The sequence below is a fragment of the Periplaneta americana genome, chromosome 10 (assembly GCF_040183065.1).
Source record: "Periplaneta americana isolate PAMFEO1 chromosome 10, P.americana_PAMFEO1_priV1, whole genome shotgun sequence".
Classification (NCBI taxonomy): Eukaryota; Metazoa; Arthropoda; class Insecta; order Blattodea; family Blattidae; genus Periplaneta; species Periplaneta americana.
The window spans coordinates 182,465,925-182,538,013 of NC_091126.1; the positions used below are offsets into that span (position 1 = coordinate 182,465,925).

The window sequence follows — 72,089 nt, forward strand, 5'->3', positions numbered from 1 at the left end:
TCAGTACTGCTTACTATCTGCGGTCTTGGTTCTGTGTGAAGTTGGAACTTCCTTAGTAGAAGGGGTGGGAGTGGAGTACATTCAAAAACTCAGGTACAATAAAAATTGAAGTAAAAATAAAATGATGTCCCTGTATAAACATCGCTTTACACATGCATAGAAAAGGCCACACGGCATACCACGCACCATGTTCTTTAAGCCAGCGTTTCTCAAACGTTTTTGAAGTGGGGACCATTTTTTTAAGTAGAACAGTTCCGCGGACCATTTTACTCTTGTTCCCTTTGAAAGCAAATTTATCATTTTTGTAGCATATTTTAATACCAGTATATATTTATATTTTAAAATAGAATTAATTAATTAAAAGTAATTTATAATTCAATTAATTTTATATTAGTATTAACAAATTAAGTTAATGTTAATAGAAGAAAATTCATTTCGTTTTTTTAATAATTCAAGGCTATTAGAGTTTGGATAGTCTTAAAATTATTAACAAAAAAAAAAAGTTAATAAATGTTGGATGAGCTTGCCGATTCTTGCACAGTTCTATATTTGGACGTCTAGATATTTCATTAATGGCACTAGAATCACTGATATTAATATCTTCACACACAGCTTCTGAAGTATTAGCACTGCCTAAATGAAGCGCATCATCACGCTCCTTTCTTTTCAAAGATCGGATCGAAGCCAGTTTTTCATTATGTATAATGGGCACTATTTAAGAGAGACATGGACAACTACAAGCGTGTACCACATAAGAAGGATTTCAAACAACTAACTGGTAACGAAGAAAAGAATCGACAGTGCACAGAATCTGTTATTATATAAGTTACTTTTGACTGGCCACAAAAAAAAGAAGAAAATTAGAAAAGTATTGTAATTTGAATTTCTGGATCTGATTCGCCCGGATTTTAAAATAGGTGGAGTGTAAAATTTCTTATATCGTTATCTGAAAAAAAAAAAAAACAGAAATAAAAATAAATAACGCAGAAACAAGTAAAGATGCAATTTGGCACGTTCTATTTTGGTGTACGACGTATAGAATGTGACCATTTGCCATTTCAATGTGCAGACTGGGTGTCGGCAAAACTATCAAGAAAGTCATAAATACATGAAAATATTCAGTACTTTGGTCCTCTGTTATGAATTCGGGTGGTCCCTGGCTAGGTTACAGGTGCGGCGCCAAATGTGCAGGAAAAGATGGCGAGAAATCCCACGTTCATAGTGCTTTAAATCCCTCTTTTGTTACTGAGAGTAGAGTGGGAAGTCGGTAGACGGGTAGGGTAATACATTTCATAAAATGTCAGTACTGGGAGAAAAAGTGAAAGGCGATTGCCATGTGTCATTTCCAAACTCTGAGATTTTCAGCTATAGTGTGAAATGCAATTCGTTTGAATTTTATTTTTTCTTCTGTATTTTTCGGAGGACCACAATGGCAGACCTCGAGGACCACAGGTGGTCCGCGGACCATAGTTTGAGAAACGCTGCTTTAAGCAATTTATTGTTGAATATAAAAAGTAATGCCTCGAAAACTCTGTAATTTCTATGAAGAACACCCACACCTCAAGCGTGGTAACCAGTCATGTGGCGTCTTCTGTGCTAGTCGAATCTATTAAATAAGTATATAATAAATTTTCAATCTTAAGACATATCAACTTGCAAATGTTTATTTGCTATTTAATAAGATATATGAACGTTTTCGCCGTTTGGGGCATCTTCAGATATAACAAAAAACATATAATCTGGACCTATAATAGTAAATCATGCAAATAACAAAGAATAAAGAACAATGTATGTATGCAATGCATGAGATTCATGAGCTTTATGTAAAATGTGCAATAATACAGGATAATTGTTGATATAATCTTTAGATTTGAAATTGAATTGGACGGATATTTTATACATATAGCTCATGTTACAAATAAAATATACAATTATGATTAAATTTGTCAATAATGTTAAAATTTATAATGATGATTGATAGAATAGATTTTAAGAACAGTCATTAGTTGAGGATTGTCGTAGGGTATACGATAATTTGCGTAGATGATGTTCGTGTGTTATGTTTTTCATTGAAAAACTTTCGCTAATGAACTCATGAATCTCATGCATTGCATACATACATTGTTCTTTATTCTTGTTATTTGCATAATTTATTATTATAGGTTCAGATTATATGTTTTTGTTATATCTGAAGATGCCCTAAACGGCGAAAACGTTCATATATCTTATTAAATAGCAAATAAACATTTGCAAGTTGATATGTCTTAAGATTGAAAATTTATTATATACTTATTTAATAATTCACTAGGCATATTGAAATATAAAAATGAATTGTAAATTAGTCGAATCTAGACTGACTGCTATGGCCGTGTGCACCATTCTCGATCATCTACCCCGTTTATCAGCAATCAAGGAAACATGGTTAATGCGGTGCACCGACGTTTTCCCTCGATCAACTCAGTACCGTCAGCTGACGGTACGCTCGCTTGAGAAGAATCATCTGAGCGCTAGGTTACCGCGTATAAAACAGCGAAAGAAACGCACTCTGTCAATTATCGCTTCGTTTTTGTTTGTCGGACTGTTTCAAACATCCTCGCAGTTTTCAAATAACAAGTTTCAATAATCATGGAAGAAAAAAAGAAAAGAGCACAGAACTTCTCACAGTTCGAAGTGGGAATTCCTTTAGAACTCGTCAGCAATTATGCATTCATATTACAGAATAAAAGTACTGACGGAAGTTCTCTGAGAAAAGCAGACTACCTGGTTGGATTTAACCTCACAATTCACATGAGTTATACGTGTTTACATAATTCCACATAATTTGTAACGTAATTTATACAGTGGTTATTTCATATTATTGATAATAATTGGGAAAATTTCAGTATACGGATACCGCACTGACAATTATCTTGAAATAGGCTACTAAAAAGAGCAGATTTGTATGTGTTTGTCGAATGCTCATCATCTTGCTTACGAAAAGAGACAGTGTCGATAATTTATTTGGAAAAATTTCAGTATACGGATACCTCGCTAACAATTATTTTAAAATTACAAAAAAAAAAAAAAAAAAAAAAAAAAAAAGAAAGAAATTCGTCTGTGTATGTCGAATACGCATCATCATGCATACGAAAAGGAAGTTTTTAGTGCCAATTTATTTTGTGTGCACAAGGTTGGAATTTTGGAGTAAAAGAGAAAGGAAAGTATTCTTGTTCTGAAATTTATCCTTTTATTTTGTGTTCACAAGGTTGGAATTGTGGAGTAAGAGGGAAAGGAAGGTATCCGTGTAACTTAATTTCTCTTAATTCAAGCGTAAATAGCCTAATTGTCCAAAACGTCATGTAGGTCTTAATAGTTTCAAACGGCAAATCTAAAGCTAATAAGTGATAATCTCGCATTCTACAAAATGGTCATTTAGTTTTGCTATAATGTTACCGGCATAGAATAACTACTTTATTATTGTGTTAACAAAATTGGACAGTTAGGCCTAAATAATATTTTGTCCTCAAGTAAAGTCCCGATCTTCCAAAGCAGAAAGATATATAAAATATTAGTCTAGTTTGAGAAAAAAGAACATTTTTATTATTCATATACAAACTTACTCTTCCTACAACAACACCAATTCTGTTATTTCCGCAATGATTTGCATGTTCAAGATACATCATTTCATCTTCAATTCCATCAAGTACGTCAAATCGTGCCGCCATTTTGGTTTTCTCGACTTGACCATGTCCAATTCAAGATAAAAGGTCCCACACCCGTGATCAAATTTGATCATCATCAACTCGCTTGTTTAACTTTGATCGAGATTGATACTCCGCAAATTGGCGTTGAAGGTGGTCAAGTGCCGACTTAACCATGGTCAAATTTTAATCGAGAATGGTGCACGCGGGCACTAGTCTTAATGCAGACCTGGCGAATGTAGCAAACTGGCTCCAAAGCCCGACCTCCACAGCTGCCTGCTCAGTGTTCAGCAAGTAGCCTATGTGGCCGGGGATTCCCACCAAGTGAGAAATATATTCATGACGTGTTGTTCCGTGAAATAGTGTCCGGAATTAGACAGGGACAGATTCGGTGCGCTGATTTGGAGAGAGGATTATCTCTACTGTCCTGCTCCAAGACAATTTTGCTGACGTTACCTCGTTGTCAGGTAGCTACTATGCAAGAATAGTAGAAGTAGTGAAAGCAAGTGATAAATGTCTGAAAAGATATAAGCCTTTGTCACAAATGGTGGTAAAGAAAAATTGACTTATTGTCAAAAACATTTTCATTTATTAATGAATTTATTATGCATCGAATCCTCTCCTGAGCACGAGAACGCTCTCTTTCAGGGGCGTGCTAGAATTTTGTTAATTTACAGTTTCTTTGTGTTGTATTTTTCTGCCAATAAACATTATTATTATTATTATTATTATTATTATTATTATTATATTCACATCTCTGATCTCTGATATTCTTCAAATTGAGAGCAAATTTGAAAAAGAATTTGAGTCCCCCAACTATTTGAAAGGCATGTTGGTCCGACAAGTTAACAAATTTAAAGAAACAAATAGACAGTTATTGAAGGACTTTTGATATTTGTTTCTTTAAATTTTCCCCCAACTATGTTGACTATATTCAAATTGTTGAGTTTTCCATCTTAAATATACTACGTGGAACTTAAGTCTGCAGTTGGCCATGTTGAACGTATAAAACGAAACTGAGTAATAGCCTGCTACTGTGTAGTCATGACAACCACTTTCACATGTTGAAATAAACTATAATAATCTCTGCATTTCGAACTGCCGGATCAGAGTCGCGTACAAACCACGCACGAGTCACTGAACTGAAGCACTGGTAATTCCGGCTTTCCCAGCTGAAATTTAGTTGAGGGAAATGGTCCAGAGTTGAGGTAAGCACACGTGACAGATGCAGGCCATTGCTTGGCCATGAGCCGCCAGTCCACACCTGTGGAGTAACGGTCAGCGCGTCTGGCTGTGAAACCAGGTGGCCCGGGTTCGAATCCCGGTCGGGGCAAGTTACCTGGTTGAGGTTTTTTCCGGGGTTTTCCCTCAACCCAATACGAGCAAATGCTGGGTAACTTTCGGTGCTGGACCCCGGACTCATTTCACCGACATTATCACCTTCATATCATTCAGACGCTAAATGACCTAGATGTTGATACAGCGTCGTAAAATAACCCAATAATAGTAATATACGTTACAAGAGCGGTATGTTGACGTTTTCATGTTCGAGGAAAAGATTGAAAAAGCGAAACGTAGTTGAGCTTTTTTAATTTCCGAGAACATGAAAACAAATATACCGCTCGTGTATCGTACATTATTTTGTGCGAAGATCGTTTATTACATACCTGAAAGACGAATTTCTAATTATTTGCAATGAAATCTCCATGTTGGTTTCTGTTTAATGACGGCAACTTCGGAAAACCAAAATATCTTTCTTCAACATTGTTGCTATAAAATGTTTTCTGTGTTTACTATACTCCAGCAGGCCGTGATATACGTCTGTCTTTTTTTTCCCCAGTCTATAAATGCGAACTTAAAACAAACGGTAAGGTTATGTAATGATTTTTTCATTTTAATATTTTAACAATATTATTTATATAACATATTGCAGTAATAACATCGGCATCTGGAATCTTGTTGATTTTTTCACGGCTTCCTTAATGTTACTTGTATCAGGAATGCAATAAGTTTCGTGGAGTAGTAGACTTTACTTAATTTTTGCAAATATTTAAAAACAATAATTAACATTGCAATTTAGGTGAAATTGCGATGGTAAGTTTCCAATTTATAATTATTACTATATTGAACGCCTCTAAAAATAATATGTTAAAAGCCTAAAGCAGTAAAACGAATGTCGCGCTTGAGCGGTAAGAAGAGGGAAATTGTTATGTGTGTTACGTTGGGAATACTGAATGTGGTATTTCACACTTACCGCGTATTGGTTCTGTGCGGAAAACAAGCAAATACGCACGATCTCGCACAAAATAAAAATGAGCCGCCAGTTCGAAATGCACAGATTTTAGTTCTGATGATGGCTGACTTAAGCTGAAACCAGTTAACTACTTAATTTACAACTTAGTTTATTTTAACACATGAAAGTGGTTGTTAAATATTAATAGTAAATCGCATTTGGCCATTTTGAATATAGCGGGTGAAATAAATAATACTACGTAGTTTGCACCTTGAATACACTGGATAAAAAGGAATAGTGTACTTCTAATCTCTTACACATTTTAATGCTGGCTGAGGGAGATGAGAGACTTTCGCAGTAGATTGTATTCACTGAAATAAACAAAATCTTCAAATAAACACATGTCCAAGAAGTTAGAGTTACAAGTGATTTTCCTTGAAAGCGAGGAACTTAACATTACAGCTGTAATACACCAAATGTGGAAGAGAACTAATCTGTCCTAATATGTTTACTTGCTACTCTGAGGTCAGAGGGCACCGCTTGATGTTCTAACAGTCAAGGCTAACCAACTGCTTGCAGATATTGCAACAGCGGGAGATGAGCCAGGAATTCTTGAGTGAGTTGGTAGGAAAACACATGAACAAACCTGTTTTAGCAGTAATAATAATAATAATAATAATAATAATAATAATAATAATAATAGTAATAATAATCCTTGTTATCCAATTATTAAGAAAAGAATTGTAATATAATTATATGCATATAACGTGAATTCTATTTAAATTAATTTACATAAAATTTCGGAAAATAAATTTCGATAGTATAGTTAGAAGGTGAACTTGCGAATTCTAAATGAGGCAATAGAGCAAATAGACAGCTTCAGCTGCAGCTAGGAAGTCAAAAGGAGGTAGCTTTTAATACAAGAAGGAGCATCTTCTGCGGACCTCTGAAAAAAAAAAACTAATGAAGTGCTTTGTGTGTAGTGTTGCATTGTATGGGGCAAAACATGGACATTACGACGAAATAAAGAGAAGCGACTAGAAGCATTTGCAATGTGGATATGAAGGTGTGAAATGGACAGACAAAATAAGAAAAGCTGTATTGGAAAGAATGGGTGAAGCAAGAAGCAAGAATGAGGTTGAAGCTAATCAGGAAGAGAAAAAAGGAATTGATTGGGTCACTAGTTGAGAAGAAAGTGCCTACTGAAGGATGCACTGGAAGGAATGGTGAACGGGAGAAGAGTTCGGGCAGAAGAAGATATCAGATGATAGACGACATTAAGATATATGAATCATATGCGGAGACAAAGAGGAAGGCAGAAAATAGGAAAGATTGGAGACTGCTGGGTTTGCAGTGAAAGGCCTGCCCTAGGACAGAAAACTTTGAATGAATGAACACTTTAGTTCTCCATTTGTGAAGTAAAAAGTGGCTTTAATCTACGAGTACCTACCTCAGGTCGTCTTCAGAACAGTGCTTAAATGCGACAGGTTCATGTCAGTAGATTTACTGGCATGTAAAAGAACTCCTGCGGGACACAATTCCGGCACATTCGGCGACGCTGATATAACCTCTGCAGTTGCGAGCGTCGTTAAATAAAACATAACATTTCTCTGCCGGACCGTATTTAAAAGAAAGGAGATCATGAATTAGAAAAAGAAATAAATTATGGTCTATTCAACGACGCTCGTAACTGCCAAGATTACTACATCAGTGTCGCCGGATGTGCCAGAATTTTGTCCCGCAGGACAGGACAGAAGGCCAGCGCTATACCGACTGCGCTATCCAGGCCGAAATGACGAATTAGAATGTTCTAGATTGATTTAGAAGAATGTTTAATATCTTGCGTTAAACGGCATATTCAATACGATAGGAACAGGGACTTATATTCAGTTACGAGTAAAAATAAATATAACGTAATTTGTTATAATAGCAAATTAAGGAATATTTTGTTTAATAGCGAAGAATTGAATTCCTATCCATACTAACGAAGTACATTTTACCACATTGCTTTACACACGTGCAAAAATGTTTCATTACCCTCTGTGAAACATATTTATGTGTTATGAATTTTATAATACAAATAATTGCATTAAAATTATAAAGTTTAATTTGTAGAAATACACTGATGAGAAACATTGGAATAATGAGTTACATTTCATTTTAATTACTAATATCTTCATATTATATTTACACACTTCTAAAATATATACAAATCCCCTTTAACTGTTAGTCTAGTTCAGGCAGCCAGTCTGATTTGATCATAGCGGCTGCTTTCTCGCCTATCATTATCGTGGTTCCATATGGCGGTGGACCAACAATGCGGGGCATGACTGACGCATCTGCTACTCTGATCCCACTCACGCCATGCACTTTCAGTTCGGAATCAACCACAGCATCTGGGTCTGAACTGGGTCCCATTTTGCATGATGATGTCGAATGAAAGCAAGACGTAGCTACGTTCTTCATCATGCACTCCCAGTACTCGCGGCTGAGGAAGTCAAGACCCTCACACGCGCTCACGAACAATTTTCTCCTCTTAGCGTCCCTTTTCTTCATTACGTCTGTTTCCATTACTTTTGAAATAATTCTGATAGCATCTATTACGGAATCGAAGTCCTCTTGTCTACTCAAGAATCCAGAATGCACCTTTGGAAGATCTGAAGGACTCTTTGAACCCAGTAAGATATTTCCCCTGCTTTTAGGTCGGCAGAGCAGTGGCACCAACATGATAACATTTCCTTCCTTGGATAATTCGTTAAGCGAATGAATTGTTTCCTCCTTTAAGTCGAATTTTTTACCAAACGTAGCTATGCCTTCAGTGTCATTTGCAAAGAAATTGAAAGGGAATATCAAGACATCCGGCCTGTCATCCGGGGCTACCCTCGTCCTGATGAAACCTAGGACGGTTGACCCATAATTCGTAGAATAGAACCCGGTTCTTCTAGTTAAATATTCATATGCAGCATCAAGGAGAGTGGAAGAATTTGGTTGAAATTTATCGGATTTCGAAATGGTGAAGACGTTGCCCAGAAATAACAGATGGTCCTGAAAATTTTCACCAACTTTCAAGTCTTTAATAGTTTCTATGCCAAGTTCATTCAAATGATCTTCAGGCCCAATTCCAGATAACATGAGAACTTGTGGCGAATGTATCGTGCCAGACGAGACGATTACTTCCTTCTTAACTTTAACTTCATGGACTTTGCCATCATTTGTTTGGAATTTGACGGCCTTGGCGGTTTTAGTGATGGGATCAATTACAATCTTTTCCACTTGCGAATTCTTGAGAACATGAAGATTTTTTCTGTTTCTAGCAGGATTAAGGAACGCCTTTAACGTGCTCCATCTGGTGCCATTTTCAATTGTTGCGTGCAAGCCTGCAAACCCTAGTTGACTGGCCCCGTTGATGTCTTCTAGTATTGGGTGTCCTGCTTCTTTGTATGCGTCTAAAAGTGTCATTGCAAAGTCTAGCTTCTGAAGGCGTTGCACAGTTAGTGGGCCACCTTTACCGTGATAAGGTGAATCAGGATCCTCATCTTCCGTGGGTTTGAAATTCTCAGACTTCTCGTAGTATTTGGAAAGTTCGTCATAACTCCATCCCTTGTTCCCATCTTCAACCCACTCATCGAAATCTCCTCTCATACCTCTGAAGTACAACATTGCATTTATAGTGGCAGTTCCGCCCAACACTTTCCCTCTCGGTATATTGCATCGATGATCGTTAAACCCTAAGCAGTTACCTTCCCCTGGTTCTGTTCTGACCTTCCAATCTATTTCCGACTTGAGATAAGAGCTGAATATCGCAGGGATATTGGTGCCTAATGGTGGATCTCCACCTGCTTCGATGACGAGGACGTTCCAGTCTTCGACCTCGCTGAGGCGAGCAGCCACCACTGACCCTGCTGTTCCTGCTCCCACGACGATGAAGTCGTACTCGTCACGAAGATAGTCTCTCGCGTCTTCTGGGTACGGGTGCGGTCCCACTAGCTGTCGCTCCGACTGCAGAAGCGTGGAGATGAGGCTGGTGAAGAACAAGGCCCCGCCCGGACAGGACGAGCCTGCAGTCCAGTGGGCCCCGGTTGAGCAGGAGAGGTCCATTCTGTTTTACAAATAACACATTTGAGAAACAAAATGTACTCGTAATGAGTTACATTGAAAATCATCCGTAATAAAGGTCAACATTAAAGTTGGTACAATTTTTCGTTTGTCGACTCTGAGTTCTGGAAATTTTATTTAAAATATTTTACAATGACTTTAATTTACTTAATTTCTGAAGACAAAAATATCCCTATGATGCTATGTATACTTGTATGTGTATACCCCTGTGTATTACATACAGTATTTATATACAACCCGCGCAGTGGCGTCGCGGTCTAAGGCATCCTGGCTAGGACTTGCGTTACAGAATGCGCGCTGGTTCGAGTCCTCATGGGAGAAGAAATTTTCTCATGAAATTTCGGCCAGTGTATGGGACCGGTGCCCATACAGCATCGTGATGTACTTGGGGAGCTACGATAGGTAGTGAAATCCGGTTGCGAATGCCAGTTATAACGGCTGCGGGGATCATCGTGCTAACCACACGATACCTCCATTCTGGTTGGATGATCGTCCACCTCTGCTTCCACATGTCGGCGTGATGCCAGCAGCCGGATGGTCGGACTAGGCCCTTCCCGGGCTGTAGCGCCACAGATTATTATTTATATACAAGGTGTATCAAATTGAATACATTACATATTATGGGAGTGTCTCATCGACCATTCGGAATCGGTTTCATTCAACGTACGTATATGAAAATTGTTGTGAATGATTTGTATTTGCGTAACAAGGGTAAGATATCACCTGTATTCCTATTTATTGACATGCATGTGTTCCTGTCGAAATTCGTACAATCAAAGAAATATTTGCATATAATTTGCTTTCCGAGCTTAAGTAGTGGCTAAAGAAATTAAGATATTATACGGGCATACTGTACATCTTACTTCCATAGGATTGCGGTGTGAACAAAGATATGGCTATTAAAACGTACGACACAACTATTTTTTTATCCGATGGAATAAACAGTCGGTGGAACGGTGTGAGATATGTATTGAAAGGAGGGGAGATTATGTCGAAAATTATATAATATATTATTTGTATCTGTATTTGATGGTTTATATTCCAAAAATTGAATTTACTGTTACTTTCTGAAACACACTCGTATGTGGAGATTTATTATCTCCGTCGCTCCCTCTGCCAAACGTAACTAAAATATTTTTCCAGGCATGATCTACATTCTTTCTTGTAGCCAAGAATTACTCCAATAGTTCATAGTCAAGCACAAAGTTATTGTTTTGTAGTAACCAAGCATAAACCCCAATTATTTGCTGTAGCCAAGCATAAAACCAGTCGTGTGTTGTAGTCAGGCATTAACCCAGTTCTTGTTGCAGCCAAGCACAAACCCAGTTGCTTGTTGTAGCTAAGCATGAACGTATTTGTTGTAACCAAGCATGGGCTCAGTTGTTTGTTGTAGCCAAGCATAAAGCCTGTTGTTTGTTGTAGCCAAGCATAAAACCAGTCGTGTGTTGTAGTCTGGCATTAACCCAGTTCTTGTTGCAGCCAAGCACAAACTCAGTTGCTTATTGTAGCTAAGCATGAACGTATTTGTTGTAACCAAGCATGGGCTCAGTTGTTTCTTGTAGCCAAGCATAAACCCCAATTATTTGCTGTAGCCAAGCATAAAACCAGTCGTGTGTTGTAGTCAGGCATTAACCCAGTTCTTGTTGCAGCCAAGCACAAACTCAGTTGCTTGTTGTAGCTAAGCATGAACGTATTTGTTGTAACCAAGCATGGGCTCAGTTGTTTGTTGTAGCCAAGCATAAAGCCTGTTGTTTGTTGTAGCCAAGCATAAAACCAGTCGTGTGTTGTAGTCTGGCATTAACCCAGTTCTTGTTGCAGCCAAGCACAAACTCAGTTGCTTATTGTAGCTAAGCATGAACGTATTTGTTGTAACCAAGCATGGGCTCAGTTGTTTCTTGTAGCCAAGTATAAACCCCAATTATTTGCTGTAGCCAAGCATAAAACCAGTCGTGTGTTGTAGTCAGGCATTAACCCAATTCTTGTTGCAGCCAAGCACAAACTCAGTTGCTTGTTGTAGCTAAGCATGAACGTATTTGTTGTAACCAAGCATGGGCTGAGTTGTTTGTTGTAGCCAAGCATAAAGCCTGTTGTTTGTTGTAGCCAAGCATAAATCCAGTTGTTTGTTGTAGTGAAAAATGATACCATTTATTGTTGCCAAGCATGAACTCAGTTGTTGTAAGCGTGCATAAACTGAGCGTAACTTCAGTTCCTAGTTGTAGTCGAGCATAGCCGAGATTATCTGTGTAGTCAAGTGTAACCATAATTATTTTTTGTAGCTAAACATAATCCAAAAGTGTATAGCAGCCAAGCATTACCCGGTTATTCCGTGAAGCAACTGTAACCCAACTATGTGTTGTAGGCAAGCATGTCTCCAATAATCGTTCTAGTCTCTGCTTATTGTGCTTGTCGTTGGAATTCGTTTTTGACGAAATTACCACGAGGATGCGATATAAGATTACCTGCCATTTGCCTCACAGTTGAGGGAAAAACCGAACAAGATAATCAATTTTGAAATTCTTAAGTTAGTTGAACCTAAATGTTTCACATCTGCTGCTTTACTACACAGTACAAATTATGGTCCACGTCTATATAATTCGATAATAAAATTTCATCCAGAATTGACTACTTTAAGCAATGAAATTTTCAAATCCAAAATTAAAAAAATTATATGACAGACTTCCCTGTATATATATTATGTACCATGTATTGTAAAACAAGTTTATTTCTATCCTAAGTATATTTTTTCTATCTTATCTTGATTGCTATATCAACATGACCTGTACTAATTATACTACTTATAATAATTTTATACTAATTCAGAAATCTCAACGTCGTCTCTTTTTTCACACTGTTATTACTAGTATTATAACTTACTAAATTTATTATCATCTTTATGTGACCATTTTCTGAAGTATTTTGTCTTCAAAGTATGTATATCTATGTAACGGAACTGTCCCCGAACACGAGCTTTGGTCTTTCGGGGTATTTTAATGTAACGCTTTTATGTATATGTTATTGTTAAATAAATAAATAAAATGAAACAAAATAAAAAAATTCAATCAGGACTCGAGCCAGCGCTCTAGCACAGTCTCACGTCTCGATTCTAACTAGCTGTCGTCTGAACTAAACTGGTAGCACTTTGTGTGTTGTAGGAAATCCAAAGACTCAGTACTTCAGAGCAGTGGTTTGCAAACTGGGGGTCGTGTAAAGAGCTGAGAGGGGTCGGGAGATGATTTACAAAATGAAACAAAAAACGCCTTATTAACATACACTTACTGTATGTTCAGGAACATATGCAATATTCAACATAAGAAAAAAGTTTCAGCAGTTATACACTGAAGTAAAAAATTATTTTATCAATGCGATAAATGTGTCTGTTTTTCAGGAAGTATCTCTCAAATCTGGACTCTGTGTTCGACAGAGACGCAGTGATATCACTTTTAAGTTCAACCAGTTTCTCGTCTTTGTTTTGATGGCAATCATAAAGGATAGGCTGATTTACATAAATATGAGGTTGCAAATGTTATACAAGATTTAAGAGTTTCTTTTGCAAACTCGAGGTATTCATGCTTTCTTTTGATCCACAGCTGGTCTACACTCTACGAAAAATATTATTTTCAAAGTTTCAACATTTCATCAGTAGTACATACATATTTAAATGAATTATTTTATTTTTATTTTTAATTTCAGCTAGTTGAATGCAACTGTCTAAAAATGTTTTTAGTGTCCATCTGCAACTGTCGTATGCTCGAGTGTCTTCTGAAAAGTATTAAAAAGCTGTTGTTGAGAATTGTGCTAATTTAATTTAACAAACTCAGTATTTGTCTTATCACCCTTAAAAATTTAAAAGCCATGATGGGGCTTACTCATTGGTAATTAATGTTTTATCATATACCGTCAATGCTTATCTATTTAAGCATTGACGGTATATGATAAAACATTAATTACTAATTATCACCCCTAGCTAAATTTTCCACGAATTCTTTAATTCACTGGAATGATCACATTCCTTCTTGTCAAGTGACGTAGACCAGAAATCAAGTTTCTTTATGAATACTTTGATTTTATCCCTGGCTGTTATTATGTTAACATCTTGGCCTTGTATACTCGTGCTATTCAAACTGTTTAAGCGTTGGAAAATATCAGAAAGTAGGCTGCTATAAATGATCTTCATATAATATTTCATGTCGTTATTGCACTATATTTTTCTGTTGTGGTCGTTCTGTGGGTGGTTTAAACTAATTTTGAGTAAAACTATCGTCGTTTTCGATCGTACAGGGTTTTGTACTTTTCGAATAGGATTGAGTTCGCTACCAGTTCGTTAGTGGGGGGGGGGTTGAGCCTTCAAAAAGTTTGGGAATCGCTGCTTTGGACAATGTTAAGCTGTAGATTGTGCTGAAGGTCGATATCACATTACATTGAAAGAATATGATAACACTAACATGGTCCATATTACAGTGATTTCTGATGTTGTTCGTTGGAATTAAATAGTTCTCTCTGACATGATAAAACTAAATTTTAATTAACTTACCTGTTTAGACGTAGGTCAGGAGAAAGGCTTCCAGTTACCAGCCTGAACTGAGCTGCAAAGATACCCGAGCGCCAAGAACATATGGTAGACAATTTGTTTACGAGAAAGCATCTTATTCGCAGTGGTTATCACTCGACTAGGCACTGATAATGATAACAAGTCTCGATGAGTATTAAAATTATCTCTAGTGTGTACACGTACATGGTATTTATATTTTTATCGACGCGGTCTGTGGGTATAAACCTGTCTAATGAAGTATAATGCACGCTGCATACAAGATGCTGTGATGCACTTACTACGTGAAAATGTAATTTTAACAATTGCACCGCGGTCGATGGTTTTACGTTGATTTGGTAATTAGCTGTACATATACGAGTATAAAATAAGGTAAGTCTGCCTAAGTTCGCCACCTTAACAAAATGTATTTTAAACTAGCCGTACCCGTGCGCTCCGCTGCACTTGTTAGAAATAAATATAAAGCAATTACATAATTAAAATATGATGTTTGATCCAGGGAACATTCGTGTTTGATAGAAGGATAAATCGTTTAATATGTTACTTAATTTAAATTGTATTTAAAATATTAAAATGCTATCATTTTGATCCAGAGACCACTCATTTGGTGCAATGACAATTCCTTTAACATACTTCTTAATTGTTATTACCAATTATTTTTGGAAAAGCGAAAATTAACAGAAAAAATTTGGCTACAGATTTATTATTATGTTTATATTATATTATATTATATTATATTATGTAAAAAGTATGTTGATAACGGATGTACTCGAATTAGAAAGTTTTTAATTTGTTGTGGGAGCTCTTGAATCTCAGGAGGAACAGCTTTTACAACAGCGCAACATAATCTGCTTGGCTCATTACCAAATTTTTTTGCATTGCATTTATTGCATATATATTTTATGTATTTTAACACGATTCAATTGAGCATAGTTAAAATTTGAATTATAAAATAATGGATTGCTAAGCTAACGTACTATTACTGCATACTAAATCAATACACTCTCGTTGTTCGTTAATTCTCTGAGATAAACATTATTTTAAGAAATACAGGAAATGAATACACAGAATAGCCTATCACGTTTTCTGTGCATAAGAAGCTATTTTAATCTTACCTGTCCTCAATTCACTCAGAAGTTACTGTAATAACATTATAGCATTATGTCCATATAGAGAAACTACACTTTCCAATGGTGAAATAATAATTAATTACACAAATCGGTTCATTTAGCTTCCGATATTACTTCATACAAACACAGAAACATTGTCTGTAGGCTATGTTTCATAGCTTTCGATTGTTGTGGCCAAGGCCCCTTATAGACGAAGTCATTTGTTTTTTATTTCAATACACCGCCTTAGATGGCAGTTATACAATAATGGATTGCTAAGCTAACGTACTATTACTGCATACTAAATCAATACACTCTCGTTGTTAAAACTCATTTATCTCATTAAATATCAGTCCTATCAAAATTTTTCAAAGAATAAAACATATCAGAAATAAGGTTTAAAGAAACTTCTGTTATGTAACATTTTTCACAAAAATCAATAATAAGCGAGATATTTCGATTTATTTAATTCAGACCCCCTTATAACCCCCCTTTTAAATAAAGTATTTTCAATGCCATATAGCCTAAAATCTAAGTTACAACGAACTTAATTTATATTCCAATTTTCATCGAAATCCGTTCAGCCATTATCACGTGAAAAGGTAACAAACATCCAGACAGACAGACAGACATACAAACAAAATTTTCAAAAAAGCGACTTTCGTTTTCAGGATGGTTAATTATACATGTTAACATCAATTATTTTTGGAAAATTACCAGAAAAAGTTTGGCTACAGATTTATTATTAGTATAGATTGTAGATGAAGTCATATTTCTAAAGTATAAAAAATTGCGTTGGAATATTTATAGTAAAGAGCATCTTAAATAACAATTTCATGAAGAATAAGATACTGTTTCTCGTACAAAAGCAAAAGAGACAGGAGATGCAACTGGCGACGTTAGGACGCATGCGTTCCCCAAGTTCGCCACTTGTGTGCCTGTTGTAAATTCAAATAATGCTTTAATATCAAGTGAGTGCAGATGTAATATATTTTGATAAAGAAAAATGGTCATAGTAGGAATTAGACAAAGTTTTATCACTAATAAATTATCACAGGATGAATAATTTAGTATTCCTTACTTACTCACTGGCTTTTAAGGAACCCAGACGTTCATTGCCACCCTCACATAAGCCCGCCATTGGTCCCTATCCTGAGCAAGTGTATCAATCCATTCTCTATCATCATATCCCACCTCCCTCAATCCATTTTAATATTATCTTCCCATCTACTTCTCGGCCTTCCTAAAGGTCTTTCTTCCTCAGGCCTCCCAACCAACACTCTATATGCATTTCTGGATTCGCCCATACGTGCTACATGCCCTAGCAATCTCAAACGTCTGGATTTAATGTTCCTAATTATGTCAGGTGAAGAATACAATACGTGCAGTTCTGTGTTGTGTAACTTTCTCCATTCTCCTGTAACTTCATCCCTCTTAGCCCTTAGCCTCCCTTTACCTATAAAATACCTGAAATATGACTGATTTAAATACTAAAGCTAAAATGTAATCAGTTATTATAAACTGCCAACTGTTTAAAAAGGTAGAAGCAGTAACGAATGATCTTAAGTTGGCCATGATAGAAGCTGCAGTAACGAACTTAAGAACAGTTCCAACATTTAATAATAATGTCATCAGCATTATAGAAATGAACATAAACAATTATTATACGACTGTCCTGAAATTGACAAGCAAGTTACAAAATCATCGAATATAAATTTTTTTAAATTGGAATGAAAAGTTAGAATAAGTAGGACTTAGTATTTGACAATAATTTAGATAATTAAAATTATGAATAAATTTCAATTAACTTATTTAAATGACATTTATGCCTACATCTTAAAATTCCATTCTATAGAAAGATATGAATGAATAATTTTAAAAATACTATTTAATGCTTGTGCTCATAATACCCTGTCCATATTTGCCTCAGTGAATTATTTCAACAAATGACCTCTGTGTGCAGCGAGTACATACTTCAGAACCCCCACCATGTGGATTATTGTTCTGTTTAAATCTAGCATTCCCGCCTTTAAAGTTTATCTGTACTACACACATTTGTGGCAGTCATTCCTTAAGTAAATAATGTAAAAATCAACAACAGCACTGTTTTTGCTATGCTCCAAAGTGGACTCACGTACATAAATTGTATTTGTAGCGTCAACACCATTCACACTACGGTTCGCCACCTTAGTTCAGATTTACCAATGTACTATCTGATGTTTCGAAGCTCATGAAGAATTATGGTAACTTGGACATTACCTTAAAAGTGCCCATATTATCTGGGTGCCCATATTTGCCTGACTTCCCCTATTCTACTGAATGACACAGTAATTATGTTTTTAATCATGCCAGTGCTTCACAATAACCAAATCATCTCAGAACTTTTAACAAATATTCATAAAATGAATAGTTATGTGAAGAACTGCACTACTATTAACAGGAAGTGATTTGTGCTTTTCCTTATTTTTCTTGAGAAGGTCGTTTTCTTTCACCCATTTTTATAATCAGTTGTATTCACTACCATTAGTACATATCATGCCTTAAATCAGAGTCCAGCAAACATATTTGCTTAAACTGTGTTCGAGGGCACTCGGGTATCTTAGGGAATGAAAGGACAGACCAACTAGCCAAGTTTGCTTGTTCCATGAATGTCGTAGACAATTACCATAAAATTCCTGTCAGTTTCATAAAACATAAATTAAGGGAACACATGTTAGCAGGCTGGGATGTACAATGGCAAGGAAGTAATAACGGCTCTCTAACTAGGGACTTATTCTTTCCTACAATAATCTCTAGGTTGAACTGTAAACACATGATACCCAATTTCGTGCTTACGCAATTCATTTCAGGCCATGGAAAATTTAAAACATATTTTAAACGGTTAAAAATCAATAATGTAAATGCGAGGAAAGCGACCAGACTGTTCATCACCTCCTATTTGATTGCCCAATTTTCGAAAGAACTCGCCTCTTATTACTGTCACATGTCATCTCGTGTTCTGGGCAATTTGAAAGACCCCTGTGCTTTATGTTTAAAAAAATGCTGTTCAAGATAATTTCAGAAATTCGTATCACATATTCACAATTCACTGTAAATAGCTACTTAATGTATTTCTGCCACAGTAAGAGAATTTGAAGTTAATGCAATTAGAAAGGATATATGAATGTGTTAATTTTGTTTGTATATATTCAGGGTCTATTTTTTTTATCATTTATCTAACATGCAGGTAAAGGTATCCCCGTAACATGCCATGAAGGCACTTGGAGGGCATGGAGGTAGAGCCCCATGCTTTCCATGACCTCGGCACTAGAATGAGGTGGTGTGGTCGGCACCACGCTCTGACCGCCTTTTACCCCCGGGAAAGATCCGGTACTCAATTTTATAGGAGGCTGAGCGAACCTCGGGGCCGTTCTGAAAGTTTGGCAACGAGAAAAAATCCTGTCACCACCTGGGATCGAACCCCGGACCTTTCAGTCCGTAGCCAGCTGCTCTACCAACTGAGCTACCCGGCCGCATTAAGAATAATAGTAATAATAATAACAATAATAATAATAATAATAGTAATAATAATAATAATAATAATAATAATAATAATAATAATGATAGCTGTAATATCACTGTTTCATATCATATATGTTTTTATGTAATTTTCCTTTTATTTGTCTTTTCTGTGTATTCTATATAATATGTCTATGTCTTATGTTTTGAACATGCACTAGTATGTCATGTCTATTTCATGTCATTTTTATGGCATATACGTCCTTAAAAGTAATATGTACATTTCTACGAAATGCTCACTTTTTTTTTTAAGTAGCAAATCTGTGTGTGGTATGTCCTGGGAAAGTACTGTATGTAATATGTCTGCATTTCATATATTGTGTATCTATTTCTATATATTATATCTATTTTGTCTTATATCTTTGTCCTTGTATAATATAAATATGATTTTTATTGTCTTACACATTTAATGTAATATGTGTATTTTATGTCATAATTATGTATACATTTTATGTAACTATTTGTATAGGGCTACAATATGTATGATTTAATTACAGCCCTAATATACCTTCGGGTAAAATAGGGTTCTATAAACTTGGAAATTCAATAATAAATGAGAGTCGTTCTCTAAAATTTACACATAATAGCATAAGATAGTACGTCAACCATGAAATGATTTAAAGAAAAGGAATTTCAAATTAAAATATTCTAGATGCATTTAAAACATTGAGCAATTTCTTGCGCTGACCAAAATATTCAATACCACAGGAACAGGAACTTAGAAGGGACAATAAGTACAATAAAGCATTACATAATCTGTTATACTAAAAATGTAGTAATATTTTATTAAATAGCGAAGAATTTCAATTCTGTGCATTATAATGAAGTACAGTACATCTTACCACACTAATTTGCAGGAGCACAAGAAATCGTTACACCTTGTAAATCATACCGATATGTTGTTATGAGTTGACATAAAATTCATAACAAACAAATGTAGTACACTTTGTAGAGGTACACTGATGAGAAACATTGACATAATGACTTACAGTTCATTTTAATTACTAATATCTTCATATTATATTTACACACTTCTAAAATATATACAACTCCCCTCGAACTGTTAGTCTAGTTCAGGCAGCCAGTCTGATTTGATCATACAGGCTGCTTTCTCGCCTATCATTATCGTGGTTGCATATGGCGGTGGACCAACAATGCGGGGCATAATTGACGCATCTGCTACTCTGATCCCACTCACGCCGTGCACTTTAAGTTCGGAATCAACCACAGCATCTGGGTCTGAACTGGGTCCCATTTTGCATGAGGATGTCGAATGAAAGCAAGACGTAGCTACGTTCTTCATCATGCACTCCCAGTACTCGCGGCTGAGGAAGTCAAGACCCTCACACGCGCTCACGAACAATTTTCTCCTCTTAGCGTCCCTTTTCTTCAATACGTCTGTCTCCATTACTTTTGAAATGATTCTGATAGCATCTATTACGGTATCGAAGTCCTCTTGTCTGCTCAAGAATCCAGAATGCACTTTTGGAAGATCTGAAGGACTCTTTGAACCCAGTAAGATCTTTCCCCTGCTTTTAGGTCGGCAGAGAAATGGTACCAACATTATAACATTTCCTTCCTTAGATATCTCGCTAAGAGAATTAACTATTTCCTCGCTTACATCGAACTGGCGACCAAACGCAGCTATGCTTTCAGTGTCATTTGCGAAGAAATTAAAGGGGAATATCATGATATCGGGTCTGTCATCCGGGGCTACCCTCGTCCTGATAAAACCTAAGACAGTTGACCCATAATGGGTAGAATAGAACCCAGTTCTTTTAGTCAAGTATTCATATGCAGCATCAAGAAGTGTCGAAGAATTTGGTTGAAATTTATCTGATTTCGAAATGGTGAACACGTTGCCTAGAAATATCAGATGGTCCTGAAAGTTTTCTCCAACTTTCAAGTCTTTAATAGTTTCTATGCCAAGTTCATTCAAATGACTTTCAGGACCAATTCCAGATAGCATGAGAACTTGTGGCGAATGTATCGTGCCAGACGAGACGATTACTTCCTTCTTAACTTTAACTTCATGGACTTTGCCATCATTTGTTTGGAATTTGACGGCCTTGGCTGTTTTAGTGATCGGATCAATTACAATCTTTTCCACTTGTGAATTCTTGAGAACATGAAGATTTTTTCTGTTTCTAGCAGGATTAAGGAACGCCTTCAACGTGCTCCATCTGGTGCCATTTTCAATTGTTGCATGCAAGCCTGCAAACCCTAGTTGACTGGGCCCGTTAATGTCTTCTAGTATTGGATGCCCTGCTTCTTTGTATGCGTCTAAAAGTGTCATTGCAAAGTCTAGCTTCTGAAGGCGTTGCACAGTTAGTGGGCCACCTTTACCGTGATGAGGTGAATCAGGATCCTCATCTTCCGTGGGTTTGAAATTCTCAGATTTCTCGTAGTATTTGGAAAGTTCGTCATAACTCCATCCCTTGTTCCCATCTTCAACCCACTCATCGAAATCTCCCCTCATGCCTCTAAAGTACAACATTGCATTTATAGTGGCAGTCCCCCCCAACACTTTCCCTCTTGGTATATTGCATCGATGATCGTTAAACCCTAAGCAGTTACCTTCCCCTGGTTCTGTTCTGACTTTCCAATCTATTTCCGATTTGACATGAGAGAAAAATACTGCAGGGATGTTGGTGTCTAATGGTGGATCTCCACCTGCTTCCACGACGAGGACGTTCCAGTCTTCGACCTCGCTGAGGCGAGCAGCCACCACTGACCCTGCTGTTCCTGCTCCCACGACGATGAAGTCGTACTCGTCACGAAGATAGTCTCTCGCGTCTTCTGGGTACGGGTGCGGGCCCACTAGCTCTCGCTCCGACTGCAGAAGCGTGGAGATGAGGCTGGTGAAGAACAAGGCCCCGGCCGCTGGACCTGGACAGGAGGTCCCAGCAGTCCAGTGGGCTCCAGTTGAGCAGGAGAGGTCCATTCTGTTTGAAAAATAATCAAGAATTACTAAATAGGCAGTAACACACATTTGAGATAGAGAAACAAAATGTATTGAATCACATTGCACATCATCCATATTACAGGTCAGCATTAACGTTGGCTATGACTTTTAGTTTTCTCACCAGTGAGTTCTGCAGGTTTAATTTCAAATATTTCACAACTACTTCAAGTCTGATATATGTTTTACTGATTCTCCGAAAAAAATCAATATTGTCGTGTATATAGCCCTATGTGTATAAATAAATATATAATTTTAAAAATAAATACGATAATAATTAGGCCTATATAGGCTATACACAGTCAACCGTAAATAATTTCATTAATTTTCAAAGGTTTACTCTTTGAGATATTTTCAAACAAAGAAGTGTAATACAAGTTTCCTTGCTTTTTTATCCTTTTCGAAGAATTTTTTATGTGAAACATATCATAGTATGTTTTGGGAAAGCCATTGATTTAATTCCCAATACACTCATTCAATTTAAGAGAGAAATGTATTTTGATAATAAATAATGAAATGGAGAATGGAGGAAATCCAAGATCCTTAGCATTGGTCAACGACATAAATAATTGAAAGAACTTTTGTTTTTTTTCCCCCCTTTAAATGTGCAGAAATTTGACCAAAACAAATTTAACATTTTTATATTTCTTCGCAGAACGAAAAGTTACATTTGTTCGGATCAAATTCCTGCACATTTAAAGGACAAAACTAAAATCATTTCAGTCATTTATCATAATAATACACTGTTCTCTTAAATTAACTGAGCATATCGGGAATTAAATCAATGGCTTTCCAGAAACACGCTATGAAATATTTCATGTAAAAGAATTTTTATCTCGAAAAGAAAGCGAAAACGAGCAAAATTGTATTAAATATTTTTAAAATATCTCTATGAATAACCCACTAAAATTAATGACAGTACTTACGGTTGACTTTGTGTGTGTGTATATATATATATAGATAGATAGATATGGAAGACAGGGATTTAACATTGGCATAAGAAACTCGTTTATATACTGCATATACATATAAAGTATAAAATAACTGCATAAAATTTACACTGTCACACGTTAAAAGTGTTAAAATTGTTTAAAATGGTATTTACCTTAGACAGACGGCCCGTTTCGACGCTATTTGTCATCGTCTTCAGTGTCTCTTGAACCACTGCTGATTTTGGCTCTGCGATGTGCAGTTGTCGATGGTAGGGGTGGGGGTGTGTTGTTCCTATGGTGGGGGTTGGTTGTCTGTATGTTATGACGTATTATGATGTCAAACAATGTGTGCGTATTGAACTGTAGTTGCGTATTAAGTATGTAATGTGGGTGTGCTATTGTATTCTTATATATTTCGTATTGTTCTAGGATATTTAACTGTAAACTTTTTGGTGTGATGTGTAAAATTTCCATATCTGTTTCTATATTATTGTAGTCATGATTATTGTCGATAATGTGATCTGCATAATTTGATGTAATGTAAGGTTTGGTTATAGCTTTAATATGTTCGTTGTATCTTGTATGAAAGGATCTTCCTGTCTGTCCTATGTAAAAATGTGGGCAACTATTGCATTTTAATTTATAAACTCCAGTTGAATTATATATATTTGAATGTTTAGTGTGGTTATTTAAGTATTTATGTGTTGTATTATTTGTTTTATATGCAATTTTGTACTTTAGTTTTCTGAATGAAGTTGCGATTTTGTGGGTATTCGTATTGTGATATGTTAATGTTATGTATTTATTCTCGCGTGCTGTTTGTGTTGGTTTGGTCTGTTTTTGTTTTGCCTTTTTTATTAGTGTGTCTATTATGTTTGGGCTGTATCCATTGTCCTGTGCTATATATTTTATTGTGTTTAATTCTTCCGTGTAGTTGTCTTTGTTCATTGGTATATTAATTAATCTGTGTGTCATTGTACGGAAAGCTGCATGTTTATGTTGTATGGGATGATTTGATGAATTGTGTATATGTGTTGTGGTTGTAGTGGGTTTCCTATATATTTTGAATTCGTGTCTGTTATTTGTTTTGGTTATGGTGATGTCTAAGAAGTTTATAGCTTGCTTATGTTCCATTTCTACTGTATATTTTAATTTGGGGTGTATTTTGTTGAGTTGTTGATGTAGGTTTTCTATTTGTCTTTTGTTTCCATTATATAAGACTATTATGTCATCTACATATCGATGCCAGTACATTATTTTCTCTGCGTGTTTGTTGTTGTCGGTATTTAGTATGTGTGTTTGTTCTATGTTGTGAATAAAGATTTCAGCTAATATACTTGATATAGGTGAACCCATTGGTAATCCTTCAGTTTGTGTATAATATTTATTGTTATGTGTGAAATAATTTTGTTTAGTAATAATTTCTGTGATGTGTAAAATTTCGTTAATATGAGTCTGTGGTATGTTATTTTTGATAAGCATTTCCCGAAGTATTTCTAGTGTTTCTGTTACTGGTATGTTTGTATATAGATTTACGATGTCAAATGATGCTAATGTTGTATTGTGTGGAATGTGTTTGTATTTTATTTTGTTAACTAAGTCTATGGTGTTGATTGTTGTTGTTGGGTTTTCAAATTGTATACTATTTCTTATAATGTTGTCAACACCATAGACTTAGTTAACAAAATAAAATGCAAACACATTCCACACAATACAACATTAGCATCATTTGACATCGTAAATCTATATACAAACATACCAGTAACAGAAACACTAGAAATACTTCGGGAAATGCTTATCAAAAATAACATACCACAGACTCATATTAACGAAATTTTACACATCACAGAAATTATTACTAAACAAAATTATTTCACACATAACAATAAATATTATACACAAACTGAAGGATTACCAATGGGTTCACCTATATCAAGTATATTAGCTGAAATCTTTATTCACAACATAGAACAAACACACATACTAAATACCGACAACAACAAACACGCAGAGAAAATAATGTACTGGCATCGATATGTAGATGACATAATAGTCTTATATAATGGAAACAAAAGACAAATAGAAAACCTACATCAACAACTCAACAAAATACACCCCAAATTAAAATATACAGTAGAAATGGAACATAAGCAAGCTATAAACTTCTTAGACATCACCATAACCAAAACAAATAACAGACACGAATTCAAAATATATAGGAAACCCACTACAACCACAACACATATACACAATTCATCAAATCATCCCATACAACATAAACATGCAGCTTTCCGTACAATGACACACAGATTAATTAATATACCAATGAACAAAGACAACTACACGGAAGAATTAAACACAATAAAATATATAGCACAAGACAATGGATACAGCCCAAACATAATAGACACACTAATAAAAAAGGCAAAACAAAAACAGACCAAACCAACACAAACAGCACGCGAGAATAAATACATAACATTAACATATCACAATACGAATACCCACAAAATCGCAACTTCATTCAGAAAACTAAAGTACAAAATTGCATATAAAACAAATAATACAACACAGAAATACTTAAATAACCACACTAAACATTCAAATATATATAATTCAACTGGAGTTTATAAATTAAAATGCAATAGTTGCCCACATTTTTACATAGGACAGACAGGATGATCCTTTCATACAAGATACAACGAACATATTAAAGCTATAACCAAACCTTACATTGCATCAAATTATGCAGATCACATTATCGACAATAATCATGACTACAATAATATAGAAACAGATATGGAAATTTTACACATCACACCAAAAAGTTTACAGTTAAATATCCTAGAACAATACGAAATATATAAGAATACAATAGCACACCCACATTACATACTTAATACGCAACTACAGTTCAATACGCACACATTGTTTGACATCATAATACGTCATAACATACAGACAACCAACCCCCACCATAGGAACAACACACCCCCACCCCTACCATCGACAACTGCACATCGCAGAGCCAAAATCAGCAGTGGTTCAAGAGACACTGAAGACGACGACAAATAGCGTCGAAACGGGCCGTCTGTCTAAGGTAAATACCTTTTTAAACAATTTTAACACTTTTAACGTGTGACAGTGTAAATTTTATGTTTTTAACAAAGTGTTAACGAGAACTTTAATCAATAAAATAACTGAATCAATGAGCTGTGTTTAGGAATTAGTGGGTTTTGACAATTTATAAAGCAAGAAAACATCATGCTGTGACTTAATAGCCAAAAATGATGTGCTTTGATTTTGCAAATTGTCATTGCCTCTTAATTTCTAAATATGGCCCACTGAATAAGTCGTTTGTTCTTTTTTTATTCATACCGTAGGTTTCTTAAGGAAGCCTTAAATTCCTATGTCTTATACCCAGAAAACAGACGGTATACCTACGTACATCACTAGACAGAGTGTATCAAATTTTATACGTATTAATTATTTATGATCGTGTTCCACCGAGCATGAAAAACCAATTTGTTCAATGTACCTATATCTAAATTTTGATCGTTATTGTACGACTGAATTTAAATATTTTCTTGTGGCTCCCTTTCAGTATCAGAGTTTATTTCCATCTTTCGCACATTCATTATGAAAGTGCGGCAAGTGTTTGTAATATCTCGTGGGATTGCACGTGTTTATAAAGATGTTTTTCTGGAAGAGAACGTGTTTGGAATTCTTATTCATAAGTATTTTTGATTGTTTTCATATTGTAATCTACACCAAGCTCTATATCCGTGCGCACCATGTTCCAGACATTTAAGTGATGAACGTAGCATGGTAAAGAAATCTCAGCAAGTTTTTCAGAATTTATTTAACCTATTTTTATAAATCTTCTATGAAAATAAGAGTTTTAAAGTAATTATAATATGTTAAATCAACATGATAAATACAGGAACGGTGGACTAGACATTAAACTCTAGTCAACTCTGTGTAGACTTTGTACTGTATCTGTGTAAAGATTATGGTTACAGCAACTTAATGAAATATTCTTATTAAACAATAAATATAAAAATCTTAGTAGACTGCGGTAATAAAATTGATTATTTAGGACCTTAATATTAACTTGTCATGAATCTTTCAGGTATTTATTTCACTTTCGATGGAAAGCTGTTCGGAGCTCGTTTGTGTTGTATTCAGTATAATGCACACTGGTTACCTTTTCATTACATAAAATTGACTTTGTCAGCACGTGAAGGAATTACTATTGAATGATACTACTGCTGACAGTGATGATGATTATTATTATTATTATTATTGTTATCCAGATATTGAAACCCTATTTTACCTTTGGTATATTAGGGTTGTAGTTTGTTACATGTGAAATACATTATGTAGTGATAATACACAATTTTAAAGAATTAATAGTAGGTCTGAATCATAGTTACAATATAAATACACTAATTAAGAGGCAGTAAACAATACTAAATACGTTATGCAATAATTACTTTCAGTTAAAACAAAATGAAATAAAATTAGAAATTATAATCGAAGGTGTAGAGAAATTGCAAGATTATTACATTAATTTGTGATCTTATACATAATTTTAAGCAATATTAATGAGATAATGCACAGAATTGGCGTAGTTACAAATAAAACACCTATTATATAGTTGGTTTGCGATAGTAAAAAAAAATTAAAACAAAATTACTTATGGTTACAAACTATATACCTGTCATCAAATACTCAACAATTGTAAAATCTATAATACAAACATAGTTATTGTTGTCATTACTATTATTATGTCCCAAAGATAGACACCTTGTTTTACATAGTGCATTAGGATTTTATAACATCATTAATTTATATACAATTAATAGCTACAGTCTTGCGTGGATGTGGTGTATAAACTCTGTGAATTGTTTGTAACAACATTTTTTTCTAAGAAAATGGTAAAGGGGTGTGGAGTAATTTAAATTGCAGTCCGAGATATGATATCTTAAAAAGTGTCTTTTCCTTTCGAACACTGGACAGTGAAAAATCAAATGTTCAACAGTCTGATTCTCTTTGCATATGCACAGAGATTCTTTGATGTCACTCGCTATAAATCTGAAAATATAACAAACTCGTTTAAAACTACTTTAAGGCCATACCGTGCAAACATTTCGGCATAAATCTGAAAGAGATAGGTGTTGTGGAAACTTTAGGCTTATGGAAACAAGGTTTAATATGAAATGGTATATAATTATTTATACTGTCTGTGTAAGAATGTCAGAAAATTTATCTTTGTGAATAAGTACTCGAACTTGAGAAGTATACAAACGGGAACCTTAATAACTAATATCCTTGAGACTAAATGAAAAACTAACTTTGAATGGGTTGAGTGAAATGCTGCAGTATCCAGTGCGGCTTCACAGCGGCGGGCTGGAGCACAGTCTTCATAGTTAATATCACGGAAAAGCAAGGAAAGGATCTATAATGTTGCTGTATTAACTGGACTGCGATACTTCAAAGTAGGAACTGTTGCATGTTAGTGACATGCCTGAAGGAAAACGAGGCGAACTACACCTTGACAGTTATCTCATCACGAAGCTCTGAGGACTTGGGAACAAGTTAAATTTAAAAGTTGGTGCATTTGCAGTAAATTAATAGTTAACGTCACCAAAACAATGTGTTTAAATTTCCATACGAGTTCTATTAATAATGAATTTAAGTTTAATTTCGATGAAATTTAATGAGTGGTCCAAACATGTTAATTGAATTGTTCAATTATTGGACTGGAATGAGCAGGTAGATTTTGAAATCAGAAAACTTAAGATGTTTTGCTATTTTACGTTTAAGGTAATTTTTACATGAAAAAGATTGATCTCAGTTTAGTACTCCTTGCTGTATTCATCCTTAAGCTATGCAATATTTTTACGGGATAATTCTGTTAACATGAGTAACATGTTTATATCCAGATTTAGATCCATGCAAAAGATAGCAAATATCAATACCTTAAAAACAATATACTTTGCATACTTCCACTCCGTAATGAGTTTTGGAATAATATTCTGGGGAAATTCCACAGATAGTAACAATATATTTCTATTACAAAAAGAGTAATTAGGATAATAGTAGGTAGGTGCCAAATCTAGAGAATCGTGTAGGACTATTTAAAAAAAAACTACAAATAATGCCCATGGCATGTCAGTATATCTTTTCATTAATAATCTTCCTCGTATGTAATCGTGAAAACTTTGTAACTAATTCAACAGTTCATAGCATAAATACACGTCAAAAATGACTTTCATACTCCATGGGCAAGTTTATCGTGCTATCAAAAAGGAGTGCGTTATATGGCAGTAAAAATTTTTAATAGCTTCCCTATCGATATAAAAAATGAAACTCAAAACATAAAATTATTTAGGGCCAAATTAAAGAAGTACCTAATTTCTCACGCCTTCTATTCTGTAGGTGAATTCATGACATTCAATAACACTTCATGAAATTGATACTAAAACTTTGTGTTGTATTAGTGGACTATATTGTAAATCTCGTCTGTGTATATTTCATCTAGACTGTGACTATAAATTAAGACTTTATAATAGTATTACGTTTTTTGACTTGTTCCATATTCTAGCTTAAGTATGTATGACTACCATGGAATGTTAATAAATACAATACAATACAATACAATACATTACAATACAATACAAAAAACATCATTAGAGTAACTTGATAATAAGCATTAATGTAATACTCATTTTATAAATCTCAAAATTCTTACAGCTCCTTGTATATGCGTATGTATGTAAAATATTAATTCTAATGAAACATAAACAAAAATAAACATTTTCGCAACTATGACACTCGTGGTATCGCAACCTCTACAGTTGTGCTTGTCGGTTGAATTCACATTTGACGAAATGAATTCGAGGATTGGATATGGCATTACCTGGCATTCGCTTCACATTAGAGGTAAAGATCAGAAAGTCTAACCAGGTAAGCTACTCAAGCGGGACTCGAACCAGGGCCCGAGCAGTTAGTGTAAATTTACTCGATACTTTTGACTTGAGAGTATATCCGCTGTGCAGTATATTTGATAATCGTACTGAATTACGATACAATATGAAACACCGACATTGCTACTACAGCAACTTCTGATACTGCTCGTTCGAATTAAATATCTCTCTCTGATATGACGGAATAAATTTCAAATACCTGTTGCTCTTCAGATGTAAGTCACCCAGTTGCACTCGTGAACTGAACGGTATGAATACCCCAACAGCAACAATTTATAGCAATTTTGTTATCTTATCGAAGAAGCAAAATGAGAGAGCGTTTAGAGAACAGTCAGATACAGTTCGCACTCAATGGGCCCGTTATCTGCTACTGATAGCGACTTTCGATTAGTAAAAATTATCCCTATGCAGGGTGTAGGCGAAGTAGGATATTTTCGTCCTCGTATCGTAGTTGTATCAAATGCTATCTAACGAATTGTGTAATAACAATATGTAGGTATAATACATTTTGCATAACATTGTGTAACGAATCGACTCTTTGTCGCAAAGTATGTAGTCTGTACTGTTCTCCAACCAGGAGATCAACCGTGAAAGGAATGTGCTTACTATTGCGTCATCTATTGGAGCGCAGTAGATAGATAATATTAGAGTTATAACGTCAGTATAAAAATAATGCGCTCTCCTGCATATGTTATTTCCTGTATGGAGGGATTAAAAGACCAGGATATTAACCGTGATCGAATTTTGTAACTAGGGTAGTATAAAAATGTGTATATCAGTGTTATTGTTTGTGCTGTGAGATCTAGCCAATAGAGATACGAGTACCCGCGTGTGTGACCTTATGACATCTTATGACATCAACATTCATTCACAGCATCACCCCGCTTCGTTTCATTCCCTGGAGACTTTCTCGTGGTTGGAGTACAGTAGTGGGGTTCACACGATAATATTCTTTGTTAATATTTTGGAACGACACCTACCCGCAGTGGGACCAAAACGCTGGGTTGGTGGTCAGTGTTGCCATAATTTGAAACGTGACTTGTCGTGTGTTTACTTAAAAACACTATTCATCTGAAAAATTCCCTAGGTGAAATTGGAGCAACTTAGTATGCAAGTGCTGTGACAAAATAAATGTATTAATGGTGTCTTTTACCGATAATGATTAAATTGTGTGTACTCTAACTTCAAAGTAGGCTCAGAAAATTATTAACATCACAATTGAAGCTGCGTTTTACCTTTCCACCACCATTGAAAATGATAATGCGACCAGAATTTCTGAAGCTCAAAACGGTACAGTCACTAATACTAATCTTAGCAGAAAACTGCGCCTCTTAGTTGCACAACATTCAGTACCGGAAATAGAAATTTAATTATTTAATTTTAAAATAATCTAAACACAGCGTAGGTATTAACTACAGTTGAGTTTGATTATACATATAACATTATTACAAAAAAGAAAGAGCAAAATTGTATTACTTACAATGTCGTAACACTCCTATTGGACATGTTATGTTTTTGTGAATGAACTACCATAAGAAGTTGCGCAACATTCAGTACCGGAAATAGAAATTTAATTATTTAATTTTAAAATAATCTAAACACAGCGTAGGTATTAACTACAGTTGAGTTTGATTATACATATAACATTATTACAAAAAAGAAAGAGCAAAATTGTATTACTTATAATGTCGTAACACTCCTATTGGACATGTTATGTTTTCGTGAATGAACTACCATAAGAAGTTGCGCAACATTCAGTACCGGAAATAGAAATTTAATTATTTAATTTTAAAATAATCTAAACACAGCGTAGGTATTAACTACAGTTGAGTTTGATTATACATATAACATTATTACAAAAAAGAAAGAGCAAAATTGTATTACTTATAATGTCGTAACACTCCTATTGGACATGTTATGTTTTTGTGAATGAACTACCATAAGAAGTTGCGCAACATTCAGTACCGGAAATAGAAATTTAATTATTTAATTTTAAAATAATCTAAACACAGCGTAGGTATTAACTACAGTTGAGTTTGATTATACATATAACATTATTACAAAAAAGAAAGAGCAAAATTGTATTACTTATAATGTCGTAACACTCCTATTGGACATGTTATGTTTTTGTGAATGAACTACCATAAGAAGTATAATAAAAGTTTCAAGTTTAATCTATAAGATTGATCTATTTTGCAAACGTTTATTTGCTATAACATTGTATTGTAACAGCATGCCAACTTACTACGACACATAAGATTTTATCAAATTTTATCAATTATCTATTGTTGATTTTATAACAAATGTTATTTAAATATAAAATGGATTGATATTGTATCACCATTCTACTCATAATTCTCCATTAACGAATTACAAATTCAAGAATTGAGTCTTTTTCACCAATATTTTATTAATTTGCTGATATTCGTAACTCTGTTAATGACTTAATGCAGGATATAACATGTAACACTTTTGTCAATTTTAATTATTTAATGTGTTTTGTAACATGAGTTATATGTACCAGAAATCATATCGACTTTTCCAAATTTACATTTCCTGGAAATCTTTTTCAAAATAAACCTTTTTCATTAATAAGACATAACTACATAAAACCCATGAGGGTCCATTTTGTCATGCATAATACTAAGTACATTTTAATTTGTCCAAGGTTTAGATTTCGTGTTTCTTAACAATATCTGATGATGCCTAAAAGGCGAAAACGTTAATATTCCATATACAATGTTATAGCAAATAAACATTTGCAAAATAGATAAATCTTATAGATTGAACTTGAAACTTTTATTATATTGAACTACATTTATCTGAAAAAAAAAATGAATTGTAAAATACCCTAAGAAGGTTCTTACTCTCCTTCAATAAATTGAAGAAATGAAGAAAACTGTGTTTGGAATAGGGTTGCCAACCGTCCAGATTTGACATGAACAGTCCAGAAAAAGGACTTCTGGTCCAGGCAACATTTTGATCCTGCCCTAGACGTAGAAATGTCTAGGAATTGAGATTTCGTGCTTTCTGAACGAGCTGGATAAAATATTCAACAGTTGGATGATATGATGGCTTGTGTATGAATACAATGCTTCAGTCTGTGGATATGCTGTGAATTACTGAAGTGTGTAACATTTGTAATGCCAATTTCAGTATCTAATGCCTTCTGTGAAAGAATTTCCAGTTTATTCGGTCATATATAGAAAAATAACTGAAACAAACTCTCTGAAAATCTGATCAAGTTAGAGTTGCAAGTAAAAGTTAATTTTGCAGTATCATGTTAAGGACAATCGTAGTATCATTTCTGCAGCAAAACTTGAAAAAAAATACTGGTTTATGCGGAACTAATGATGATTTTTCATTAAAAAATTAATACTGTCTGTCTAGCGTTTCAAATTTCCAATGTGCTGTATTGTGGTTGTGGGGGCTATTAAATATAATAATTGATGATTTGTACATACACTTCTATGTTTATTTCATGTCTTTATTTCCGTTTAGGCTCAAATGTAAAATTTGAAGTATGTCCAGGAATCAGCTAACAGTAAGTTGGAATGAACTTTGGTAATTACAATGCCTTCAATGTGTCACTTTCAATTGTTTTTTCTCCCATATATATATTGTTTGTTCTGGCAAAAGCTCTTTGTACAGGAGCGTTGATTGCAGGCAGGGATACGCCGAATTATACATTGTTAGCTATGATTCTAAATGTCGGTATTGTTGATAGGAGAAATGCTGGAACATTTCTGTCCATCTCGTATGGACTTCTTTCTCCTCTCTGTTTCATTGAGTGACTTTGTCTGTACAGGCAAATTGCTTCACACACAGAAATTTACTGAACATGGCTTTGTCATCAATGTTGGAATCCCCAGAAAGATTTCTAATGATATCTTTACACATTTCAATATTATTCCATTTTGGAACATTGTTCAGCAAGATTCTCTCTTGTTTTTTTCCAACAGAACGGGATCAATGGGCGTCCCCACAAGAATTGTGTGACACCTGGACGGAATGTCTGGTCACATTAGTTTAGAATGAATCCTGTAGCACTGAAACTCGAGCACAATATTGTTAATCACCCTGTCTTATAGTTGGAACAGTTAAGCCGTCTGCTTCATCACTTGTAGTCCAATAATACTTTTGTGCGAGATCGTGCGTATTTGCTTGGTTTCCGCACAACACCAATCCGTGGAAAGTGTGAAATTCCACATTCACTATTCCAAATCTAACACACACAACAATTTCCCTCTTCTTACCGCATAAGTGACATATTGATTTTACTGCTTTAGGCTTTTAACATATTATTTTTAGAGACGTTCAATATAGTAATAATTATAAATTGGAAACTTACCACTGCAATTTCGCCTAAATTGCAATGTTAATTATTGTTTTTAAATATTTGCAAAAATTAAGTAAAGTCTACTACTCCACGAAACTTATTGCATTCCTGATACAAGTAACATTAAGGAAGCCGTGAAAAAATCAACAAGATTCCAGATGCCGATGTTATTACTGCAATATGTTACATAAATAATATTGTTAAAATATTAAAATGAAAAATAAATCATTACATAACCTTACCGTTTGTTTTAAGTACGCATTTATAGACTGGGGGGAAAAAAAGACAGACGCATATCACGGCCTGCTGGAGTATAGTAAACGCAGAAAACATTTTATAGCAACAATGTTGAAGAAAGATATTTTGGTGTTCCGAAGTTGCCGTCATTGAACAGAAACAAACCTGGAGATTTCATTGCAACTAATTAGAAATTCCTCTTTCAGGTATGTAATAAAGGATCTTCGCACAAAGTAAGGTACGATACACGAGCGGTATGTTTTCTTTTAATTCTCGGAAATTAAAAAAAAGCTCAACTACGTTTCGCTTTTTCAAACTTTTCCTGGAACATGAAAACTTCAACATACCGCTCTTGTAACGCATATTACTATTCTGCATGGTTTTAGTTGAGCGACGACTTTCCAGGTAACATCGCCATTTTCGTTTTGTCAAATGTTATGCATATGCATTGGCCTTACAGATTTCATTCGACAAGCTGATACCACTCACTTCCTTCTTACGTCCTTACATTTCTTATACCCTAGACCTACTAGTTTTCCCTGCAGTAGTACTTCCTCCATACTGAATAGTATCTTTCATTTCCATATCAAATATTTTGCGCCTCAGTGGACAGGATCTAAGTTACAAACATCTTTCCTTTCATTACTTTCCTTTTTTGTATGTTTTGTTTTCATGTGGTTCTAGGATAGTAAAACATGTTCACAGTTACCCGATTGTTCAGAATTACCCCATCATTACCTCAAAAGAAGTTTCATATATAATTTCCACTAATATCATAATTTTCATTGAAATCCTTACACTTTTAACTGCGATCTTTGTCACAGAAATAAATCGCTTATCATTCCTTTGGGTACACAGATAAATCAACAACCATGATTTGATTGATACAGTTGATCTCTCAAGTGCCTTCTATTGGTTTTCGGCTCGAAATGATTACATGTGTATCTTATCTTTTCTTAGCATACTTCTGTTCTGTGATGTTGTGAAACATTTCATATTATATAACAATAACAGAATTTAACATTTCCTCAATATTCTGGTTTTCAGGTGGATAGAACATTTCTGTTTTGATTATACAGCTAGGAAAACAAGCAATTTGTCATCTTCCTCTAAGTTTATATTAGACAAATATTTTTTCCGAATTATTTACGTAAGTACTTGTGTAGATTTTAAATTAATTTACTGAGCTTTGTGTCATATTCGAGATTAGTGACGGTTTACTAGGTTCTTCTAAGTGTGTTTCTTCTGCGATTACTTAACATGTTGATACCTCGACAAGACCATGCACATTTTTATCTTATCTCGTGCATGCAGTACTTTAATGCGTGTTGTGGTTACGAGATGATTTTGTAATGTTGTGAAATCGTACCGTTCTGTAGCTTTCATAATAGCATTAGGTAAAGTGTTGTATCCAGTGTAGCTGTTTTCTTGTGTGTATTATTGTGTTCCTTACAATTAATGGACTTTTTACAGTATTAATGTCTATCGGGTGCTCTTCGATAATTATTCACAGGAAAATACGAGTACATATAAATAAACGGTGACTTGTTTGTGGTGTTTACATTCTCATAATAGGTTTTATTGGCTAAATAACAAATCTTCTATCGGTTAAATCTATATTCAGAGGTCTGCATCGGACGTTTTAGCTCGAGCGCCAAGTAGTTCATAGCATAATCCGATAGGTAGCGCACATGCATGATGGATAAAAGCCTCGCGAGCGACAAATCCTTGTATTGTATTGTACTTATTAACATTCCATGATATTCATACATGCTCACAGCTAGAATATGGAACAAGTCAAAAAACTTAATACTATTATAAAATCTTAATTTATAGTCACAGTCTAGATGAAATATATACAGACGAGATTTACAATATAGTCTACTAGTACAACACAAAGTTTTAGTATCAATTTCATGAAGTGTTATTGAATGTCATGAATTCACCTACAGAATAGAAGGCGTGAGAAATTAGGTACTTCTTTAATTTGGCCCTAAGTAATTTTATGTTTTTGAGTTTCATTTTTTATATCGATAGGGAGGCTATTAAAAATTTTTACTGCCATATAACGCACTCCTTTTTGATAACACGATAGACTTGCCGATAGAGTATCAAAGTCATATTTTGACGTGTATTTATGCTATGAACTGTTGAATTAGTTACAAAGTTTTCACGAAGATTATTAATTAAAAAATATACTGACAAGCCATGGGCATTATTTGTAGTTTTTTGAAAATAGTCCTACACGATTCCCTAGATTTGGCACCTACTATTATTCTAATTACTTTTTTTTTGTAATAGAAATATATTGTTACTATCTGTGGAATTTCCCCAGAATATTATTCCAAAACTCATTACCGAGTGAAAGTATGCAAAGTATATTGTTTTTAAGGTATTGATATTTACTATCTTTTGCATAGATCTAATAGCAAAACAAGCTGAATTTAGTTTGGGGGTAATTTCTTTAATATGTTTTTTTCCAATTTAACACATCGATTTTTAAGCCAAGAAATTTGGTTGTTGTTGTTTCTAATAGGGATCTATTATTAATTATTTCGCTAGAAATTTGCGACGTTGAATTTGGTCAGGATTTAAATTGAATTATGTTAGTTTTGTTACAATTTAATACTAATTTATTGACTGAGAACCAGTCACATATTTTGAAGAGAATTTCCTCTGTTGAAGATTGGAATGTGGTATTGAACGGTATAAGCCGAGCGTTAGACAATCGTTCTTGTCACCGGCAAGTAGTACACTGTCAAAAATGGAGCGCGAGCTAAAAGATGTGAAGTTGAAACTACACAACAAGGAATACAAGTTAAGTACTAAAGAAGGTATGGTGATGAATGAGACAAATTCTTACATGTGACTTCTCAGGATGGTAAAAAGGTGGGTTACGTTTCTTGTAAACATTGTTCAACTTTGTTGTCATTCTCTTCTGCTACAACTCGTCTGAAGATACACATGTGAAAGTTTCGGCCAGAAAGAAGATCTGATTATGTGCCACTTGATATAAAACAGAGTGTTACACAGAAGTGTGTCGAAATGTGCACGAGTGATCTTCGCCCATTTAATATTGTTTCGGGTAGAGGATTTCAAAACTATTCTCAGGAACTTATTGATATAGGTGCAGATTATGGACGTGTAAATGTTACTGATATTCTTACTCATCCTACAACTATCTCCAGGAACATTCAAGCACGAGCAGATGAAATTAGAGAAAAGATGATGCCAAAAATCATTTTTGCGGCTGAAAATTGCCTGTACTGCAGGCTTATGGACTGATTCATACAAAAAAGGTTTCCTCACCATTAGTGCCCATTTTATTGAAGATGAATGGTCACTGAAGAGTTGCGTTTTAGCTACGACACAGTTTACAGGCAAAAGTAAGACAGGAGAAAACATCAGAGAGGAGATTGAAGAAAAGATTCAAGAGTTGGGAATTTTTCCAGAACACATGGAGAAGATATCCTTCGTGACACATCAAGGAACAAACATTAGAAAAGCTCTGGAGAATTATTCCTATTTTCCATGCATTGCATACTGTTTACATACTGTGCTGAGACATCTATTCGATGACACATTCCTGAAAAATTAGTTACCTACGTGTCAACGTACAATCGTGCTGCAAAGCATGTAATTCGTTACATGACGAACACTGGTGCAGTGGAGTGTCTACAAAATACACTGAAACAGGGAGTGGATACTAGGTGGAATAGTCTATATATAGTGCTTAATTCATTGTGTGTGGAGTATGATAAAGTAGTCAAAGTGCTGACATAGAAGAATGCAGCAGAAAAACTACAAGGCTACGACAACAACTCATCTCCCCTCTTGCATAAAAAAGTCCTTGTGCAGACACTTGTATTTCCCAATTTTGACTATGCTGACATTTTACTGACTGGCCTTTCCAGCGACAACAAAACGAAACTTCAACGTGCTCATAATTTGTGTGTACGTTTTGTAAGCAATGTTCGTAAATATGATCATATTACCCCATCCCTGGAAGCAATAGGTTGGCTTAAACTAGATAAGAAAAGAAATTTACATTCACTTCTCCTTCTCTTCGAAATCTTGAACTCTTCTATTCCTTCGTACCTGTCGTATCGCTTCCCTTACCTTTTTTCCGACCACAATCTGAACACACGCTCTCGCCATGAAACAATACTAACAATACCATCCCATCGCACCTCCTCATACTCATCCTCTTTCACAATAGCCCTGCCAAGACTCTGGAATTCGCTACCTGCTAGCATCAGGGACTGTCGAAATAAAACTGAATTCAAACGCAAAGTTACTAGACACTTGGTCAGTAATTGATTTCTTGTAAATAGTTTCCTTAATCTATCACAAAATATTTCAATATCCAGTAATTTAATCGCTATACAATTTTGTTATTCTAGGTTTAATTTGTAATTCAGTAAATATAAAATATTCTTTGTTTTTTATGATAAATTATCTAGCTTTAATTAGTCAGGTAATCTTTTCGTACTTTGATTTTTATTATAATTATAATTGTAAATTTAATACTAATTGTAATTTTATTGTTCACATTATAGTTGGAATCTCCTGGTAGAGGGGCAGAGAAGGCCTGACGGCCTTATCTCTACCAGGTTAAATAAATAAATACGACAACAACTTGGCACTGCATGTCAGGGACTTCTTACAACCCTTCACAGAAGCTACCAACTCACTTCAAGGAGATACCTATCCCACTATACAACTAGTACTTCTCTGGGTCCATGAACTGAAGAAACACTGTGCGATAACCGGTGAGGAAATTCAAGAGATTACAAAACTCAAAGAACGTGCACTTCGTTTATTGGAGGATAAAGTTAAAAGTCAAGATATCCACAAGATCGGAACTTTTCTTTGGTCATCGTTCAGAAAGCTCAAACAGTTCAGTACACTAGAGAGGAAACGCTGTGTACTGTGAGACGAATGAGTTCTGAAGTTGAAACATCTATTGGCGCTCTGTCTGATATACGCCAACAACCCTCACCCACTAAGAAACTGAAGTCAGTGTTTGCTGAATGGCAAGAAGGAGATGACGAGCCTACGGAAAATGAAATAGATTTGTACATGACAAGGGAACATGTTGATGATGATGATGATGATGATGATGATGATGATGATGATGATGATGATGATGATGAACCTCTTTGCTTGTGGAAGAAAAACAGTGATGTGTATCCTAGACTTTCAGAAGTAGCCAGAAGAATATTGTGTATTCCTGCTACAAATGCAGCAAGTGAAAGGAATTTCAGTGCAGTTTGGAATCTAATATCAGAAAAAAAGAAGCATGATCGATGCAGACAGGGTTAATGATATTTTATTCATTCATAGCGTTGGGAAGAAATTTAACGTTTAAGTGTGCAGTGATAAATTGTGTACTAACATCATAGATGTTTATGATTTCAAAACCTGAAATGAAGTTAATAGCAAGTTTTTTGTTTATTTTACGACGCTTGATCAACGTCGATGCTTATCTAGCTCTGAGTGAAATCAAGGTGAGAGGCCAGCGAAATGAGTCCCGGGTCCAGGGCCGAAAGTTACCCAGCATTTGCTCTTAATGGGTTGAGGGAAAATCCAGGAAAATCTTCAGTAAGCTAATTAGTCGCAACCAGGATTTGAACTCGTCCCCGCTCATTTCACTGTCAGATATACAGGGACATCATTTTATTTTTACTAACATTTTTAATATTAACCTGGCTATTCCTTTAGAGAACCGGAAACACAGTTTGCTACCCCCTTCCACGACTTGAGTTCGATGATACTGGCGTAAAACACAAACAAATCACTCTACTAGGTATAGGAGGGAAGAAAAGTAGTTCATCCGTTTACGTAAACTAGGAAATATCGCGATTTTGAGTTCGATAATTTTCATTAGGTTTTTGTTTAATCAAGATACAGTACCTTATTAAGAATAAGTGTTTTTACTCACGAACTGAGTTATCCATGCGAACGTATTCATTATGCAGTGTATATTATACTGTCTACAGCACATTAGCGTACAATATAGCTAATGAAGTTAAATTGAAAAATAATCATAATACGGATATTTAAACACATTTTTGAAAATGGTGGCCGTTCATTTCGATACAGGCTTCAGTTCTTTTGTGCATATTATCGCACTGTAGACTATTGCATCTAATTCCAATTGCCAGTTTCGTCCTTCGTACTAGCAACTCATGTTGAAATAATTCTGTACCTACTCTATAAAAGAGTACCTTACGTACTGCAACAATCTTCACTTCTGCCCGACCCGCACAGATAAAATTACTCAGACATGCTATCTACTGTCCGTCCAAGTGGTTATGCTGCAGGATTGTAGAAAGGGAGGAAATCACGTGACAGTTAATTACTTAACGAGACCCTTTTATTTAAGTTATTTTAAACAGTTGTATAATATTACGTAAACGTCCATTTCCTAACAGAAATTAATGTTTTCAGAAAAGAGCTAAGACAGTCCAGCTTTTACAGAGGGGCGAACAGAAGTAGGTGGGGGAAATCGGGATGCGACGTAGGCAAACGGACGACAGTACCTGTGCGAAAATATGATTCAATATAGAAAGCTCTTTCGTCACTGGAAAACGCGAACAAATTTCTGGAACGTACTATACTCAGTAACTCAGTGCTGTTTACTATATGCGGTCTTGGATCTGTGTGGAGGACGGTTGAACTTCATTAGTAGAAGGGGTGGGAGTGAAGTGCATTCAAAAACTCAGGTACAATAAAAATTGAAGTAAAAATAAAATGATGTCCCTGTACTAACCGTTACTGCACAGCAGTTCCTAGTATTTCCAATTAAAAAGAATATAGTGTTTCATGGAATAGTAACAGTAAACCAAATACTTGAAGGTTGTAGAGATTGTCGAGGAATGGTTTGCATAATAAAATCGGATATTTCCTGATGTCTGGTTGAAATTCGAGTAGGTTTCAGCCCAGCTTATAACAAGATGATGGACAGAGAGAACGTGCGATACGTGCTATCATGCCCCCCACCCCCGCAGGGGGGCGAACAAGTTTTCTGAATGGGAATGAACTCTAACGCGATTAGGGGCGTTGGCTGTAGTCTTAAATAGGCCATAATTCTCAAACATTTGAAAGAGATACGCGGGGGGAATAACAATGACTGCGCGCGGGTTCGATTGATTCCGTCTTGAAACTAGGAAGAGGTAGAGCTTCGAATATTAAATAAGTTGACTTAAACGCAGAATTTAGCGAAGCGTTCCATTCTGTATAAATTTGAATACATCGCATTCGGGATTGCGATAAGCTGATTTCGACGTCTCCTGTACAAGGTCTGGGCGTGAGGGTCCGCACCCCAGCCCCGGTGCGTTCTGAGACTTGAGACTTCCCTCAAGTGTATGTCGGAAGCTATAACAAATATATATACAGTACTGTATCTTCCATTATTATTAAAGGTTTGCATTCCCCTAGCGAGACTTACCCAAGCTCTACGTGAAAGGGAGAAACAAATGAAGCCCGATCGGCGTTGACAAATTTCGATACAGATGATAGTGATCATTCAAACTCAAATACAATACTGTGATACAATGCTTTGTGCAAAGTTTGAGGCATCACAACTTCATAGTGATTAAATTAAAAATATTTAAATTTATGGTATTTTCATAAAATTAGCAACTTTAAACTGTTGTGGCTCCGAAACCCTTCCACCCAATGATCAAAATCATGGTTTATTTTGATGCTGAGAAATTAAAGTTTATATTGACATGTAAACAGATTTTCTTACTTTTTATGGAATGGAGAAATTTAAATTTTTCTTCATTAAGACGCCTTTGACTACAAAAAAATATTTTTGTGCGAGATCGTGCTTATATGCTTGCTTTCCGCACACAACCAATACGCGGAAAGTCTAAAATTCCACATTCAGTATTCACAACGTAACACACATAACAATTTCCCTATTCTTACCACTTAAGCGTCATATTCATTTTACTGCTTTAGGCTTTTAACATATTATTTTTAGAGACGTTCAATATAGTAATAATTATACATTGGAAACTTACCACTGCAATTTCACCTAAATTGCACTGTTAATTATTGTTTTTAAATATTTGCAAAAATTAAGTAAACTCTACAACACCACAAAAGTTACTGCATTTGTAATGCAAGTAACATTAAGGAAGCCGTGAAAAAATCAACAAGATTCCAGACTCAACATAGACTGAGGGAAAAAAAAGACAGACGTATATCACGGCCTGCTGCAGTATAGTAAACACAGAAAACATGTTATAGGAACAATGTTGAAGATAGATATATTTGTTTTCCAAAGTTGCCGTCATTGAACAGAAACCAAGATGGAGATTTCATTGCAACTAATTAGAAATTCCTCTTTCAGGTATGTAATAAACGATCTTCGCACAAAATAATGTACGATACACGAGCGGTATGTTTGTTTTCATCTTCTCAGAAATTAAAAAAGCTCAACTACGTTTCGCTTTTTCAGTCTTTTCCTCGAAAATGAAAACGTCAACATACCGCTCTTGTAACGTATATTACTATTAAAATATATTGTTAGATTCCGCATTGAAAGTACAAATAAACACATATTTTTTACTGGTGGACCGTTGATAAGAAAATATTGAAAATACCAAATAAAGAAAATAAATAGTACGCGCGTGAAGTAACCAGCTGTGAGGCAGGATTTAGTCTAGACAAGCAAGGCCAGGAGACAAATTCGTGATGTTTCGTCTAGTAGCGCATAGCTGGGCTAGCTTTATCACAAGTTTTCATAAACACAGGAGTAAAATGACGCCCAACGCTCCTCGCTTATCTTCATCACTTGGCCAGTGCGTGCGGTACTGCGCCGTTCAAGTCTAGGCGTGTGAAAATAATTTATTTAATACCCTCGAAACTTATTGCCGAGCCACTAAGCAAACAATGCCGAATCGCTCTTAATAATGCAATTTTTTTCTCATTTTTTTTTTCACATTTTTACAAAAAAAAAAAAGCCTAAAAGCAAGTAAAATCAGATTATCTGTCTCTCTGTGTACAATAAAAATAAGGATTACTTCTTATCATAACCTACCAAATGTCAGCTTCAAAATGAGCTCTCGTTCAATGTTCTGCAGTAAATGGTTCCAGAGTTCTGAGCGCTGAAAGAGGCTTGTTTTTCTAAAATACGCTAAATTTGTCGCTCAATAGTACGAAAACCGTTTGACTTTCGATAGTATATTTTTGAAAATGCACTGTCCTCTGCACCTAGTATAAATAGGGAAAAAATTAAAGTATTCAAAAAATGCGAGGTTTTTTACTGATCGATTTCGTATGGAATAGCCGTATATTCCTGCGTGTACTCGGCAGGCCGACGTGATATACATGTGGATGACGTCACAGAGAAGCCGAATACAGATTTGAAAAGCTCGTGTTTAATACTCCTTTCACTCGCAATACTTTTACTCGTACATCCAACTGGCGAGTGACAAGCGATTGGAGACGGGGAGTGAGGGACATTTTTGCATTTTTTCCACGAGATAGCGTGATAGTCATCATCAGCCCTCAAGGACATAGGCGGAGAGAGAACCGTTTCCATGGGGGGTGGGGGGCAAAGCAAAACCATAGAATCCCCATACAACGGGGTTATGGGGGACATCATTTACCTCCTCCCACGTTATAGCTTGATCGTGGTATAGTATATCGGAATATCATCATTTTAAAAGTATTTTCGGGAGCATGTTTCATACAGTGTAAAGGCTGTTTCACAATAAACCGGGAACGGAAACGACAACGAGTACGACAACGGAAATAATGTTAAAATAAATGTATTTAAAAGTGAACGTTCACATAGTTAATTGTTAATCCTCACATTTAAATACATTTGTTTTAACAATATTTCCTTTCTCGTTCTCGTTGTCGTTTCCGTTCCCGGTTTACATCCATATACGCGATGTTTCGAACCGAGTTGTATAGGGCTTGAACTGTTGGTCTACTACAAATTATAATAGGGCATAACTTAAAACAATCTCCCTCTTTTTTTAGTAGGTTATTTTACGACGCTTTATCAACATCTTTAGGTTATTTAGGGTCTGAATGAGATGAAGCTGATAATGCCGGTGAAATGAGTCCGGAGTCCAGCACTGATAGTCTCCCTCTTTTTCTTTCTCGTACACAAACACATGTATACATCAATAAAACTACGTAACAGTGCTAACAGAAACTTCTTATATGAAGTTTGCTTTCTTAAGATATCATATTATGAAATGAAAACTCTAATTATTTTGTTTAATCTCGTCTTTAATTTTACACATTATACCGGGATCACTTTTCTTTTTTCTGCATTGTTGTGCAGTATGTCATTCATTTTTCTCCAACTGGCGACCTGAACATCTGCAGACTTTTAACAAATGAATGCAGGCTGTTACAAAAGAAACATTACAGTGCTTCCATTCCTTAAATGAGGTATAGGAATTCTTATACATTCAGAAATTTAAAATAAAAATTATAGTCCAGACACATGATCTGAATAAATTAATTCGTCAATTTAAGCACAGGAACTTAATCAGAAACAAAAGCAGAAAAGATCTTTTGACTTGAATATTTTCTAACGTTAATAGAAAAAAAAAAGAGTTGAGACAAGTTTGGGGGGGGCAGTGCCGCCCATAACTCCGCCTATGCTCAATGACAGAGCTCACTGGTTCGTTTCTGCCTCAAAAAAATTGGAATGATCAACCCATCTCTTCCTCGGCGTCCAAACTCTCTTTTGAGTTGATATAGCAAGAACTATTTGAGAATGTGCTGTCTTTCACCCTCTTAATTTGACTATATTAGTTTCCTGTATATTCGTTTATTTTATTAAATAATTTGATAACATTTTTGTTTATTTATTTATTTTATTGCTAGTAAGTTTCAAATGAATTCAAGTTAATACGACATCATATAAACTAGCCTATTCCTGAGTGAGCAAGACTCGTGCTTTTTATTTTATTTTATTGGGTTATTTACGACGCTGTATCAACATCTGTTACTTAGCGTCTGAATGAAATGAAAGTGAAATGAGTCCGGGGTCCAGCACCGAAAGTTACCCAGCATTTGCTCGTATTGGGTTGAGGGAAAACCCCGGAAAAAACCTCAATCAGGCAACTTGCCCCGACCGGGATTGGAACCCGGGCCACCTGGGACTCGTGCTCAGGAGGGCATTCCAATGCAATTCCTTTCAGATATTTTCGCTGCTTTTCCTTACATAAATTCCTGCAACTGGGATGTGCTCCTACACACATCGTTTCCGCAGCTTCATTTCGTAGTACTTACCTGGTTTTTCAATAATTGAATCTGAATTACTAAGGAACCGTGGGTTCTAATATGAGACAGAGCATCATTTATGACTCCAATTTTAACTAATTATTGCTTGTTAACTATTTAATATTTACAACTGGATACATTTTAACATTCAACAAATCTAAATTATGCAAATCAAGATTTCAGGTATAACTCCCTGTAAAGTTGATTTGAATAATTTCGAGGGAAAAATTGTTCCGAAGCCGGGTATCGAACCCGGGACCTTTGGTTTAACGTACCAACGCTCTACCTGAAATCTTGATTTGCATAATACACGTCACTGTTCGTTAACAGAAAACCACAATTTAAGTCGCACGGAGTTAGTGTGCACTCGAAGTTGGTTGCTTGACGGTTGTCAGCCCACTTTGAGGTCTGTGGATATAGAGGGAAAAATTGTGTCGGTGTCGGTTAGAGTTCCCGGGTAGCTCAGTGGTAGAGCGTTGGTACGTTAAACCAAAGGTCCCAGGTTCGATACCCGGCTCCGGAACAATTTTTCCCTCGAAATTATTCAAATCTAAATTATATTTTAAAAAAGTCCAGTATCATCATCATCATCATCATCATCATCATCATCATCATCTGGCACTACAACCCTGGGTGGGTTTTGGCCGCTCGTACAGCAGTCCTCCATTCTGTCCTATCTTTCTCCAACCCCTCACTCCCATTACTCCCAGGTCCCTGATGATCCTATCCAGCCATATCTTCCTTTTCTTCTTCCGTTGTGGTTTTTCCCTTGTAATATTCTCTTGGGAATTCTGTTTTCGTCCATTCTCTATATAAAAAGTCCAGTATCAACATTAAAAAGTCCGCACCTGTGGAGTAACGGTTAGCGCAACTGACCGCGAAACCAGGTGGCCCGGGTTCGAATCCCGGTCCGGGCAAGTTACCTGGTTGAGGTTTTTTCCGGGGTTTTCCGTCAACCCAATATGAGCAAATGCTGGGTAACTAAATAACCTGAGGTGTTGATACAGCGTCGTAAAATAACCCACAAAAACATTAAAAAACTGTAGTAGTTTCCTGTTAGGATAAACAATGATTATATCAAAAGTAGTTCTAGTTCTAAATGGTGCTGTTTGGAACAAGTCTCTAATATTTTGAAAAAATAGGACGTCAGAAATGAACAAAAACTATTTAAATTTCAATTAGTTTGTGAAACTGTATATAAAACCTTGGAAAATGAACACAGAAAATAACGAACAGTCTAGTTACACTTAGTGACAATCTGAGTCACAGCATATAGATTACAGGGACGGAAATGTTATGCACAGAATTAGATGATATAAGCAATTAAATAGACAAGAACTGAATGTAAACCAATTAACCCATCAGTACTCGTGACGTATTCAGTCGCATGGGAGCAGCTGTCACCCTAGTTATATTAGAGAGCGAATTTGAACATTCTTTTCAATATGAATGGTTACATAAATGTGTTACTACGGAGTATACACAGCTTATTTATAAACACTTCTGAAACACAATTAGTTCTTTTATAATTAATATAATTACATATTGTATATGTAAATTTCAAATCCTTTCAACATTTACCTACAAAATTAACATTGGTAACACTTTGATAATACTTGCTTTGTTGTGAAAATCCTTGTATACAATAATATCTGAATAGGTTGTGTCCTATTATCCTTGGATTATCCTTCAAAAGTCTTTATTCCTGAATGATCTCTACAGACATGTCTTTACAATACCTACACAAATGTCCCTCAAATGGTCGGCACATGTCCGTTTTGAACATTTCACACACCATTTCTAATCGTTTTGTCTCGAGACCTATCAAACTGGCAACACCGGCCCTTGGATCCATCCTTTGTTCTGGGGCTGACGTAGCGGATTCTTGAATTTGTAATCATAATCTCTGAAGGAATTTTATAAACGTGGTTCCATAATCCTTCGAAGTTCAATAGAACAAATTATCCTTAAAGATGTAGGATATAACTCACAAAAGTGATAATGAATACTTACCGAAACTTTGCAGAAACCGTAACTTAAAAAGTCGCGTGGTTGACAATTTTGTCACGCAAAAGAATAAAACCTTAGCTACGAGCAACTTCAAGACTGAAGCTACAGAATTATTACTGTGTGAGCTTTGTTTTTAAGATACCTGAAGTCCCACCGTTTTAAATTGCTTCTAGGAAATACAACAATGAAAAGAAACACGCTGGTTGACACGCGAGAACTGAAGGGTTAATGAAGACGTAACAGACATGAACATAAACAGTGTTGCCAAGTCATCGGTTTTGTAGCTAAATCTGGTGTTTTTAGGACTATCGTCAGCTACAGAATTTTACCGTCAGCGGCTAGCTATTTGTTTGGCGTTTTTTCTTATGATTCCAGACAGAGAGAGATGATATTTTTAAGTTTATTTTTCTGTAAAGATGTTATAATTTTTATATGTACTTGCGGACAATGATAGTTAATCATAAACCAGAGTTTAGTATGGTATTAACACACTTTTTCATTGTGCGAGTATACAATATCAACGTTTTATGTAAACTCGATTTGGTGCAACTACATCTATTTCCTGCCTCATCCATTGTTGTTGTACAAATAAGGTATTCCGCATTCGTTAACCTCTTAATCTAATGTATGCACTGTTTTTGTAAATGAATTGATGTATTTAATGATAAGGAGTAGATAATGAACTGAATTATTATTTTCATTTGTGATATATCATATTTAATTTATCATTCCTCATTAAAGTTTATGTAACACAGATTATACTTAAAATTTAAAACCAGATTCCTTGTTAGCAGGCACGTCTCCAACTCAGTGTGAAATCAGATTTCGAACCGACTGGTGTGACTGTGAATGTGATTATTTCCGAAGTGTCCAGTATAATCTTGATCTACTTCATTCAATTTTGAATATGCCAAGTAAAACTCCATACGTAGGCTACAAAAGTTCAGAGATGTGTGAAAAAAAAGCATAATGTGTTGAAAGATTTGGTGGAAGAAGTTACCGGTAATAGTTCGTAAGCTCGGTGTAAATGGTGTAATTCGATATTGAATGCAAAATATTCAGATTTAATTACCCATGCTGAAAATTATAGGCACACAAAAAGAGTAGCAAGTGTTTTTCTGTTGTTCGACAACCTAATACTGCCATTCACAACAAGCTTCTGGGCAGAGGCGAGTGTTATTTCAATTTGCAGGGTATTATAAATATTATAATTTTTTAAAATTTGAAACCTAAAATTCTCCAGTTCCTAAAACTATATAGTTTGTATTTCAAATTTGGAAATGATGTCTTAAGAAAAATCTGGAGTTTTTTAACTACAGTTTAGCGGTTTTTTTAAACTTGTGCAGCGGCTAATGGAATTCTGAGTTGGCAACACTGAACATAAAATGCTTTAATACGTCCAGCGACTTAAAAAACTGAGGTTTTGGATACACATTTTTTGGAAACAGGAATGTCGATGAACTACTAAAGGAGTGGTGTAATTTTCTGTGGAGATTAATTTGAAGGGGGGACGAGAGAATAAGAATTAGTCCAAAATCAAATTATTTGTTTAAAGTAAACAACTGAATTTCGTGATTAAGTGAGCGTAACTACATATAACACAGCAACATACACGTTGTAACACTAAGATTGTGTGGGCGTCTGGAGCCAGTCAGACTTGATCATGTCTGCTGCCTTCTCCGCTATCATCACTGTAGTTGCAAATGGCGGCGAGCCCACAATGCGAGGCATAATTGACGCATCCACCACTCTGATTCCAGTCACACCATGCACTTTAAGTTCGGTGTCAACAACAGCATCTGGATCTGAACGGGGGCCCATTTTGCAGGTTCCAACCGGATGGTATGCGGATTTTGAAACATGTCTCAACATACACGTCCAGTATTTTCTGGTACCGAACTCAAGACCCTCACACAGCTTAACAAACAGTTTCTTCTTCTTTGCATTTCTTTTCTTCATAACTTCTGTTTCCATTATTTTCGGAAAAGATTCAATGGCGTCTATCAGCACGGCGACGTCCTCCGAAGTAGTCAAGAACGCAGAATGTATTTTGGGATAATCTGAAGGATTCGATGAGTCGAGTGAAATCCTTCCTCTGCTCTTAGGTCGGGATAGAAGTGGTACCAACATGACGATGTCGCCTTCTTTCGACATTTCTTGAAGTGAGTGTAGTGTATCATGACTTAAGTCGCTGCCTTTTCCAAATCCAGCTATGGCATCTGTGTCATTTGCTAAGAAGACAAATGGTACAAGCCAGACATCTGGTCTGTCATCGGGAGCAAAATTGGTCTTCATGAAGCCGGAGACACTTAGACCGTAATGGGTAGAAAATAACCCGGTTCCTCTAGTTAGGTATTCGTATGTAGCATCAGAGAATGTTAATGGGTTTGCTTGAAACTTATCGGACTTCGATATCGTGAACACCAAGCCGAAAAATATTACATGATCCTGTAGATTGTGTCCTACTCTCAAGTTACTAATTGTCTTGATGCCAAATTTCTTCAAATGTTCTTCAGGGCCAATTCCTGATAACATTAACACTGTGCCGGCGGAGACAATGACTTCCCTCTTAACTCCAACTTGATGCAATTTTCCATCACTTGTTTGGAATTTAACTTCTTTAGGAACTTTAGTGTTAGGATCGAATGTAATTTTAGTGACTTGCGAGTGCTTTACAACATGCAGATTTCTTCTGTTTCTTACAGGATTAAGAAATGCCTTCAACGTGCTCCATCTGGTGCCATTTTCAATTGTTGCATGCATTCGTGCAAACCCCAGTTGACTGGGCCCGTTAATGTCGTCCAATATCTGGTGTCCTGCCTCTTTGCAAGCGTCTAACATCGTTGTTGCAAAGTCTAGCTGCTGAAGACGCTGCACAGTTAGTGGACCACCCTTACCGTGATGAGGTGGATCAGGATCCTCATCTTTCGTCGGTTTGAAGTTCTCCGATTTCTTGAAGTATTTGAGGACTTCGTCGTAACTCCATCCTTTATTTCCGTCTCTAACCCATTCGTCAAAGTCGCCCCTCATACCTCGAAGGTAAAGCATTCCGTTTATACTGCCAGTTCCTCCCAATACTTTAAAATCCTAGGCAGTTACCTTCTTGTGGTTCCGTTCGGAATTGCCAATCTATGTCAGTTTTCTGATGCAAGAGCCACAATGCAGGGATGTTTGTGATCAGTGGCGGATCGCCGCCTGCTTCAACGACGAGAACGTCCCAGTCTGCCACTTCACTGAGGCGGCTGGCCACCACGGAGCCTGCGGTTCCTCCTCCCACGATGACGAAGTCATATTCGTCTCGCAGATAGGCGCGGGCATCCTCCGGGGATGGATGTGGACCCTCTAGTTGGCGCTCTGACTTTAACAGTGATGTGATGAAGCTTGTGAAGAACACGGCACCGGCTGCGGGACTCGAACAAGTGGCTGTTGCTGTCCAGTGGCACGAAGTGGAGCAGGTCATGGTCATGGCGACCGATCTATGTGGACAAGAAGTGCGAGTCATAAGATGGTGTATCGTATCGCGCAGTGCATTCATGAAACAAGTGACGTGATTTAGCTTATGTTTTCTTGTAAGATTCGTTTTGTGTCTTCTGGAGTACTACCAGTGAATATAAATATAACAATTTAAAATTACGAATTCACGTTATTTTATAAGTCTTGAAATATATTTTTGTGGCCTTGTATGTTGCAAGCTTTCTGCAACTTTACTTGGATTGAGGAAACTCGGCTTCATGAGATATTTAGCAACAAGGATCCCTCTACTGGAATACAGTGAAACCATTCTTTGGGGACACCTCTTTAAAACGGACACTTCTAATAACGGACGAAGTTAGGAAGTCCCTGGCCAAATGGATAAGGAATATCATACTGAATTGACTCTTTAAAAAGCACACTCTTAAATACGGACACGGGCTCTGTTTTAATTACTCTTGGACGTAATTTACTTCTTAGTTATGGATCGAGTATGCGTGAAGTTGAAAGTTCAATAGCGTAAAGATATAATTTTTAAAACCTTGTTCGTGTAATACGAATTTTAAAGTTAAATACATTTACTAAGCAATTGCAAGCAAATTTGGAAATAGACCAACAACAGACCCTCTAACGAAACAAATTGACATTCTGTAGGCATGAATTACTTCTTTTAGACAATGAAGTTCCTTGATAGCTCAGTCGGTAAAGCGTTGGCGCGCTCAACCAAAGGTCCAGGGATCGATACCCGATTATTCAAGTCTGTCTCACAGGGAGCTTTACCTGAACGCTAGATTTGCATTCCGCGGGCAGTTACAGCAGCGTGCCCAAAGCATTACCAAGTTCTTTCGAAAAGCAGAATTTTTATCTACCGCTGAATGTTTCACTGACCAAAACGTAATAATTAATGATCTTAGAATTTCACAGAAACTATTGCAGCTTGCTAGAGTGTCCAAAGTAGATGATCATGTTGATTTTGACTCTGCTCTTATGACTGAAGATGAAGATTCTGATTTCCAGTTGACAATGAAAGATCTGGAAGTAGAAAATTCTGATGATGAAGAAATGGAGAGAAATGTGGAAGAAGAGAAGGAAGACTGCGGTATGAAGAATTAAGTAGAAGTAATATATATGAGTATTAGGTACCACTGCCACCGGGTATTTACCCCTTGCAGTGCGATTAAATACATACATACGTACATACATATATAAATCCCACAAGGGTAGCTGCCCTTCAGTAAGGTTGCCAAAAGACACAGCATACTAAACAAGAGAGAGAGAGAGAGAGAGAGAGAGAGAGAGAGAGAGAGAGAGAGAAATATAACTCGTCCGACCTTAATTAAAGATGACCATGAGGATCCGGAAATTAATAGCAAATAAATATGATCAATTAAATATGAATATTATTATAAAAATAAAATGTAATAATTAAGCACAATTGATTATCAATTATAAAATAAAATATTAGAAGATGACTATAAAATTATACTTATAAATAAAATATTTTATTTAAAATTAGCATATCCTTAATTAAGGTCTTCTGAGTGGTATAAATGAAACTGTATAATCTGCAGGGAATCTTTAAGAATTTGCGAGATGATTTTTTGAATTTCAAAAGATGATATTGATAATTGTTTTAAAAAATTATAGGCCTATGTAAATTTTGGTAAAGAATTCCGAGCACCAAAAAATAAACCTGTTACTGACCAATATAAAGTAAATTAGCACAACAATAATAATTATGTAATTACATTTCTCACGAAAATTTTACGCATTTACTAATACTTGTATATTTAGTATACTTTGTCCTTTAGGGCAAGTTTAGGGGAAGTTTGTTTAAATTAATTGTACAAATTTTCGTGAGAATCTGTTAGATAAGAGAAAAGTTGTTAATTTTGGCAGCTAGATTCACGTTTTGGACTGTTGTGCGCCTATGGGGAACTTAATTCCAATGTCAAGTTAACTAAGAGAACAATATCCGATTGACAAATGTTCATTTTAACGTAATTAATATAATGTTTAATAAGTGGGAACCATAATTTATGGAATAACGGGGCGTCGCAAGGCAAGGGACACGAACAGTCCCTGTGGATCTGCCATGATCTGCTAGCTTGCATCCAAGATCTACTGTATGTACTACATACTCGCTAAATTGATAGATGCTGAGCGACCTTAACGAACAAATTGTTTATAAGAGTGGTAAACTTTGTCCTTGGCTTCCAATAACACAGACGACCTTCAACTGAAATGGTCCGGCGAATGATAAGGAGCGTAACATTGAAATAACCCACAAAACAAGACGGTGTGCACAGGCCTGTTGAATTCCATTCGGCTGACGTGTTGTGAATTATCCGATTTTGTCTTCCGAAAGGTTATTTCCTTCCGTTTTATTTCACAGTTCACATTCCAAAAATTCTGTGCGGTATACAAATACTGTCTTCAGTAGCTACAGTAGCTTTGCTTGGGGCTGCCGCCAAGAGTTAAGTCTTATCTTTCAGTCCAACATCCAACGACGTTGTTTACAGGCATCAACATTCTTGCCATTATAAACGTAAGAATGAGAGTTAAGACGAAATTAAACAAAGTAAATTTATTATTACACTATTACACTTTTACTACGTCATACTAGCTTTCACCAATAAAATGGTACGGAACGACGTGTTTCAACCAATCATGGCTGCTTATTCTACAATTTTATCACCTCTCTAGCATGTGTTTTTATCACCTCCCTAGCATTTGTTTCTTTGTTTGCCAACATTGTCTCAATAATTAAATCTTTTAAAATGATTCATATTTATTTCATCATCCCTAATTAAAACTTTTCTACCATTTATCTTGTTTATATTATTTAGGTTATGTTATAGCTTCTGCTGTATCAGATTATGGATAGTCACGTATCAGAGATTGTTTAATATATATTGATAACTGAAGTGGAATGCAACTGTTTTAATAAAAATAAAACTGAATTAAAAAAAGCCTTCTTGATTGGTAATCGTCCATAGAGTTCAATGAATACTGTATAGTTGGCACAACTGGTAACAAAAGAAAACAGCTCATCATAACACACTACTGCCATCTAGCGGAATATTTGTAATGATGAAAAGGTACAATAATACATTTTCAAGGCAGTTTAGTATTTTAGTAAGTCAATTAATATTTTATTGTATTAGAGTACTTTATTTCTTCAAATCTTTATATACTTTCTTCTAATCGTGTAATAGTCAATTAAATCCCACTCGAGTTCTGATAGAGAAATCAAAACCTCTAGTGAGATTACTGTATATAATACTACGGCAGGTTTTGAACATCTCTAGATAAATTTTCTCCATCTAGGTGATGTTACTATAAGTTTGGAGGTTAATGATAAATTTGCGAGTGACGTAAATAATTTAGACATGGTGACGGATATAGCCTACAAGCAACATCGGTCGTAAAGTGACATGAGCACGTAGAGGTCGTTTAGCAGTGATTCAGCAAGTCAGATTTTCGGCGATAAAATCTCGCGACTTAACCTTACATCACAGATGTAATTTAATGGCTTACCCTGATATAATAAATGCTGGAACTGTTGACCATCCTTTGTAATGCACATTTCACATCTTTCAAAAAGATTTCTAGACTCACGCTGGATTTCGTCTCTATCGAAGGAATTGAAACCTACGCACTGGTCCGTTTCATTCAAGTTATGTATTGTATTGTATTTATTAACATTCCATGGTATTCATACATTGTTTACAGCTAGAATATGGAACAAGTAAAAAAACTTAATACTATTATAAAGTCTTAATTTAGAGTCACGGTCTAGATGAAATATATACAGAAGAGATTTACAATATAGTCTACTAGTACAACACATACTTCTAGTATCAATTTCATGAAGCGTTATTGAATGTCATGAATTCACCTACAGAATAGAAGGCGTGAGAAATTAGGTACTTTTAATTTGGCCCTAAATAATCTTATGTTTTAAGTTTCATTTTTTATATCGATAGGGAGGCTATTAAACATTTTTACTTCCATATAACGCACTCCTTTTTGATAGCACGATAGACTTGCCGATGGAGTATGAAAGTCATTTTTTGACGTGTATTTATGCTATGAACTGTTGAATTAGTTACAAAGTTTTGACGATTACATAAGAGGAAGATTATTAATGAAAAGATATACTGACAAGCCATGGGCATTATTTGTAGTTATTTGAAAATAGTCCTACACGATTCCCTACATTTGGCACCTAATATTATTCTAATTACTCTTTTTTGTAATAGAAATATATTTTTACTATCTGTGGAATTTCCCCAGAATATTATTCCAAAACCCATTAGCGAGTGGAAGTATGCAAAGTATATTGTTTTTAAGGTATTGATATTTACTATCTTTTGCATAGATCTAATAGCAAAACATGTTGAATTTAGTTTCGGGGTAATTTCTTTAATGTGATTTTTCCAACTGTTGTCTTATAAGGCTTTGGTTTACCGCTTTCTGAGCTGATGTCTTGGATCCGTACTTAACTCTTGAGTTAACTTAACTACTTCGTGGAGGACTGTTATAGCTTACGTCATTCAGTTTTTAATCGCTTAGAACACGATTTTAAGCACTCTTTAAATATAAATAAGTCAGTTTCTCTCACTTTTTTCACTAAATTCTAGATTTCTCAATCAGACCTAGCTGTTGAATGTCAGGATATTTCCGTGGAAATATTGCACGCCAATTTTCGTAGGATTTATTCGTAACATAATAACATAAATGAAGATTCGCGTTTTAATGTCTACTGCATTGAATGGAAGTCAGCTATGTATTAATGCTCTAATCTTGACGTCTCTTCAACCTGTGTTATCTGTCCATACTAACAATACAAAACCTTCCCACCCTCGATCCAGGGATAAATGTATACACACTATTCCCTCGGCAGTCGCGTTTGATAGTATCGATGGTACTATCGACTGCTGTTCCTACTATCGATAGTTATAATCAAAACTATCGATACTATCGATAGTCATTACACATTTTTTTGTTAATTGGTTATAAACTGAATACAGTTCAGAATTTATGTCTAAACGCGTAATGAAGTATTAATTTAATAATATATACTGAATTGAATCTGAATTACATACCAATAACACACAGTATTATAATCTGTCCGTAAAGTCCCAACATTAGCCATCATTATAATGTTTTTTTAACATGTGACCATTGCTCCAAGGATAGTCTAAGTTTCCCATTAAAATAAACATTTCCACTTTGTTGGGATGCAGACGGTTTCGCCTTTCATTGATGAAGTTGCCTTTCATTGATGAAGTTTTCAGTTTTGGATAACAGTACAAAAAGCTTATTTTATGTTATACAAATCAACTTAATAATTTAAAAACTTCATTTGTCATACTGCAAGCATTTTCTTCAGGCAATTAGAAAAGTTCCCTCGCACTTTCATTTTCAAAGTGGTAACCGGTAAACATACATACAAGAAATCAAATTTCCGGAGAAATCTTTAAAATCAATCGCCTGTGTTGTATTTACATTTGTGCGAGATCTTGCGTATTTGTTTGGTTTCCGCACAAAACCAATCCGCGGAAAGTCTAAAATTCCACATTCAGTAATCCCAACTTAACACACATAACAATTCTCCTCTTCTTACCGCTTAAGTGACATATTGATTTTACTGCTTTAGGCTTTTAACATATTTTTAGAGACGTTCCATATAGTAATAATTATAAATTGGAAACTTACCATTGCAATTTCACCTAAATTTCATTGTTAATTATTGTTTTTAAATATTTGCAAAAATTAAGTAAACTCTACAACTCCAGTAAAGTTACTGCATTCGTGATGCAAGTAACATTAAGGAAGCCGTGAAAAAATCAAGAAGATTCAAGACCCATCATGGACTGGGGAAAAAAAAAGACAGACGTATATCACTGCCTGCTGGAGTATAGTAAACACAGAAAACATTTTAAAGCAACAATGTTGAAGATAGATATTTTTGTTTTGCAAATTTGCCGTCATTGAACAGAAACCAACATGGAGATTTCATTGCAACTAATTAGAAATTCGTCTTTCAGGTATGTAATAAACGATCTTCGCACAAAATACACGAGCGGTATGTTTTCTTTTAATTCTCGGAAATTAAAAAAGCTCAACTAAGTTTCGCTTTTTCAAACTTTTCCTCGAACATGAATACTTCAACATACCGCTCTTGTAACGCATATTACTATTATCGTTTTCTCACCCGTTGTCTCGAGCACGCCAACTGTTCAGGGTACCTGACCTACGACACGTTTCTCTGCCTCTCCCGGCAGACAATAATTTTTACAGAGTTGCCACACCGTATTCTCTGGAACCTAACCATGTCAACAAGGCGCTCGTGTTACCTGTTTCACTTGTCGGATGCAGCACAGTTCTGAATCACGTCCACAGCACAGCTGGTCAGGCATGGACTGATGGGCTGGGATCCTCGATCAACTTGGCCTGAGGAGCAACACAAACACGCTATTAAATAGTAGCTGTCTCTCTCTCTCTTGGAGATATGGAAACCATTTTCCTATTAAGGCGGTTCCCGACTGCTTGACTGGAATATTAAACAAGATGGAGAAGCAGTCATGACTGCACTTCGAAGTTCAGGAGGTACAGGTGACTGTCGGCCTGGGTAGTGTACTCGAGGTTGCGGGTTCGATCCCGGCCCAGGTCGATGGCATTTAAATGTGCTTAAAAGCGACAGGCTCATGTCAGTAGATTTACTGGCATGTAAAAGAACTCCTGCGGGACAAAATTCCGGCACACCGGCGACGCTGATATAATCTCAGCAGTTGCGAGCTTCGTTAAATAAACCATCATTTAATTATTTTTTTTACAGGTTAACTGATAGCAGAGTGTTGGGCGGAGGTGAGGAATGAGGCTAGGTTTTATTTGCGTTTCTCGGTCTGGTTGAAGATTTCGTACGTACTAGCACTGGAGCTAGGACAGTTAGGACTACGTGAAGTCATTGTAATGTCGACAACGAAATTCAATTGGGACAAATTTTTAAAGATAGATTATTAAATTCCTTCAAAAAAAAAAAAAAAAAAAAAAAAAAAAATATATATATATATATATATATATATATATAAGTAATTTTATTTGAAACTAGCCGTACCCGTGCGCTCCGCTGCACCTGTTAGAAATAAATATAAAGTAATTACATAATTAAAATAGGACGTTTGATCCAGGGAACATTCGTGTTTGACAGAAGGATAAATCGTTTAATATGTTACTTAATTTAAATTGTATTTAAATAATTAAAATGCGGTCATTTCGGTCCAGAGAGCACTCATTTGGTGCAATGACAATTCCTTTAACATGTTTCTTAATTGTTATTACATGCAACTATAGTTTAATGAAGATTGACATATCATTTAGTTTTAATGTGTATACTTTATATTACTTGCTATATGTTTCAGAAGTTACTGTAATAACATCTAGAGAAACTACACTTTCCAATGGTGAAATAATAATTAAACAATTAATTAGCTTCCGATATTACTTCATACAAACATAGAAACATTCTCTGTAGGCTATGTTTAATAGCTTTCAATTGTTGTTGTCCAAGACCCCTTATAGACGAAGTCATTTGTTTTTATTTCAGTACAGCGTCTTAGGTGGCGTTATTGTAATTTTAAAACTCATTTATCTCATTAAATATCAGTCCTATCAAAATGTATAGAATAAAACTTATCGGAAATTATTTTTAAAAGAACTTTTGTTATGTAACATTTTTCATGAAAATCAATAATAAGCGAGATATTTCGATTTAATTCAGGCCCCCTTATAACCCCCCTTTTAAATAAAATATTTTGAATCCCATATAGCCTAAAATCTGAGTTACAACGAACTTAATTTACATTCAAATTTTCATATAAATTGGTTCAGCCATTATCGCGTGAAAAGGTAACAAACATCCAGACAGACAGACAGACAGACAGACAGACAGACAGACAGACAGACAGACAGCCAGCCAGACAGACAGACATACAAACAAAAATTTCAAAAAAGCAATTTTCGGTTTCAGGGTGGTTAATTATACATGTTAACACCAATTATTTTTGGAAAATCGAAAAATACCAGAAAATTTTTGGCTACAGATTTATTATTAGTATAGATGGCAAAATGCGTCACAATTGCTGGGGGAAAAAACACAGCCTTAAATCTGTGGTGTTCGGGTGAAGGGGCATAAGTCATTTTTTGTCCAGGTGGAATTTTGTTCCCCAGATGAACACACAAGTTAAATTATACAAGTGGGTGTGCAAACATCAAAGAATACTAGCAGTAGATGTGTTTTATTTGTGTAGAGAATTATTTGTAATAAGGTTTCCAAGTTTAATTTTCATTTATCTCCGAAACCAATTTTTATGACTTATCTCCCTTTACCCAAACACCACAGAATTATGGACTAAAATGTATAATGACATGATATTGAAGTACCGGTATCTATATTTAAAAATTATACTGTATAAATCCAAATTAGAAATAGAAATTTAGAATATGTAATTTAAATGTGTACCTACTAATATACTATATTATTATTATTATTATTATTATTATTATTATTATTATTATTATTATTATTATTATTATTATTATACAGTGCGTTCGTAACTCGGCCGAACCGTTCCGCGGCGGCCTTGGACTGGGTGAAGATTGGCGCGCCTGTCGCCAGAGTTTCACGTAAACGACCGGCAAGTCATGGGTACGGAACACTAACTACTCTACTAACATTAGGCTTACCTGCATCACAACAGATGTTGGAAGTGATGACCTTCAACTCAAACACATTCCCTACATCTCCGAAAACAATTCTGGTTCACTAGCAAAAGTTCATGTTGACCGATTGCCTGTATTTCTCTCGTGATGCTGTCCTTCAATTCTTGTAACGTGTGCGGATTTGATGCGTACACTTTATTCTTTAACGTTCCCCATAAATAAAAATCGCATGGAGGTGGCCACAATCCTGGACTAATAAATTATTTTGTCAGCAAACACACTTCGTAATTCATGCATAGAATTAGCAGCGGTGGGCGCTGTAGCTGAATCTCACTGAAACCAACCACTCAATCGTTCATTTCTTGTTAGTTGCGGAAAAAAATGATTTAAAATTGAAGTTACATAAACTGTTGTGTCGAAAAATATGGGACCGATAATTATTCTATTCGCACTCACTGCACACCAAACCCCAACCTTTGCAGGGTGGTGAGAAACTTCATGAATAATATGGGGATTTTCGGTAGCCCAGTATCTATTGTTCTGAGTAGAAACGTGACCGTGAAGATGAAACCATGCTTCATCAGTGAAGAACGTTAAAAGTGGGTCCACGTCGCCATTATGAACGGACTGCACAAACCAATTGCAATAATTAACCCTACTTACAGGATCTTGTGGTTGTAAAGTATGAACTACAGTTACCCTGTACGGCTTAAGTTTCAGAAGTTTCGTTGCCACAAAAGCTGACGTCTTGGAAATGTTAACATCTTGTGCTAAACGTCGCAGGGATTTGCGGGGTGAGTGCTCTAACCGGCCCTACTTCATGAAGCTTCTCTTCCGTCAGTACACGTCGTTGTTGGACACGTTTCTTGTTCAAAAAGATCCTGTACGTCTGACTTTATTGACACAGTCATGAATAGTTGACCTGCTAGGAATTCGAACACCTGCAAACCGATGTGCAAATTCTCTTCGACATCTTCTTGCAGAAGACTATTTCACATACGCATCATAGAGAAAAATACGTTGTTCTAAAGTGTACTCAATCATTATTAATAGACTCTTTATCACCACGAGACAACACAATTTTACTCACAACACGCGCACAGACGTCTTTCCCTCACGACAGATCCAACTCGATTGACTGGCGCGTCAGCGGTAGCTACAGCGCTACCCTGGCGGCAGGCGCGCCAATCTTCACCCAGTCCAAGGCCGCCGCGGAACGGTTCGGCCAGCTACGAACGCACTGTATCTGACATACATAATTATCTTGTTAATTTGTGATATGGTTACTTCATTTGATTTTCAGTTTACTCTATTTTGTCATCAAGTTAACGTACAAAACTTTCATTTTGACTCCTTACTAATATTAAATTCTTACTAAATGGAATATTTCACTAATTTTCATTTCAAGTAAAATATTATCTTCGTTTCTTGGTAACGACTTCTACTTATACAGGGGTTAGATTCATATTAATTACAACATATTGTTTTCTAAATGTTTTTATCTAAATATTGTTTTCTGTATAGTAATGCAATTAGTTTGGGACAAGTCTACTTCTGCGACCTATGTGTTTTATAATTACTGTTTCTATGTCGTTTCTTTGCCTTACTTTTATACTTTATATAGGTCCACAGATACAAATGGTATGTGTTATGATATTCTAATAAGTATTATTATTATTATTATTATTATTATTATTATTGTTGTTGATGTTGTTGTTGGTGTTAACATCGCTACAAAGCACCTTAGTAAATAGTATTGCCCTGTATAACTGTTTATAGGCCTATTACGTTTCTACGACTGCTCTGGTTTCCACAACCTAGAGACGATAATGGTATATATTCCAACCAAATTAATATTTACGTTTGTCCTTCAGGCGAACGTTTAATTTTTTCCTTGCTTGGCCCAGGCCCTATGTTGCTCCACCCAACTGACATGATGTGTATGAGGAGGGTATTATTACTATTATTACTATTATTATTATCATCATCATCATTATTATCATTATTAATATTACTATTATTATTACTATTATTATTATTATCATTATTACTATTATTATTGTTACTACTATTATTATCATTATTACTATTATTATTATCATCATCATCATTATTATCATTATTAATATTACTATTATTATTACTATTATTATTATTATTATTATTATCATTATTACTATTATTATTGTTACTACTATTATTATCATTATTACTATTATTATTATCATCATCATCATTATTATCATTATTATTATTACCAGGGAAAGGATTTATATGTAAATACATATTTACTTATAAAGCTAATATAATTTATATTTTGCATTATCTTTATGTTTCACAATGTGTAGGGTTGAAAAATCCTACTTTTATTTTCCATATTTTTCCATATTTTAGAGTTTAGTACATATTTTCGTTAATTTCCATATATTTTCCATATTTCATATAAAACAGTCCATATTATATTAGGTTTAACAATAAAACAAAACAAAATTCCATTAACTTTTAAAAATACATTTCAACAATAGAGATTTAAACACATGTTCAGTAATCCCTTTAACATCAGAGTTATTTGAAAATTAGCAGTCCTATCAACAATGGGAAAGTGAGTTACAAAACTGTATTAATTTAATTTAAAATTTTTAACAGACTTCAGTTGTGCAGCTCAACAGTTAAATGCCAGTCAGAGTACACATAGGTTCAGTTTTGTAAATCATACTATAAAGACGGTAAATATGCCAAAAGTACGTCATTCAGTCAATTTAAAATCAAAACTAACAAGTTACATTTCAGAATTTAAAGAAGATGGTTTATCAACTGACAATAAAATATTATTTTGTAATTTGTGTCAGTGTGCAGTATCATCTACACAAAAGTTCCTGGTGCAACAACACATTACAACTAGTAAACATCAGGCCAACAAACAACTAAATTCCAAGCAGAGACAATTGTTTTTAACACAACCAACAACATCGAATGTAAGATCTGAGTTTAACATCGACCTGTGCCGTTCTCTCATCTCTGCTGATATTCCTCTCTACAAACTAAAGAATAAGGTCTTCAGGGAATTCCTTGAAAAATATACTCAACATACAATCCCGGATGAGTCAACACTTAGGAAGACTTATGCTCCATCCATCTACGATGAGACAATACAGAAGATAAGAGATGAAATTAAAGATAGTTCAATTTGGGTTTCCATTGATGAGACTCCCGACAAAGAAGGTAGACTTGTTGGTAATGTAGTTATCGGTTTGTTAAGTGAACAATATTCTGAACGAATTCTTTTACATTGTGATGTTCTAGAAAAGTGCAATAACAAAACTATAGTTAAACTGTTCAACGAAGCTATGGGTATCCTGTGGCCAAAGGGTATTATGTACGATAATGTGTTATTCTTTATTAGCGATGCTGCCCCTTATATGGTCAAAGCTGGACAAGCATTATCTGTTGTATATCCTAAATTGACTCATTTTACTTGTGTGGCGCATGCATTTCATCGTGTGGCAGAAGTGGTCAGAGACAATTTCCCTAAAGTAGATTTGTTGATTTCATCAGTGAAAAAAGTATTTCTCAAAGCTCCCAGTAGAGTTAACGTGTTGAAAGAAATGTACCCTGAAATTCCATTGCCACCAAAGCCAATTTTAACTAGATGGGGTACATGGCTAGAAGCAGTTGAATATTATGCCGAACATATAGACTCTATTAACAATGTTCTCCTTGCATTGGACTCTGAAGATGCAGTCTCAATTGATACTGCGAAAACAGTTACCTGTGACATAAGTGTGAAGAATGACTTAGCTCACATTCAGCATACATTTTCATGCATCATAAAAACGCTCAAAAGTCTCCAAAATAGGCACCTTTCACTATCTGAAAGTTTTGAAATTATAAATAGTACTGTGGAACAACTGAATCGTGGTAGAGGTAAAGTTGCAGATGCAGTAAGAGCTAAGGTGGACACTGTACTTTCAAAAAACCCTGGATATGAAGAACTACAAAAGGTTGTTGCTGTGATGAGTGGTGAATCAACAGTGAAGATTAACTTGGACTTATCCCCAGCAGACATTGTGAAATTGAATTATGTACCAGTTACTTCTTGTGACGTCGAACGCTCTTTTAGTCAGTATAAATCTATCCTCAGAGACAATAGAAGAAGATTCACTTTTCAGCACTTGAAAGAAATGTTTGTAACCTATTGTTATGGTAACAGACAATAAAAATTGTGTTTTGTTGAAACTACATTGGAAGATAAGGTACGTCCATTATATTTTTTGTTTAGTTTGATTAAAATGTACCAATATTTAACGTACATAGTCATTTTTTTATAATTTTAAGTCCATATTTAATTCCATATTTTGGTAAAAATCCATATTTAATTCCATATTTTGGTAAAAATAACTACATATATATTTACATATTTCATATATTTTTAGTCCATATAAATCCGTTCCCTGATTATTACTATTAATATTACTATTATTATTACTATTATTATTATTATCATTATTACTATTATTATTGTTACTACTATTATTATCATTATTACTATTATTATTATCATCATCATCATTATTATCATTATTATTATTACTATTATTATTATCATTATTACTATTATTATTGTTACTACTATTATTATCATTATTACTATTATTATTATCATCATCATTATTATAATTATTAATATTACTATTATTATTACTATTATTATTATTATCATTATTACTATTATTATTGTTACTACTATTATTATCATTATTACTATTATTATTATCATCATCATCATTATTATCATTATTATTATTACTATTAATATTACTATTATTATTACTATTATTATTATTATTATTATTATCATTATTACTATTATTATTATCATCATTATTATTATTATTATTATTATTATTATTATTATTATTATTATTATTATTACCGTTATTGTTGTAACTGAGAACCTCAAACCCGTAGCAGCTAGTCGGTTGGTTGTTGCAGAACTGTTGAAGCGAGTCGAAATCTCTCCGTACAGCACAGAAGACTTAAAAATGGCGGTCTCACAACATCCCATCCTCTGATTGGTTGCTACTAGAATTCTCCAAGTTGGTCGGATATGTTGCTGATATGAACGTCGCATAAACCGATGTTAATTGAATTCTGTGATAATTCCGCCAGGTGTGGGGGGGGGGGTGTTGCGGCCACCAGGCCTGAGTGCCGATCATTGTAGCACAAGACAGAGTCTGAGGTTCAGACGGGCGCTCACTTGTCGGAAATGTTTGGTTCATTGATTCCTGTGTTGTGTCTTACAGGTCTGAATGCTGTATAGTATAGCTGCCTGCGTAAGAAGGCATGCCCCACATAGCAGGTGCCCGCTACATTTCTTATTTATGCTAGTCTGTCGCCTTTATCAATTTACTACATAATATTGAGTGTACCAGTGAGATAATGTACTATATGTAAAGTTTTATATTTCGAAAGTTTGTATAATATTATCTTTTCTTTCCAGATAATGAATGTATGTATTTATTTACACTGCAAGTGGGCAAGCATCCGGTGGCAGTGGTGTACACGATATAAACAATACACAATAAAATTTACAATACACAATAAATAATTATTGTGAAATCGTGGGAGAATTTATCACAACAGTTTTAACTGAAAGGCATATTGACTCGGTTAAGAGAGATGTTTTATATGATATTCATATTGAATTTGGTATTCCCAAGAAACTACTTCGATTAATTAAAATGTGTCTCAGTGAAACGTACAGCAGAGTTCGTATAGGTCAGTTTCTGTCAGATGCTTTTCCAATTCACTGTGGGCTAAAGCAAGGAGATGCACTATCACCTTTACTTCTTAACTTTGCTCTAGAGTATGCCATTAGGAAAGTCCAGGATAACAGAGAGGGTTTGGAATTGAACGGGTTACATCAGATGCTTGTCTATGCGGATGACGTGAATATGTTAGCAGAAAATCCACAAACGATTAGGGAAAACACTGGAATTTTACTGGAAGCAAGTAAAGAGATAGATTTGGAAGTAAATCCCGAAAAGACAAAGTATATGATTATGTCTCGTGACGAGAATATTGTACGAAATGGAAATATAAAAATTGGAAATTTATCTTTTGAAGAGGTGGAGAAGTTCAAATATCTTGGAGCAACAGTAAGAAATATAAATGATACTCGGGAGGAAATTAAACACAGAATAAATATGGGACATGCCTGTTATTATTCGGTTGAGAAGCTTTTATCATCCAGTCTGCTGTCGAAAAGTCTGAAAGTTAGAATTTATAAAATAGTTATATTACCGGTTGTTCTGTATGGTTGTGAAACTTGGACTCTCACTTTGAGAGAGGAACATAGGTTTAGGGTGTTTGAGAATAAGGTGCTTAGGAAAATATTTGGGGCTAAGAGGGATGAAGTTACAGGAGAATGGAGAAAGTTACACAACACAGAACTGCACGCATTGTATTCTTCACCTGACATAATTAGGAACATAAAATCCAGACGTTTGAGATAGACAGGGCATGTAGCACGTATGGGCGAATCGAGAAATGCATATAGAGTGTTAGTTGGGAGGCCGGAGGGAAAAAGACCTTTAGGGAGGCCGAGACGTAGATGGGAGGATACTATTAAAATGGATTTGAGGCAGGTGGGATATGATGGTAGAGAATGGATTAATCTTGCTCAGGATAGGGACCAATGGCGGGCTTATGTGAGGGCGGCAATGAACCTCCGGGTTCCTTAAAAGCCAGTAGGTAAGTACGTAAGTAAGTAAGTTTTAACTACACCACAAAAATTACAATTGTTTTATTTTACAAACAAAATCAGCAGTAGAGACACAGGGTAACCACTTTAATCACGAATAGGTACTGCATTTTATGCTGTGGAGAGACTATTCTGTAGCATGGAACTGCAAAACCCTACATTCTGGTGATTCACTAGTACATCAAGTAGAAGTGAGCTTCGTGTGTAAACCACACATTCTTGACCGGTTCGTCGTCATCTTCCATCATTCCGTTGACTCTGTTACACATTTCAACACGTTGCCGCTTCTCTTCAACTGAGAGAATGTTTCACCTGCATGTTATAGGAGAAAGTATGAGTTCCTTCAGAATTCTCCTGAAGGAAATTCGGCACAGCCTCAGTTGTTCTGCAAGTCTTCGGTATCCTTCTTTCTGATTGACTGTCCTACAGCTTCAATGTTTCCTTGTGTCCTCAACGTCCTCGGTCTTCCTGGAGTCCTTTGTTCCGGTTAAGAACAGTTCCTTTTTTATTCAATACCTTCACGCCACTCTGCGTTGTGCTGATCCAGTGATAACGATATCCACGCATATCAAATGCACAGGCAAGAAAGTATTTTCCACTCTTCACTCATTAAAAAGATTGTACCACTATCCAGCTAAATTAAAGCAGACACTTGCAGACTCTTATTATGCCTCATTTCGATTATTGTGACGCTTTATTCAGTGATCTCAGGATGGATTTATCCCAGAAACTGCAACGTGTTCATAAGGCGTGTGTTCGTTTCATTTGTAATGTCCGCTACTACAATCACATTTCGCCTTCTTTCGCCTTCTTTATCGTGGCTCAGGTTAAATGAGAGGAGAAAGTTACATTCCCTTTCTCTCTTATACCGAATTTTGCACACCTCTACTCCCTCTTACTTATCTGTCCGATTCCACAGTCTTTCGCGGTATCATAACTTAAATACTCGGTCACAATATGATAACACGCTAGAAATACCACTCCACACATCATCTCTTTATTCTTAATCTTTCACTGTTGCTACTTCTCGTCACTGGAATTCTCTGCCGCCTGAAGTCAAGGGCTGCCGAACTTTAATTCCTTTAAATGTAAATTAGAAAAATATCTTATGTTGAGTTGCCGGACCTAACGCGTTGCAAATATTTAATGGAATGTGTTCCACTGTATTTATTTATTTTTTTTTGTTTCTTATTTTTATTATCTAAATCGTGTTTATTTAGCACTTAACGCCAATATGTAAGCTTATCCCACAGTGTTGCTTTTTCATTACTAATCTATTTTTGTGTACATTTTATTCAGTTGTCGGTTTCTGGTTTAATTATGTGAATCCTACTTAATTGTAATCTAATAATAATACGTATACTAATGTGTTTATTTTTATTTTTACTGTACACATTTTTTTTATTGAATTACCGGCTTCTGTTTTTATGTGATTCGTATTTGATTCTAACAGCATTAATATGTATTTCACTATGTTTATTTTTATTTTATGAGGTAAATTTTATGTAACTACCTCTTTTGATCTCATTATGTACCTAAATTGTATCAGTATGTAATTACTTAATTCCTATCCAGTTTTATGTTCAACTGTGTAAGCTAGTTTTAATCCTGGTTGAGTGTAAGAGAAGGCCTTATGGCCTTAACTCTGCCAGGTTAAATAAAGCCATTATTATTATTATTATTATTATTATTATTATTATTAATATTACGTTTGTCTCTGCTACTGATTTTGTTTCTAAACCAAATAAAAAACAATTTTAATTCTCTGTGGCGTAGTTAAAACCGTTGTTTTAAAAGTTCTCTTAAACTTCAGCTACAATTGCAAGGAAAAGATTAAATATTGTGCCAAGTAAACTGTCTGCAACTCTATTGGCGCACCCGGTACATGATCACTGCATTGATTCGCGTGTTTGGAGATTCAAACCACGTAGGCCTATCTAAAGTCTATAAAAATAATTTTATTATTGCACTAACAAAAGTATTCCCTGTCTGTAGTAAATACTGTAATGATGAAGCCTAACCTATACATATTATTAACGATATCGAACCAGAAAGTCAGTTAGCTATAAACCTACTTAAGGGATGTAATCTTATGGAAATGGCGGTAAAATATGCTACAACATCGCGAAACATGAATGAAATTCGTGTGCAAAGTCCGTTGTAAGTGCTTACTGGATTATGCAACAAGGCAGGTGATGTTTGAATCCTGTGTCTCAACTCTTATAATAAATTCAGTTACTATTGAAGAACTGTAGCCTATAATATGTTTGGCTTCCACGATGCTCTCTGTTGTTAGACGACGCACAAATAGTATTTCTTACAGCCAAGAGATAGCAGCACCAATATGGAATTTTTTTATTTTGAAGAATAGACTTTTTACACACATGTATTCAATTATAAATATTTGAAAACAAAGCCAAAATCTAAGCTAGAGTTAAATGTATTATTTTTATACATCTTGATTACACAACTTTTAACACTGTATCACTTCGGAATATGTATGATAAGAACTTTCTTGTGTTAAATTTTAACGTACCTTGTTAACATGTTTCGACCTATTTTCGGTCATCTTCGGAACTGGTCACTCCGTTCCAGTTCCGAAGATGACCGAAAATAGGTCGAAACATGTTAACAAGGTATGTTAAGATTTAATACAAAAAAGTTCTTATCATACATATTCCGAAGGTATTATTTTTATTTCTTCCTGAATCTTCGTTCTTTCTTTACGTCTATTTGAAGAGTGGACAAAAGGCGTCCGGTTTACCGGTTTGTGTGTTTACAAGGACTTCATTTTTGAAGTCAAAGGGCCATATTCATAGACATTCTTAGCGCGGGCTTCCCGAACTAACGTTTTTCGTATTCATAAACCAGTGTTAGCGATATGATATGATATGAATCCTGTACAAGTAATCAGTCGATAGCCGGGGCTAGTTTAGCACGCTCGTAGCGCGGGCTAGCGAAATGTCTACGAATAGCACCCCAAATGTCTGGCATCCCTATTTTCCATATAGCCTATATATAATTTAAGTAACTGAGAAGCTTGAATATGGATGCCAGTTAGGGCTCAGGGAAGGAAGGCATTTCCGCTGATCAGGTGTGAGCGATCACAGAAGGCCTCATACCTCATAGCTCTCTGTGCCTCGCTCAAGAATGTTAAGCTGATTATGAGTTCGGGGCAAGTGGAGCGAGCGAGGCTCGATCAGACGTGAAGCCGCTTGCCTGCTCCACGTGGCTTCCTCGCTGCGGGCCGCGTTTTCCATCTCGCTGGAGACCGAGTTCAGCTCTAGGTTGAATATGCAGAAATATAATTTTAACTTTCCGAGATAAGCTTACAAGCAAGCATTCTGATGGGGGCAGATAAAAGAGTTTTTTTTTCTTTCACCGTGTTAATAATGCCAAAAGAAGTGCTTATACAAATTTTGGTCACTCGACAGCAATTACGAGGGCCGTAAAAAATAAGTTCGCCGGGGGCCGTTAACAGAAAGAATACACAATTTCATTGGAAAAATTTATTGGAACAGACACAGCAATTGTTGAGATATTTTTCATCATATTCCCCACCGGAATTAAGACATTTGTCTTATTATGGGCTCGACAGAGAGGTGCAGACGGCTGTCAGACGCTGGTTCCGATCCCAGGAAGATGACTTCTACGACACAGGAATACAAAAATTGATCCCATGGTATGAAAAATGTCTCATTTCAAGTTGGGGATTTGTTGACAAATAGCGGAACAACTGCTGTATCTGTTTCAATAAATCTTTCCATGCAAAATTGTGATTTTTTTTTTCTGTAAACGGCACCAGGGAAAGGCACTTTCTGAACGGCCTCATAAAGGCAGTCGAGTGGCCAAAATTTGTATAAGCACTTCTTTTGACATCATTAACAAAATGGAAAAAAAAAAACTTTTTTATAGTTCATTTCTGAATGAAAGAAATAAATAAAAAAAGAAAGGAAGAGGAAGAATGATAACTGGGCAGGGTGAAGTATGAGAGGAATAAAGGAAGGAGAACAAAACGAAGGTAATAAATAAGAAAAGGTAGAAGTAAAGCAGGAAGAAAGAAAAAAAATAACTACTAATTGATGAGGATAAGAAATAAACAGGACGAAGGGAAGGAAAGAATAAAAAAATGCGATAAAAGATTAGACGAAAATAAAACTAATAAGTAATGAAGAAAAATAGAAACAAAGACAGAAAGAAAGAAAAAAGTAGGAGAAATGAAATAGAACGAAAGAAAAAGAGAAAATTGAAGGAAGCAATGATGGAAAGAAGAATGAAAAATCCCAGTGAGGAAAGTTGGTCTAATTAAATGAAAGAATGTAAGCAATGTCCTGAACCCAGCCCTTTCGTTGCTAGCATAGATCCCCCTTCTGTTACTCTATTCAAATTCATGTAGATTTTGGTGTAATTTCTCGAAGACTTCCGTAATGCATTTTCAAAGTTCTTCCCGTAGTCCAGAAGTGCGCAACCCGAAAACGTTGATCAGAGGCCCCCCCCCCCCGCCTCTGTAATCCTCTTAATGACGCGGTGGACTCTAATTCCACGCAGACCTATAAAGAAGAAGCGAACACCAAGATCAGCCGATCTCCAATTGAATGCCGCAGCTTTCAATGAGATTAGAGCAGTTTGTGGCTCGCATGTCATATCTGAATAATTGTCAGTTTTCATTTGTTTGCACAGCTCTGGTCCGCCTCATTATCGCCATGTGCTGATTGGTGCACAGTGTTCTTTCTATCGCTCGTATTTGAGTCTTTTTTGTCTTCAGTTTTACTAATTACCCCTTTCTTTCCTCATATTTTTAATTATTTCTTTTCTAAAAATGTGTACTGTTATGTTTCCATCTCCAGTGGAAAACCCATATACACTAGAATTCCTCGTATCCGACAATTATGGGATAAAGCAGTGCCGGATAACCGATTTTTCCGGTTAATTAATAGTACATTATGCAACGAGCATATAATGGTAGTAATTAAGACGCGAGTATGTTTATGAAACGAGCGCAAGCGAGTTTCATAATTTTCATACGAGAGTTTTAATTACCATTATATGCACGTTTCATACCACTTTTTATGCTCGACCATATTTCTAACTTGAAATTATTCATAAGTATTCATGTTATTCTTATCTGACTGGGGAGCGGAACTGA

The 72,089-nt window shown here is 35.4% G+C and overlaps 2 protein-coding genes across 3 annotated transcripts; both read right to left on the reverse strand.

Annotated features, from left to right (window-relative positions):
- Positions 1-7,997: 7,997 nt before the first annotated feature.
- On the reverse strand, positions 7,998-30,440 carry LOC138708237 (glucose dehydrogenase [FAD, quinone]-like). Of its 2 annotated transcripts, none has more exons than XM_069838577.1 (2): positions 30,328-30,440; positions 7,998-10,012 (listed from the first exon to the last, which is right to left on the reverse strand). In XM_069838577.1, the coding sequence occupies exon 2, from the start codon at positions 10,009-10,011 to the stop codon at positions 8,140-8,142; it is 1,872 nt and encodes a 623-aa protein (XP_069694678.1). In that variant the 5' UTR covers position 10,012; positions 30,328-30,440; the 3' UTR covers positions 7,998-8,139. The 2 variants fall into 2 exon arrangements, with proteins under 2 accessions (XP_069694678.1, XP_069694677.1); XM_069838576.1 differs by lacking the exon at positions 30,328-30,440 and adding an exon at positions 14,561-14,702.
- LOC138708236 (glucose dehydrogenase [FAD, quinone]-like) lies at positions 20,002-57,914 on the reverse strand. Its single transcript, XM_069838575.1, has 2 exons — positions 57,816-57,914; positions 20,002-22,187 (listed from the first exon to the last, which is right to left on the reverse strand). Exon 2 carries the CDS (start codon positions 22,184-22,186, stop codon positions 20,306-20,308), a length of 1,881 nt encoding a protein of 626 aa, XP_069694676.1. The 5' UTR covers position 22,187; positions 57,816-57,914; the 3' UTR covers positions 20,002-20,305.
- Positions 57,915-72,089: the final 14,175 nt, after the last annotated feature.

What these genes read in the sequence shown, in the direction of transcription:
- LOC138708236 (XM_069838575.1), bottom strand. Translation starts at nt 22,186, where the DNA reads ATGGACCTCTCCTGCTCAACTGGAGCCCACTGGACTGCTGGGACCTCC.
- LOC138708237 (XM_069838577.1), bottom strand. Translation starts at nt 10,011, where the DNA reads ATGGACCTCTCCTGCTCAACCGGGGCCCACTGGACTGCAGGCTCGTCC.